The sequence below is a fragment of the Denticeps clupeoides genome, chromosome 16, assembly GCF_900700375.1.
Source record: "Denticeps clupeoides chromosome 16, fDenClu1.1, whole genome shotgun sequence".
Classification (NCBI taxonomy): Eukaryota; Metazoa; Chordata; class Actinopteri; order Clupeiformes; family Denticipitidae; genus Denticeps; species Denticeps clupeoides.
Genome location: NC_041722.1, coordinates 9,407,714 through 9,479,802, shown reverse-complemented (window position 1 = coordinate 9,479,802; position 72,089 = coordinate 9,407,714). Strand labels below are relative to the sequence as shown.

Here is a 72,089-nt window from a genome sequence, read left to right as displayed (position 1 = left end):
AGGAGCTCTCAAAGTGCTTTTTTAGGAGTTTGCACAGTGAACATGTTAGATTCACACATAGGCTTACAAGGGTTCCAGAGAATCTGATTCCATTTGTTCAAGTACCTCCTAGTAGAACAAAAAAAGCACAGTTAAAATCAACAACAGATCAGCACAATAAGATCAGAACACAATGAAGACCATGAAGACAGGATTTTGAGTCATGGCTAGAGTGACTGACATTATGGTGAATCTGTGACTGTTCTCATTTTACCAAAAGTGAAAGTAAAGTGACTGTCATTGTGAAACACTGCAGCACAGCACACGGTGACACAATGAAATGTGTCCTCTGCATTTAACCATCACCCTTAGTGAGCAGTGGGCAGCCATGACAGGCACCCGGGGAGTAGTGTGTGTCCCCACACACTTCCCTGGGTGCCTGTCATGGCTGCCCACTGCTCACCAAGGGTGATTGTTAAATGCAGAGGACACCTTTCGTTGTGTCACCCTGTGCTGTGTATCACAATGACAATCACTTCACTTTCACTTGACTGTGTTTCCTTGTCCCTATGTGTACTAATTGCTGTCTCTTTATTACCCAGTCCTGTTCTAGTCCACTGCCTCATATAGGGATTTCTCAATTTGGGGGCCCAGGCGCAAATCAGTTCCAAACCCCGTATTTTATTTAAACTGGACAAACCAAGGGAAGGGATTTGCTTGAAAAAACAACAACAGGGAAACAGGGACAGAAAAGGCACTCTCAAACCGGGACACATTTACCACCCACTCCACCTGCAATCACAGAAGAATAGAAAAACCCACTCACTCAGCCCAAGGCCGTGACTAGAGACCAAGTCTCAAAGAAAACCAGAACATTAGAGCACAAATTGCATCTCCCCTCCCTCAGACAGGTTCCGGTTCAATCTCAGAACCTGGAACACTGGTGCAGGAACTCCTCTATAGTGCCGTGCCACAGGTGCAGGGAATCCCGGAGGCGTGGCCTGCACTCATCGTTCCTGGGATTCATATCAGGCTCCGCCCTGATTGACAGATTGACTGTGGGCAATTTTTTTAAATTCCGATGGACTTGTTCCATTTACGTGAATAAATTGACATGAAAAGAAATAAGAATTTGGTCTCTTTGAGAGAAAAAAAGTGAAGTGAATGTAATTGTGAAACACAGCACAGTGCACGGTGACACAACAAAATGACAGTGCTTTGCTTAGTGGCACCTCAGTGTTTGAACCGGCAACCTTCTGATTATGGGTCTGTTTCATTATTCGCTAGGTCACCACTGCACAATTTTTTTTATTATTTATTTGTTTGTTTGTTTATTGGGGGGGGGGTTGTTCAGTGCCGGGGGACTCAAACCCGCAGCCTTGCGATTACAAGTCTGCTTCTTTAACTGTCAGACCAACACTCCCCACGATGGGCCAATTTTGTCTTTGACAAAATTGAGACCTTACCTTTGACCTTACACTGGTGAACAAGGCCTACATTTAGTGCATGCCGCTACACCTAGTGCCAGTTTGAAAAAAGTGTCTTTTAACAACAGAAGGACACAGTCAATGATGGCACCACCCTTTATGGGTCCCAAGCTCCACACTGAGACACACAATTTGTCTCTGTCTACGTCCTGTTATTCTATTCATTTTGTTCATTGTGCTGTGTGCAGTTAAAAAAACACAACACTAGTGCTTGTGCCTCTACTTCTGGTTGGATTTAATTTATGCTGTATAAAAAAATTGCCAACTTGCTTCCAACTCGTATTCTGTTCAAAATTGTGAGTAAATTGTGCTTCTTTTGAAAGTAACAACGCTGCTGCTAGCTCACCCGCTGCCACGGACCCGTCAGCTCGCTCCGTGGAGAATTTGATCACATTGTTACACATGTTCACATATGTCTGTTGGGAATGAGATACTTCTTGCTGGTATGTGGGCCAGTGTAACGTCTTATTTCTTCCTGCTGCTTTTTATGACCCCCTGAAGATCTCCGGTCTGTCAGTAAGCCTGCTGGATTGAAGGATCCCCCTCTTCGGCTTCACTTCTTCCCTCTCTCTCTTTTTGTCTCCATTGCGTGTAAATATTCACCGCAGTACATGTCATAAATCGCAAGTAACGTCTCGTCCGTCCCCTCAACAGCTCACTTAGAGCTCAGCTTGTTTTAGTTCCTGTGCTTTAAAACGAGCGTGACAAATTGGATATGTGCAATTGGCAACTCGCTGTGTCCCCTTATACAGTGAACCATTGTGCATTCCGTGTAGCCGAGAGGGCAGAGAGAAAAAAGTTACCGTGTGTTTGGGTGGTTGTGTTTTCGCCTTGCTGTCGAACACGCTGTGTGAACATGTGTAAAAGCAATTTCCCCTTTTATTGCAACTGCATGCTTCGGTTTCAAAAATATGGAATTTATACGATCTGGTGATTAAGCCTGAGGTTAATCTGGCCTTGCAGAAATGAGAAACTCCATCATTACAGTTGGCATGTCAGACAAATGTCCTGTCCTGTCATGTTTCTGTTAACCGTGGTATGTCAGATCGGCTTAAACGCATTTGCGGAATATCGAGTTATGTTCGAATTATGTTGTCCGTTTAACTTGATCTGTGTCTGGCTGTGACAAGCTTGTGGGGGTGGGGGTGGGGGGTGTTAACGTCACCTGCTGTGTCACTGTGACAGGATTTGATGTGCTGAGTTTTGATGGAGATGATTCAGAACTGCTGGAATGTTCCCTGTGCTGGTTTTCCCTTCATTCCTGCTGGGTGACTGCTGTTCTGGTCTTATTGTGACAGGACGTGACATACTGTACCTTTGCAGCCTAATTACATAACACACCCTGGCCAACATCCAGCCGACAGGAAATGTCATAAAAAATGTGTGTCATAACTTTGAATGGTTACCAAATATGAATCATGTGTCGGTAACGGCAGGAGATTTTACATTACAACATTGTGGATATGAAATGTCCCCTCAGATCTTGTGAAATGATCGTGTGGACATTTTCAAATTGCTCCATCCAAACAGCCGAGTTCCCACAATGCATTTCTCCATTGCTGAAATATGAAAAAAAAATGTTATGCTCCATGGTCTGCAAGACTAGCTGTATGTGTGTGTGTGTGTGTGTGTGTGTATGTGTGTGTGTGTGTAGTTTAATATGGGCTCCACACACTCATGCCCTGTGATGGCAGTGACAGCTGCATCACTCTTAAGACCACACACACCTCGCATCACTATTCAGGCATGCACACACAAGTGGTATGTTTTCATACCCCCCTTCCCCCCCGCCCCACGTAAATATATATACTGTACACACGGTCATATGCGTGTGAATATACAAAAACATTCATTTTATTGCACCAGATGACTGATCTCTGGGAAACGGACTCACCGACGTGTCTCAGACGCAGACAAAGTAGGCATTTTCACCCAAAAGGCTCCACCGGCTGAAGTTTTAAAATCAGTGATGTATCCCATATTTAAGGCACCCAAATTCTTCCGTTTATTTCAGCGTTTTCATCCGGTCCAGATGTACGCCTTTGAAGATGAAAGAGCCATAAATCTGAACACAGTAACACAATGGATCAAACGGCGCTGTTATCAATATGTGCAGTGGAGAATATCAAAACCCCCTCATTGGTAATCCCCTTATCCCATTCTCAAGAAGCTCTTATAATGATTCCCGGTGGAAGGGGTCTTTAGCGGGATATGCGGTGACCTGGTCTGCGCACTGGTCCGTCTCGTTATCTGTTCCTGGTTTTCTGGCCTCTGGCTCCGCCGTTTCTTTATTTACCATTTTACCCATCACTACCCTAAATATACCTCGTGGGCCTCCCTCTCCGTGGGTGATTGTGTCCCAATTATCGGGATGAATCTTTACTTTGCAGGTATCCAAATGTCAAGCATCTGCGGTGTTATTTTTCTGCCGGAGCTCCTCTGGCGAGGATGCGGTAATTAGTACCTCCGGGACGTGTCTCTGTGATCAGAGGGGCTCAGGGTAAAGCAGGGCTCCGCGTGCAGACAGCTCCTCCATTACGGCTCCGCGGCCGCGGCTGGGCCGGAGCTCAGTGCGAGAGCGGGCGCCGCGGCTTCCCCGTCGCGGGCCCGGCCGAGGGTGTCACAGACACCCAGGTGAAGAGCCAAAGGGCAACCGGCACGTCACGGTGGGTCTCTGTTTTCTCACGACAGCCTGGGGCTCCGGCCTCCATTCCCACACTTCCGACAGATTAGGGAATGGATCGTCTGAAAGCAGCGGGCTTTAGAATGTTCCCGCATCTTAGCTAATGAAATGACAGAGGGCTTTGCGCACTGAAGCCGCTGCTTTGGGATTCTGTGGGTGTCCCAGGAGCCGAGGCCGTGCCGCAGTGGCACCTGTTTTATGTGTGGTCAGAGCACGCCGGGAGTGCAGATCTTTGTACTTCCGACAGCCATCCATTCTCGCCCCATTGGTTTCATAGCCATAAACTTGTGTTTAATGTTCGCTAATCCTGCCGCGCATATGTCACCGCTCTGCCTTTCTGTAATTGATGAATGGAATAAAAACACAAAAAAAAAAAAAGAAAAGTCCACGCCGAATCGACTGATGAGGCCTATCGGCTCGATGTCCCTGCTTGATATAAGAGCTGCTCTATGCTAAAGCACTCTCCCCTCGCCAGCAACCCCCCCCACCACTCTCCTTTTGTCACTTAAAGAATGCTCGCCGCCTGTGGATTAATTAAAGTCTAAACATTAAATATTGATTGATGCATTATCAGTGCCTCGCAGTCGCCTCCTCTCAGATTGATTCTCGGCGTGATTTATTGTCATATTTGCAGAGTCATTTCACTTGATAACAAAGAGAAATTGCTCACAACCTTGGTTACCCGCCCCACCACGACCGGCACCAGTGGTCCCCCACCTGCACCACCGCCCCCCCCTCAGTCAGACCCAGCGCTCGCTCCGCTCTCTCTCCCTATCTCGCCCCCCTCTCCTCTCGCATCCATCCATTTGGGCCATAAGATATGCCTGTGCACTGCCGGCGCTGTGAATTATCATTATTTAAAAAGCTGTGATAATGCCATCCATGCCTAATAACCCGCTCCTCTCGCCGCTTCTGTCATGGCATTAAGCATTGCATAAAGCAGCCATCCTTCAATTGTACTTGGGAAAGAACTACTTGTGTGGCTGAGTCAAGAAGGTCATTTTCTGGAACGTCACGAAAGTATTTCAAAATATCTACAAATAGTTTAATAAATTAACTCTATCTGCTGAGGTGAACAAATCCGGGATTATGATAACCAGGCAGAAACAGATTCCTTTCTACGTGGTTGTAGTACCCTAGTGGGTAACACACTCACCTACGATCCGGATGGCCGCAAAGTTACAGGTTCAAACGCCACTTAGTCCCATTGTGTCCCTGAGCAAGACACTTAACCCTGAGCTGCTCCAGGGGGACTGTCCCTGTAACTACTGTTTGTAGGTATGCTCAATGAAATATATGATAAACTTACAACAGCTGTGTTTCTTTGTCTTTGCATTATTATTTATGTATGAGATATTTTAAGACTCCTCTGCCTTTCATGCACTTTTTGTCAGGAGTTTCTCGAAAAAACACTAGATTACCCTTTTATTCAACAATCTGTTCTGGAGATTTCGAGTCTATTTATGCCAGTGAGAAGGGGCATGAGGTGACAACGTTTGGTCAAAAGTAGTGATGACTGCCATGAATCTATTCAGTATTGTATTCCATTACAGTTCATAAAATGGATAGCATTCAGAGTACAATACAATTTGTTATTACAATACATAAAAATATGTAATTTTTTTTACAATACATATGCAATATGATTTTTAAAAACAGCAACAACAACAACAACATTTATTTCTTATATAGCTCAAAATCACATACAGTATGTCTCAATGGGTATGTCTCAAAACAGCTGTGCTGAATGATTATTTGTTTGTTTTGTCAAATCTTTTTTTGCTAATCAGCATGAATATTAACTTGCACACATTAACTCAACACATTAAATATGATAGTAGAGTAACACGCAATATGTGCATCATATTGATGTGATCTCCCAACTCTTTTTTTTTTTTTTTATTTGTTTTGTACCCATAATAGGACCAGAATTGGACCAAAGCACACTTTGTACTGTAGGTACAGACTGTATTTACAAGATTTGCCGCATCCATGTCAAGCTGGGCCGTGTGTAGGCATGCTTCTGATTTCTCTGAGTGATTGCATGTGTCATGCAGCCCCACGCGCAATTAATCCGCTCGGCACATTTCAAACTTTTGCGCGTAAACAAACAGCACGCTCCCGTTTAGCGCAGCTCTCCCAGCAGCTCTCTAAGTGGGCAAATTTTATACTAACTGAAGTTTACAAATCGCTCGATGAGTGCGAGCCCCGGGTTTATGGACTTCATGTGGTGCACGAAGCCATTTGCGTTTCGGTGCCAATCCAATTACCTTCCTTCCAATAATCCCTCTATTTTTAAGCAGTGCATTATGCTGTGCATTAGGATTTTCCTTACATTTGTGCTCTCATTGTAATTCCATTCATTTGCGTTATGTCCTTAAGAGAAAAATCCCTCGCTGACATAATATCCTCTTTGTATTTTAGGAGCGTCCTTTCCATCCCACGACATGGTTTTGTTTTTGTATGCGTGTTTTTTTCGACCCTCCATGTGGCAAATTGAATTTTACTATTTCACTTAGCCTATTGAATTTAGTGGCATTAAATTCGAAGTTGTTTCCTTATTTGGGGTGTGCGTGGCATGCAAGGATAGAGCCGGGGTGTGAAGCCTGGGGTGACTAAATTTCATTATTCCACGTCAGGGTCTTCAGTGGGAAAGACAGGTCGAGGTGGACCTGTCCCCAAGGTTGAAGTCACAGGGCCCAAGCAGACAAAGGCAGGGCAGTGATACCTTCATTTTCCTTTCCCGGTCATTAATCAGGCGCCCGCGATTAACGCTTCCGTCTTAATCGGCCTGATCAAATGTCATTATGTGCTTCTTTTGTTTTATTGTTAATGAAGTCGTTTAACAAGTTGCCAGTGGGCGCAGGCTCTTTTGTAATGGTGCCACGGGCAACAGTGGAGGATGAGAGATCGCGAAGGCCCGTCCCCGTAGCATAAACAGACGAACGTGACCCTTGTCTCATAAATCATGTTGTCTCAAATTTACCAGTCAGCTTAATAATTAACTAAAGCACAGAGCACACATTTTAGTCTCAGCCCGACGCTGCGGTTAATAGGATTTTATGTACAGTAGAGAATGTGTGTGTGTGTGAGTGTGTGGCCCAGAGCTCTGATTTATGAGTCCAGGAGTCCATCTCATTCGGACTTTTTTCACATTTTCAGCACAAATGCCTCCTGCATCAGCTCATGCTCCGCAGCAGCTACGCGGGCCGCGCCTCAGCCCCTGACAGCTGCTGGTCAGTCATGGGGAGGCTGCAGTCCTGGCCGCTATTGAACTCAGCCTCGGCGCATCGACCGATTGATCGGCCTCTGAAACGCGGCGCTGGTCAATACCAGCTTAATGCGAGTTTGACGTCCAATCACTCGCTGTTTAAATCACGAGGACGGCCATGATGGGGTATCAGCTTTCTGTCATACAGCCGCACATCATACCAATTTGCCCTGTCATCTTTAAACGGCCCCCGCCCCACCTTTCCCTCACTCGGTTCCCCACCTGACCCTCCGGCCCTTTACCCCGCGCGGTGCGGTAAAGGGAGTCTCTCGCCCCCGGCGCTCTGCCGGCAAGCGGGGCTTTTTCGCGCATGTCACGCGCGTGACGCCGGCGCGCCGGACCCATTGATTACGCGTGTAATTAAGATGTAAATTGGGGCCCCCGGTTGGCGGCCGATCGCACCTGTGATAATAGCAGTATGCCGCTCGCATCACCGGGGGTCTGAGTGGCGCTCAGCGGGCCTGTTTATTCTCTGCTGAGATACCGGGGCCCGTGCTTAATTAGAGCTGTCGTCCTCCAACCACGCAGGTGTGTTCCGAAGACGGGGCCCTGCGGAGCCGCACCGAAAAGCTCGGCGCGTACCGACACCGCAGTGGGATGTGCACGGACTTTACATCATTTTTACATATATTTACATCATTTATCAGACGCCCTTATCCAGAGCTACTTAAATATACATCAGTAGTTACAGGGACAGTCCCCCTGGAGACACTCAGGGTTAAGTGTCTTGCTCAGGGACACAATGGTAGTAAGTGGGGTTTTGGACCCGGGTCTTCTGGTGTGTTACCCACTAGGCTACTACCACCCTTAGGCTTAACAGGGCAGTTTGTGCTGAGCCCTGGCATGTGAGAGCCCGCGCCACGCCTCACCCCCTCGCCCAGGACCCAAACCGCAGCCTCGCCGCGCCGCGGCCGCACGTGCGTCACACGGGGGCATCAGAACGCGTCCCGGCAACAGCAACTTTCAAAAACAAGGGGACATACTGATGATCTGAGCGCTTAGCGAGCGGCGGTTGCCGAATGTAAGAAAGACGATTAAGGAGGCGTGATCTGAAAATAATTGGATGCGTGGCCTTAAAATCCTTATCCACCTCACACCGTGCCGCTGACGTGCAGCCTTCAGGCGTCTTATACCGCGCTCGTGCATATACATACACTGCAGGACACAACTTACGGCCCATGCTGCTTATTTCCAAAGGTTTTTTTTTTCAATAATCTATTGTAAATACTTCGACTAGGTGTAATTGGCCGGTGTTTCATATTTTACAGTCTGTAGTAAGACATTATTAAACTACAGGAACAGATCCGGTGTACGTTTCACATTCGGAGTCTGGAGTTAGTTAAAAAAAAAAAAACGCTGCAAAGGACTCAGATGAGCCTGCTGTGATAAAGGGGGGCATTACGAAGTGACTGTCATCGCCCAGGGAGCGGTGTGCGGGGACGGGGGCACCTTGGCAGCTCAGGATTTGAACCGGCAACTTTCGATTACGGGCCCCCGCTTCCTTGCTGCCCCGGTGGTGTTTTGACGAAACTCCAACATAATCTTACGGCACGCGTTGTCACGTTATTAACAGAATTTGGGAATGATCTGAGGGTGAGCCTGTGGGCGGGGTTGGGCTCAGGGCGGTACAGTAGGCGCGGCCCTCACATCCCCTGTAAACCGAGCTGTGAAACCAGGCGGCTGGGATGCCACGTCCTGGGAGATGTTTGTCGGGATCCGTCCCCTCCCGCCGCGCTGTTTACCCTCCCTGAGCCGCACTTGGCTGTTACCGGGGGTGGAATTCTGTGAGAGCCGGGGCTCTTTCTGTGAATATTAACGAGCGAGAGGAGCGATCGGGGGACGAAACAAAGCTGGGTTTGAGTGCCGGAGCGGATAATAGGCCAGCGCTCTTTCACCGCAGACACACAGCAAGCGCGGGGAGGGGCACTGAATAGCAAGGAAGTAATAAAAAAAAAAAAAAGAAAACAACAAACTTGCATGAAAAGAAGAAAGGAAATCTGTGTGTGTGTGTGTGTGTGTGTGTGTGGGGAGGGAAGGATGTTAAAGAGAGGCGGGGACTGGGGAAATAAAAGATGTCAGGGTTTAAATATCTCTTTTATTGTATGACGAGCGACTGAACACCTGGATGGTATTTTTATATTAAGCGGCGCTGACATCATAACGCGAGGAAGGTGACTCACGGCCTGAGACATAAACAGCGTCTACTCCTCAACACACACACACGCACACACACACACACACGTAGCTCACGAGAGCAGCAGACGGGGGGGAAGAGTGCAGCCGGGCCGTGACTCAGATTAAAGAGTGACTTCTGATGACGCCCGCGCCCTCGCCACCCCTCTCAGAAGAGGAAGAAGGAGGAAAAAATAAAAAAAAAACTCCTTTTCTCCTCCCGATTGGCTGTTTTGGACGCACGGACTCATTATATGGTTTATTTAAAGCGGCGCGGCGTATGCAGGGCCATGTGTACATTGCGTGTTTTCACTCTTCCCTTCTCTGCGTCGCGGTCGGACCCAGTCCACGCGTTCGAGCCGTGTGTGTGTTGTGTGTGTGTGTGTGTGTGTGTGCGTGTTACACTTCCTCGCTCTTGTTTTCAGACAGCGTACACTTTAACCACCGCAACGCCACTTCTGTCTCCTGTGTGCCAAACTGCTCGTTGAAAAGGACGATTAAAAAGAAAATGCTGCCGTTTTAATACCTGCATTCTTTCTCCATTTGTGCCATTGTTTCAATCCTTACTCGGGTAACGAAACATATCTGGAAAAAAACTGTCAGAAGGGGAATGAAAATGTGGGTGCCCCATGGAGGCGCATCAGTGCGACACACCAGACGTGCAAACTCTCTGCCTTCGGCCATGAATCCATCCTTTCGCTGCCGCACGTGGGCGACGAGGCAACGAACCTCAATTCTCTTTTTCTCACTTCCCTTTTACCCACCCGACTGTACGACCGCCGCCGCTGGCCTCCAAGTGTCTCCAGGCCATCGGCAAGACGATCCAGTCCCAGGTGGGGGTCGTCCCCGCCCCCGTCCTCCCGGCACACCGACTCCCGATCCCACATCGCCCTCCCCGCCCCTCTTCTCTGGCTCCAGGTGATCAATATCCCCTGCTTGCGCCTGCGCCTGCGCCAGCTCCATCTCCGAGCCGGGGACGCTGACGGTTGCCCTATCAATAGCAACGAGGGTCCCCCCCACCCCTCCGGCTCGCTGATAAACATCTTGAGCCTGTGAAACCCACTCGGTCTGTTTGAACTTATTTACGGTTATTTATGGCGGCCGAGGACGCACGTTGGACGCTTGTCCTCGTCCAGGGTACAGCTCTGTGCGGCAGGAGGGCTGATCATCACATGTCCACTTTTTAATGACCGCGAGCTGGTCGCACAAGTGCATTGTGAAGGATGTTGGGCCCGGCTCTTGAAATGGTGTAAACAGTGTATTTTTATGTCTGTGATTTCTTCAAGATGTCTGGGCCCTTTTCTTTTTTTTTTTTGTACAGTCGTCCTCCTTCGCACTCTGAAGCGACGCGTATCCACGGCTTTTTCCTTCATTCGCTCAAGCATCTGACAGACGGGGCACGTCTGCTTCCAAGTGTCGTTTCTCAAAGTTGTACGCGAGCGTTTCTTCTTTTTTTTATTTCAAGGCAGAAAAAAAGGGGACGCTTTTTACTGCAGTGGATTTCAAATGCGCTCCACACATACCTTTCTGTGTTAGAAGACGTCCACGGAGTGAAACTGGACGTGGTGGACGTGGACCCTGCCACATCAGAGGAGCAGGCGACTCGCGGCCCTGGGATCCGCTCCCCCACCACCCCGCATCAAGACCGTTTGTAATTATGCCCCCGTGGGTGACACACGGACTCAGTGACATGTCCCACACACACTCACACACACACACGCATTGATAGTACAGATGGAGGGAGACAGGCGACCCCTGGCACTTTTTATATATTCATATATGTATATATATATTTTTTTTTCAAATGTTTGTTGGCGCTCTTTCAAACAAGACGGAGCTGAAAGGGGAGCCTGTAATTCCATCTGCGATCATGTAAAAACAAACACGGGCCATTGATATGGAGCGATGCAGCGGGACGCTGTCAGCCGCACAATGGAGAGACACAATCTCTGGGACGAGGGGTAGTGGGTCCTGCTGGAGGACAATGGGAGAGGCCTGATCTCTTAATTAATGGAGACCATCCTCTGGCGGGGCAGGTAGTGAATTTTAATGGCGCCGATTTTTCAAGAGGCGGCTTCCGAGGGCCAAAAGGCACCTTGTGCTGTAGCGCAGATTACAGAACGCAGAGTTTCATCCCGAAAGTCGCTCCTGTCCGTCTGGTGTTTATATATCACAGTTATTTTTATTTTTTTTAATGAATGGGCAATAATGCACAAACCTGCCTGTTTCATTTTTATTTTTAATCAATTGAAAATGGTATGTGTATTTGTCTTTATTATACTATTTATCTACATTTTGTATAAAATAGAAATGGGGGAAAAAATCTGCAAATCAAATAATAATCAAAGCAAAACTTGTTTGAAATTTTCTGAAGGATTAAAATATTTTTTTGATCAAATTTGATCAAATTGAGGAATGCTGCATTTCAGCCTGGTGCTGTTCAGGAAGAAGAGAAAGACCTCAGTGCCAGAGGAGGACGTCATGATGCGTTATTAAGCGTTTATATGCGTTTTATAGTCAGAGTTCATCTTCCGGCCTTTTGAAATATGATTAATAATGGTATTTAGAACGAATAGCGGGGAAATGCGTATGGCTGCAGACCTACTGCCCCTTCACCAAAAAAAAGGTTATAATTAATTTACTTTACATTCGAACAGGTTTTTATCAAAAGATGTAAATTCGTAGTGCAGATTTTATTCTTTTCTTTTTTGGGCTCAGATGAAGGTGGATCCGCGCCGCGCCTGAAAATAGTCCGCGGCGGTAAATCAGGGCGATTAAAAAAAAAAAAAACGCCGGGAATGAAACGCTGAGAGGAGCGTAACGAGGGGTACAGTGGCAGCCCCGAACACACACACACTCACACACACACACACTCGAGCCCGCTCGTTAGAAACTTCTGGCCTGCTTTTCTATGTAAACGCGGCGCGATATTTATCCGCCGCGCATTGAAATTCCTGCCGCGCCTGCTGATGGCCGGAACATGTTGAATGCAGCCACCTGTGTGTGTGTGTGTGTGTGTGTGTGTGTGTGTGTGTGTGATGTTAGTTGGAGTAAGGGTGGGGGGGGGGGGGCTGATCTATGGTCTCGGGTGCGCCAGACCCGTCCTTATTACTTTCCGCTGATCAATTATGCGCCGAGACGCGCGCGCCGTTTCTGAGCTCTGATCAATTTCTTTTTTTTTTTTTTTTTTTTCGAGCGTCAGTGATAATAGTGAGTGATGGACCCCACGCGGCCCCTCCCTCCCACGCGCACACACCCCGGACACCGGGTATTGATCAGCGCGTGACGCATAACGCGCGTGTGGAGGGGGGGGGGTCACTTTCTCCAACATAATAAATAAAGTAATAAAGTAATTACGCGAACCCCCAAATTCTGTGGACCTGATGAATTTTTGGAGGGTGAGCTCGAGTTCGAGTGAACTTGTTTCCGTCCCCAATTAATTACTGTGTGTGTGTGTGTGTGTGTGTGTGTGTGTGTGTGTGTGTGATTATTCCACTGATTATTTTAACCCCTGCATTACGCTCAGCCCTGGACCCCCGAAATTAAGCGACTTTTCAGGTGTCTGCAGCCCACCCCCATCAATTAACTCGCCATCGATCCCTCATCTTTACTGCGGCTTCGTTCTCGTTTTTCGAACATGCGCGGCGGACCTCGAAATGTAACGTGTTCTCGCTTTATAACTGTGGAACCCCTTAACAGTGGGGGTGTTTTTTTTCCAGAAACGAATTAATTACGTTTGTTTGTTCATTTATGAATTTGCTGCCCTCTTTTTTCACCGATATCACAAATTATTGATTACGTATCAATTAGCCTCCTCGGCGTCCTGACGACGGAATCAAACCGAACCAAAGCCCTTTCCCGCGTTCCCATTCCGAACCCGTCCATTAATCAAAGGACACGCGTGCACGCGCACGCACGGTACAGTAAAGAGCGCGACAACACGACACGGACAGAGAGAGAGAGAGAGAGAGAGAGAGAGAGAGACCATATCCATCCCGCCCGCAGCTCCTCCTGAAATATTCAGTGAAAAATAATGGCGTCACCTTATAGGCGCGTTATTATCTCCATTTCTCAACATCAGGCCGGACGGGGAAATAAATCTCCCGGCTCGTGCCCAATAATCATCATAACCACAATCAGAACAGTCGCGTCCCGTGGGCTCGTGGGGTTTTTATTTCCAGCGTAACGGCGCATCACCCACGCAGCCCGCTGTACCTGCACCCCGTTTTCTCCCCGACCCCCCCTCCCCCGGTCTCCGTTCTAAAATCTCAGACGAAGCTCAGCACGTCGAGTTACTTTTTGTAGTTTAAACAAATTGTTTTTTTTTTATGAACTTGCTATTTTCTCGAGTTTTTTTCTTTTTAAAAATTCGCAATGTTAAGATCTCAGAAACTGAGTTTAGTTGCTAATTACTTCCTTTTTTAATGATAAATGTTATTCTGTATGTACCTGTCGCAGGTAACGTGGTGTCTGTGATCACTGTCGCGGGCAAAACGGTAAAATCTCCCGCTCGGGACGATCGTGGGGCAGGAGCGCTCGGCGGGCGAGCGAGCGAGCGAGCGAGAGAGAGAGGGGGGGATGACGATGACGATGATGATAGAAGAGCCCACTGGCCAATCGCGTTTCAGGTGGGCCGGGCCCCGCGTCTCTCGCGCTCGCGCCGTGGGCCCTTAAACTTTGTTTTGTCGGCGGAACGGCGGCGCGCGGCGAAAACGCGCGACTTCCCCGTTCGGCAATAATCGAACCCGAGTTCCGATCTGATTTTTTTTCTTCTTCTACTTCTCCTCTTTCTCCCTTCTTCCCTCGTCTACCCCTTTCTTTCCGAGGAGAGAGGGGAGCGGGGGACTCGATACGTTCGATACCTCTCCGTCGCGCGGACTTTTCCACGGCGAAGCCGAGGAGCCGGCGGCCCCGTTTCCCCGCTCCGCTCCACGCTCCCGCGACGTGGAACCTCCCGGGGGGGGGACGAGAGAACGGATCGTCCGCGCTGACACCCCCCCTCCCCAGCACCGCTCGGACGGGTCCGGGCTGCAGCCTTCTTCCCCCCCCACGCGCGGACCGGCTCATTGGGTGGGAGCGCGGAGAGAGACGAGAGTCGCCAGCAAATCAGGAGCTAATTGATTAAAGAGACCCTCATTTGAATAGGGGAGGGGGGGCGGCTGGCGAGGTGCCAATCGCCTTTCAGACGGGGGGGACCCGTATGATTAATCGGCCGGCATTATTGATAATCATAACGGGACGCGCGCGCGGCGGATGGGCGCGATCTCCGGCGCTCTGAGCAGCAGATCTTTCCACGCCACGCGCGCTCCTCTCTCCGCTCCTTCCACGGCCGACGCGCCGGCGGCAGCATGTCGCGGAGGAAGCAGGCGAAGCCGCAGCATTTCCAGTCCGACCCGCAGCTGACCTCGGCCGGGCACAATGGTGAGTCGAGACCGCGGTCGCGCTCCGCGTGGGCTGCGTGGGTCCCACCGCCAACTTCAAAACTCGAGCTGAACTTTTCGCACAGCGTGTAGTAGCGTGTTAGTAAGGTGCTTTTTTTTTGTACTACGCTGCGGAGTGAAGTTCACCAACTTTCCTCCATTTTTTGTTCTCTTAAGAAGGTTCTCTTCTGGATTTGTAATTTTTTGGTATTTTATGGTATTTGAAATTGAAGGTGGTTGCGGGGTCTGGTGTGTTTAACCCGGTTTTGTTTGGTGACGGGAGTGGGAGGGGGGGTTGCGTGGGGGGTCCAGCTTGAACCCCACCTCCCCTCTTTTTTTTTTTTTTTTTTCTAAAGACACCCCGAATTCCGCTTCGATGTGAAGTGTATGCGCCCGCCGCTGCTTCCTGGTCCCGGAAAACCGGAGAGCAGATGACACACACACACACACACACACACACACACACGAAGTTTTACTTTCCTTTCTTTTTATAAATAACTTCATGCGCTTTAAATCTGCCGGTGAATTCTGAAAAGCTTCTTTTTTTTTAAAATAAGTAACCCGTCGAATTCAGCCAGGGAGTCCACCGCCCGTTCCGATTTATTAACAAAAATTAATCATTTAAAATAAGAAATAAAAAAAACATTCAACCCCTTATCAGCGTTTCCAGATTCTGGTTTTATTTCAGATCTTTCCGCTCAGCCAGGCAGCTTCTTAACACGAAAACGACTCGGTGTTTTATCGTAATTCCGTTTTCTTACTGTATTTTCTCGGTAAAATGTTGCTGGGTCCGTAAAATGGGTGGTCGTCGTCGTCCGAGCAAAATCACGACTTTGCCTAAATTGTAATTGTAATAATAAAATGGCAGTAAATATGTGTACCGTGGTTGCATTGCTCGTTTTTCTTTTTCATCTGTTTCGAGCATTTTTATACATTTTGCTTATTAGTTTTATGAAGCAGTAAAACTCGTGATACTGTTCAGAGTCGCTTTGAGAATTCAGTCCGACTCTTTTAGAATCGACTCTTTTTTGGATGATATGTGTATGTAAGTAGTTCGCCTTGTTCAAGACTCGGTTAAGTATTAATGCCATATTTTAGCCTGAAATATTTACCCCTTTTTTTATTAGTAGTGTTTTTCATTCCCTGCAAATGACACAAACCTGTACAAAACCAACCAAATTAAATGCGGTGCATTTATTTAATTTAAAATGAAATGATATCTATTTATTCGGAGCCAAACAATCCTTGCGTTGACCAATACACCAGAAGAGAGTTTTTTCGAATGAAATATCGCTGTTGTGTCGTGCTTCATACCGTGTGTGTGGAGGTCAGGAGGCGAACGGCGGCGGAAAACCGGTGACCGTTGAACATTTACCTCCGATTTAATAACAGAGGCGAAAGGCAACGTTTTGACGCCCTCCGTCAGCGGGCCGAAGGGCCGAAAATGTTTCGGGTGAGCGGCTGACATGTCAAGCCCGTTGGAGGTCTGGCGCCGGAGCGTGTGTTGGGTTGCCTTCAACGAGGGGAACAATCATTGGGGTGTGGGGGCCGCGGACGTGGCTGAAAAGCCCCCAGGAGCCTTTATCTGGTGCTAAACGAAGTTGGGGGGCCGTGCGCCGGGCCGCGGGCCCGCTGGAAGGCGCCGGGGGGGCCGAGTGCGGGGAGCGAGGTCGTCCCTGGCGGACAGGGTGGGATGTCGAGCTGTTTTAACCTTTGGGCAGCCTCCCTCTGTGAGAAGGTGCGAGGAGTTCAGGGTCCGGTGTGTTCCTCTGCACCTCGTCATTGACCCCGCCGTTGTGCACCAAAGGCGGCTTAGCAGGAGCCCCCCTGCGTTATTTTGCCGGGGGAGGGGGTTATCAATGTGGTCGCCGTCCCCTTTCACCTCGGCAGAGTGGCCCCCCTAGAGGGAGATTGGCAGGGCGCAGCCCCCCCCCTCTTCCCACACGCCGCTGTACCCCGCAAACGCCGGGGATTCGGTTACTTGTCATTTTGCCAATGTTTGCGTAGTGGCTGCCTAGATGTAGCCCGAAGGGCTCTGCGTTTCGCCGCTTTCTCTCCCACCGCCCCCGCTTCAAACGCGTGGAACCCCATCTAGTGTTCGCCGGGATGTTTGTTGGACTGGGCCGAGGAGCCGAGTCTCCCACTTTCTGAAGTCACCAGTGGCAGGAGGCCCGTGAGTGACCCCGCCGTCTCTCCCTCTCTCTCTCTCTCTCTCTCTCTCTCTCTCTCTCCACGCACGGGCTGTGATCGGGGCTCTCGCAGGCGCACTGCAGGGCCACGGTTCCCACTTCCAGTTCAGGACCAGTCCTGGGGTCTGGTTTTCAGGGCGTGAGCGGTGATTTCTTTCAGTCTGAGACAGACTTCTCGGCACGTGGAACTTCTGCCTCACTTGCATGGCACATGCAGCATCTGTGAAAATAATGCTGGTGTATTTTAAAATTTTGCTTGCTCAGAAAGTGGGAGCGGCTGCTTAATCGCTTTCGAAAACTTTTGTCTTTTTCATGTAATTTTTTTCTTCAGAAAAGAACATTTTGAATTGGAAAATACATATGAGCACTGCACTAAACCAACAGCGCATAGTAATTTACTTTTCCTAACCGTAGATGAATTATTTAATAATGAGTATTTCCACTGTTGTTCCATATTTAATAGCCAATTAAGATATATATTTAAGCATGCAAATTAATCACATAATTTGAGCAGCATACACATTTTGTAATGGTGAAAGACGAGCGAGAGGGCTGTCCTCCAGCATCACCGAGATATCGTCTGTCATTATATTTTTAAATGCATTAATCCATGGCATTGATAAAATTTCCTCCTGTTACTTTCAAAGACTGTTTTGTTCACTGTTATTTTGGCATAAAAAAGCTAAAGTATTGTTTGTATGTTTTTTTTTAATAATAATTACAAAGTTTAATATAACTCTTAATTAAGTTTTTTTTTTGCATGTTGTGGCACAAATCACAGATTTCTAAATTTGTATTATTTATTTTGTCCGTTCAGCTTAAAAAATAATATATATATAATATATATAAAATAAACAAAAGTTTATTTCTTTATAAGCACGTCATGTTGTGACAGAGTTCCTCATTTTCCCATGAAAGTTAAATTCTTTTTTTTTTTTTCGCTCACACTCATTAGCGCTGTCCGAATTTACTCTCTGCTTTAATATTGAAAGTTTTCATGAGAATTCGAAGCTTCCCATTCGCATGGCGTGGTGTGAGACTGGGCTTTACTGTCATGGCAACTTTGCGTTATCTGATTTTTGTAGCACGGAGAAACATTGAGGGAGATAATCCCTGAATTAAACAGGATCTGCTTTGAGTCGGCCGAGATGAGCAGGCACTGCATTCCCGCAGCTCCCGTCGCTCCCATGCTGGGCGAACAATGGGAAGCCATCCTGTCTCTCACTGGGGCAGGGCTGCTCTTCTCCAGGGTTTCATTTGCAAATGAATCCTTGCACTGATGAAAATGTAGAGGGCGAAGCCCACAATGAAAGGGATTCATAGAGAATTGCAATTTGTAAATCAACTTGTATGTTAAACAGCAAGATTTTTATGCGACAATGAGGGAGGGGGAATGAGTGGATGGTTGGTCGGGGGGGTGAAAAGTCTGGAGTATGGCAGTGAACCCTTGGAAGAGGGGGGGTGTAGACCCTTTCAGGCTGCTGCTTAATTCCAATGTGATTTTTGACAAAAGAGCATATGTTTACATTTAAATATGTTGTAGTTTTAATTGCACGATAAAATTTTTGTTTTTATAACCATTATAAAATCGCAATATTTTTACCTTCCACTTTTTCACACGTTTTATTTGACTGAAAGTTTTTTTTGTTTTTTTTTGTTTTTTTTGTTTTTAATTTAAAGCTGTGATGGTGAGGCTGCTAGGTGTGAATGTCCGAGCGACTGCAGAGAACAGTTTGGATGCCGAGCGCCCCGTTGTTCTTGTCAGCCCTTGATTGCAGCCTGACTGGATACAAATTAGTTTAGTGACAGGGATAGCCTGTCCAAGATGCCTGGAGTTGTTTGAAAATGAGCAAAGTTGACAGCAAATTGAAAGTCTAATAAGTCCTTCAAAAGGTTGATTTGTGCTTAGTGGACAAGTGGACGCTGAAGACTATGAAAAATTGGAAATCAATACTTCTCTATGAAATTTCATTATGGCCAAATGTCTTCAGTGCATGGCATTTCATGTTTTGATGGATTATCTGGAGACAATTATTACCAAAAATGGTAGGGTTGACGAAAATCAGATCATTTTCAACGATCAGATTTAAGTAATATTAGAGACGCGTTATTGATTTCGTTTTACTTTTCCGACCGCTGTTTTCAAAGTGCTGGACTGACACCCTTTTCTGTTCGCCTATTGCACTTGTATTGTCGCTTTTTTGTTGGATGTTTTTGTGAACGTCTCAAGAGGATAAGTGTTAAACTGATTAACTGAAGATTAACAAAAGAATCTGAATAGATAAAGCTGCTTCCTCAACTGCAAAACATTTCTAATCCTCCTCCCCTCCTGTTTTTCTCTGTGTCTCGCTCTCCTTCTGCAGGAGACACGGAGCCTTGCTTGGAAGACCCCCCCTGCAAGGATTCGGATGCCCATGTCTGTAGCAGATGTTGCGCAGAGTTCTTTGAACTATCTGATCTCGAACAACACCAGAAGAATTGCACTAAGAATCAATTAGTTCTGATTGTGAATGAAAACCCAGTCTCTCCTTCCGGAACCTTCTCGCCAGGCTCCCCACCCCATAATCCTGATGAGCAGATGAATGACACAGTTAATAACCCAGATCAAGCAGAGTGCTGTGACCTTTTGGAGCATAACACACTTGACAAAGACGAGTCCATGGACGTGGATGTTTCAGGAGTCTCTGCTGGTGACGATGATGGAGGGAGCCACATTGAGGGCGGCAGCCCTGTCAACATCAGCGGCAGTGCTGGCCCTACAATGGGTGCCTCAGCCATCTCCACATCTCTACCTCAGCTAAGTAGTCTGACTGAGCTGGGTAACTTCTCCATGATCAACAGCAACGTCATCATTGAAAACCTGCAGAGCACCAAAGTGGCGGTGGCCCAGTTCTCCCAGGAGACACGTTCTGCAGGAGGTCAGAGGGTGGCCGTCCCGGCTCTGATGGAGCAGCTCCTGGCCCTGCAGCAGCAGCAGATCCACCAGCTGCAGCTCATCGAGCAGATCCGTCACCAGATTCTGCTGCTAGCCTCCCAGTCCCCCGAAATGCGAGTGCCTCCCACCTCCTCTCCGGGAACACTGGGTCCCTCTGCCAGCCCCCTGACTACCCTCAGCTCCCATCTCTCCCAGCAGCTGGCAGCGGCCGCAGGGCTAGCGCAGAGCCTGGCTAGTCAATCTGCCAGCATTAGCAGCCTGAAGCAGCTGGCCTCAGCAGCACAGCTACCTCAGAGCAAACCCAGCATCTGTGAGCCGTCTCAGAGCACCGGAAGTCTGGGCGCATCGGCAGTCGGCGCGCAGTTGGCTGACAAACAGCCCGCTGGCACCCTACACCCACAGCTCAGCAACCCATCGCTAGCGAAATCATCCACATCGGCCTTTGGGATTGGTGGTTTGCTGAACCCTGCTGCGAACCCACTACTACCTCAACCTCCTCCTGGCAACCCCATGTTTTCCGGCTCCTTGCCCAGCGTCGGCACCACGGTGGAGGACCTGAACTCTCTGGCTGCATTAGCCCAGCAGAGGAAAGGCAAGCCACCCAACGTCTCCTCTTTCGAACCAAAGAGTAGTTCAGAGGAGGCCTTCTTCAAACACAAGTGCAGGTTTTGTGCCAAGGTGTTTGGGAGCGACAGTGCCTTGCAGATCCACCTGCGATCTCACACTGGAGAGAGGCCATACAAGTGTAACATCTGTGGCAACCGCTTCTCCACCCGTGGCAACTTGAAGGTCCATTTCCAACGTCATAAGGAGAAGTATCCTCACATTCAGATGAACCCGTATCCTGTACCAGAGCATTTGGACAATATTCCAACCAGCACCGGCATTCCCTACGGCATGTCAATGCCACCAGAGAAACCTGTCACCAGTTGGCTAGATAGCAAACCTGTGCTGTCCACTCTGACCTCTTCTGTGGGCATGTTGCTTCCACCAACAATGCCCAGCCTGACTCCATTCATCAAGAAAGAGGAGAATCATTCTGTCGCCATTACCAGCCCTTCCAGTTCAGCTAAAAGCGACTCAGGTGTGGCAGAGCCCTATACAAAAAGCAATGACGGTGGCTCAGAAGAAGTTGAGAATGCAACTCTGCCTACCTCAAATGGGAAAAGTGATGAGTTTGAAGAACAGAAGAGCCATGCTTCGAGCTTCATGACAGGTATCAGCTCATCAGCTGCAGAGTATGCCACACCCAACAGCCCCCCCATGGCCACCAATCCACTCATGCCCCTAATGTCAGAACAATTCAAGGCCAAGTTCCCCTTTGGTGGCCTCTTGGATCCCATGCCTGGATCGGAGACCTCCAAGCTGCAGCAGCTAGTGGAGAACATCGACAGGAAGGTGGCTGATCCCAACGAATGTGTCATCTGCCATCGTGTGCTCAGCTGCCAGAGTGCTCTGAAAATGCACTACCGGACCCACACTGGTGAGAGACCATTCAAATGCAAAGTCTGTGGCCGGGCGTTTACCACCAAGGGCAATCTGAAGACACACTACAGTGTCCATCGTGCCATGCCACCTCTGAGGGTTCAGCACTCTTGCCCAATATGCCAGAAGAAGTTCACCAATGCCGTGGTCCTACAGCAGCACATACGCATGCACATGGGGGGCCAGATTCCCAACACTCCCCTCCCTGATAACTACCCAGAATCCATGGGGTCAGACACAGGGTCATTTGATGAGAGGAACTTTGATGATATGGAAAACTTCTCAGATGATAACATGGAAGGTATGGAGGATGGCCCTGACAGTAGTATTCCAGATACACCCAAGTCCGCTGATGCTTCACAAGACAGCTTGTGCTCCTCACCCATACCGCAAGATCATTCAGCTGTGGGGGGACTTGAATTCCAAGACAGGAACATCAGCCTTGGGCTCTCAGAAGAGCTCCATGCCAGCAGACTGAAGGTTACAGAGAATGGTTCAGTTGAGGGGGACCACCTCACTAATGACTCTTCCTCCTTGGGAGGTGACATTGAGAGCCAAAGTGCAGGAAGTCCAGCCATTTCTGAGTCTACCTCTTCCATGCAAGCACCATCCCCATCCAGTGGTGTTCCACAGCAGCGCAAGTCACCCAGTCTTGAGGAGCGGCAGCAAAGAGCCTTGACTCTGGAACACATCAGTGCAGGCCTTATGCAGTCCCATCACGCTGGCATTGGAGCTTTAGACCTGACATCAGTGAATGCGGCAAAAGACCCTCTGGGCATGCTGTTTCCTTTCCGTGAGCGGGGCACCTTCAAGAACACAGCGTGTGACATCTGTGGCAAGACATTCGCCTGCCAGAGTGCCTTGGACATCCATTACCGAAGCCATACCAAAGAGAGACCATTCATTTGCACAGCCTGCAACAGGGGGTTCTCCACCAAGGGAAACCTCAAGCAACACATGCTCACCCACCAGATGCGCGACCTGCCATCTCAGCTTTTTGAACCTTCCAACACCAGCCTGTCCTCCAGCTCCAGCCCTTCGCTCCTGTCCGTTGCCTCTCTGTCCTCCATGATCAAGACGGAGGTCAATGGCTACCCACACAGTCTTCACCAGGAAAGCAAGGAAGTACCTTCAAGCATGGTGACCTCTTCGGCATCCACTTCTCCACTGCTTTCTTCAGCCCCACCACGCCGCACACCTAAGCAGCACTACTGCAACACCTGTGGAAAGAGCTTCTCCTCTTCCAGTGCCCTGCAGATCCATGAGAGGACCCACACTGGGGAGAAGCCCTTTGCTTGCACCATCTGTGGCCGTGCTTTCACCACCAAAGGAAATCTTAAGGTGTGTTTGTCTTGTTTTCAACAGCTAGATCAGATTGTAACTCTTGGAAGACACTGCCAGAATTTACCTCGGAACCAACGAGTGAGGGGTACAGATGCACAATAAAAAAAATGCGATTTAAACTAATAATATAAATGGAAAGTTTGATTCACCTTCTTAATTGAAAAATTGGACCTCGGACCTGAACTGCTTCAAAATATATAGTAACCATAGTTTACCACCCTCTGGTGTGGAAAACAGTTTTAAGCTAGAAAATGATGGCTTTAATTTGGTTATAAAAACAAAACACCGCAGCAAACAGATCAATGCGGACCGTGGAGCAGTATGTAATAAACATGAATAAATGACCGCAGTTATGAAGAGAATTTTCAGATTACGCCCGTGCCAGATTCCACACACACACACGTAATTATCACTGTGCATTTTCAGCATTCTACTGGATTCGCAAAAAAAAACATTAATTATGCAGGACATACTGTTAAATCTTTCAGCACTCTGTCGTAGCTTTTTGAGAATTGCGTATAACGGTGAGAGTTGTGAAGTTCAAAGATCTTCCAGTGTAAATCATATCATATCACGCAGTAAAGTGTTAATTGTTGTAGGTACGTGGAAAGTAAATGAAAGCAAATGTTTATACCGCACTTAGGTTTCACAGCTAGACATGCTATTTTTTCATTGGTTTGGTTTGTGTAAAGCTTAAATAAGAGTTCATTATTTTCTCTGTTTTTCCATTGCATCATCTCATATGTTCTGGTGGAGTGCCGTAGCCAAATGTGTAAACATTGCTAATCTGCTGTCTCCCCCCCCTCTCTCCTCCCTACGTGTCTCTTTCTGTCCAGGTTCACATGGGCACACACATGTGGAACAGTGCCCCTGCTAGGCGTGGGCGGCGGTTGTCGGTGGATGGGCCCATGGCATTCCTTGGCACCAATCCTGTGAAGTTTCCCGAGATCTTCCAGAAGGACATAGCAGCCCGGGCGGGCAACGGAGACCCGGCCAGTTTCTGGAACCAGTACGCTGCCGCCTTCTCCAACGGCCTTGCCATGAAGACCAACGAGATCTCTGTCATTCAGAACGGCGGCCTGCCGCCGTCCCTGTCGGGCAGCGTGGGGAACGGGGGCAGCTCGCCGGTGGGTGGCCTCACGGGCAGTTTGGAGAAACTTCACAACTCGGAGCCCAACGCAGCGCTGGCTGGCCTAGAGAAAATGGCCAACACAGACAATGGGACTCACTTCCGTTTTACACGCTTCATGGAGGACAATAAAGAGATTGTCACCAACTAGGAGAACAACAAATTTTTTTTTGTGCTACATTCACATTCAAATACACACACACACACACACACACACACACACACAGAGAGAGAGAGAAAAAAAGAAACTCATACTCATAAGAGAACAAGTGAAGGAAAAAAGTGATCTGATCAGGCTTGCCACTGAAACTGTAAAGATGAGTGTGAATAGAAATTGTGTTTTTGTACAATGTACAACCTGTTATAGTTTTAAAGGATCTTATTTATTAGTGATTATAACCTTGCTCGGAACCAAGTGGAAGCATTAACAGTTACCTGGTTTTCTTTTCCCTTTTTTTCTGTTCTTTGCCAGAATGGATCTGTATGAGTGCTTAAAATGTGCTTTTGGAGCTTAGCCTGTCCGGGTAGATTTCTTTACCTCGGCATTAAATTATTTTCTATCTGTAGTATACATAACAAACCCGTCAATGTTCATGTAATGCATTAGATCTTGAATACGCAAAAGTGGTTGTAAATAATGTACACTGATCTGTACTAGATGGTCTACCAGCTGTGTATCAACTTTCCTCCATAAAAAAAAAAAAAAAAAAAAAAAAAAAAAGGTTCAGGCAAGGGAGTAACGCGTGGTCCGATCAACTGCTCTCGGGTCTTTATTTAAGAGAAGGTGCAACAAATTGCATTCCAGTCTTTCTTTTTCGAATTAATGCTTTCCCCCCCGTTCTTGTTTCTTGTATTGTGCTTTTTACTCTGTTCAGTTTTTTTTTTTTTTTTTTGTTCTCACGTTGCTGTAAAAGCTAAACGCAGGACAGTTGTTAGCGACGAGAATTCCAAGATATATGTACATCCTGGCTTGAACTAAGGAAATGAAACCTTTGTGGGTGTGACTCCTATTTTAAATGTGCTGGTTTCCACATTGCTGCTATGCCCAAGCATCCTCATTTTTACATCAAATGCAAAATGTGTGTTGAAGCGCTCTGTAAATATCAGATGTGGGACGACAAATTCCAACACAACAAATGTACATATATAGCTCACAAGGAAATGTCCACCTTGGCCAGGAGACAAGTTATAGTGTTTTTATAAATATAAATATATATTAGGTTTGAAAACCGTGGGACTGTTACATGCACTTTCTTGGAAAGTTGGAAGATCTTTATGGGTCCAGTTTCTCTACACTTTAATACCTACTAACAACTAAGATACTGTAATTCTTTACTCTAATAATCAAATACATCCGTTTTTTTCCAAATGAAAACGACTGTGCCTGTTGAACTACTTCTGTTAGTGTCATTTGTTTTTGCTGTTTGAAAAGAAATGAACGTTTCACTCACACAGCCCCGCGAAACCAAGTCCCACGGAGAAAGCGTTTCCACTCCCCGCAATTAAGCGGCCGTGTTCTCGTCTCTCGCGAGAAGTGAGTGGTCATCTTTAAAAATAAAATAAACGCGAGAAAACACTCGCCTTTTGGGCGAAACCGACTGTAAATGAGAGTGTTACTAGTTACTGTGTTATTACGGATCTTCGAGTTTCATGTGCATGCGCATTTTATGACGTTAAATTACGTGGGTCTACTTTTCACCAAACTCGCCTTCACCTGAAAGGACGACGACGATGATGATGATGATGATGATGATGATGATGATCGGCCGGTTGGAAACAGGGGTGCGGGGGGGTGTTCAAGGCTCCGTTGATAAGCGCGCGCCTGTCAGCCCCGCCCCGCCCCTACCGGCCCCGCCCCTCCCCCGGATCTTTAATTAAAGAATCAATCCGCGGCGAATCCAGCGTCTTCCAGCGTTTATTCAGGTGCATTTATCAATGCAGGAAGTTGATTTTCTATTTCTCGAGCTTAATTCTATTTCTCGAGCTTAATGGCTTTAAAAAAACGGTAAAGAATATGATTCACCTAAAAACGCGTTGTCGACCGACAACAAAGCGTTTAAAAAGCTGGCTAAATATCTGCATTTTAGGTAAGTAGACCGTGTTCAGAGCTCTAGGTTACATTTTAACTTAGTTAGGAAAGCTGAATTCTTTATTAGTATTATTATTATTATTGTTTTATTAAAGCAGTGTGACGTCGCGCCAAAAAGCCCAGGCCCAAACAAAACACGTTGCTGTAAAAAGTCACAGAGACGTCTCGCCGGTGAATTCAGAGGTATTTGGTTTCGTGGCCTCCTTTTTTTATTATTATTTTTATTTTATTTGAAGTGATATTTTTCCCTTTTCACTTTTCACCAGCTGCATTTAATTTAACACATCATTGCACTTCCTGCAATGCAGGATCTGTTAATTTGAGGCCAGCATCATCCTCCCCCCACTTCTCTCCTTCATGTAGCTGGTTAAAATCTCCGATATTTACACGATCTCCGCGCTAAATGATCCTTGATCCTTTCTGAACATCTGGCACCGGCCGGAGCACCAGCTTCCGGGTCCAGAAAAAAATTATATATATCATAAATATCATAAATATCGTTACGTCATTCGTTTCAACAAATTAGTCCGCTTTAACGTTAAATGCGTTAACGTTGTATAACATCCAGTTATATATGTTGATCGCCAGACAAAATAAGGCGACACGTCTATTGATTATTGATTTGAACGTTCATAATTTATGCTTATGATCTCGATAGTTTCTCCCACTTTCCCAGAAAGTTGTCTTTTAAGACGTTTATATTTTGTTTATATTTTTGCTAATAATAATTAATTCATTAATCTTTATAAAACGTTTTTTTTTTTCCTTTAGCAGATTTAAGTCTGTAAAATCGATACTCTGTCTTTACTAGAAATATCTTAAAGGAAAAGTCTGTGTTCTGCAGTGCAGTATTGATCTGGACTCTGGACGAGCAGCAGGGGGAAAGATGGAGGTTTTTGGTGCGGGAACAAGGATATTAACAATAAGCACATATTTGACACACTCCTAAATAGATTCTCAGAAGAGTTTATATTAATGACAAATGTTCCGTGTTTCTTCCCCAGTTTCAGCTTATGACAGTGAAATTCTGTTCTGCTGTTGTAGGGTGCTCTTACTAATGAGCGTGAAAGGCGTCCTAATCATTCAATCATGGACAAGAGGCTTAAAACATATTCCCTTTTAATGCATATCTCCTTTAAATTTACCCCATTAAAAATAGATTGAATCGGAGAAGACTGTGCCCAGATTCCGCCAGTGTGAATGATTGCAAATGGCACTGGGATGTAAAAATAACCTGTTGTTGAAAGTGATCTCCTTAAAGCAGAGAGAGGGGAGTGGAAAGGCGGGCGCACGTGTTTGCTTGTTAGAAATGCCCTGCGATGCGTTCCACCGGTCTCGGCAGGGCTTTCCTCCCTGAAGATCACGTTCGGCTGCGTATCGATTGAGCTGTGCTGTATTACAGGAGCACTCGAATCTCAGGTGGCAGGAATGTAGAATTGATCTCTTCCACGAGTGGCTTTTTACCCCTCAGCGCCAAGCGCGTCGAGGAAGAGCTGCGTAAAGCCGGGTGACCCGGGACTCCTACCACAGAGAGAGAGAGAGAGGGAGAATTACATCTGTGCTGTGATTCCAGTACACAATTACATGTTCCTTTACACCACAGTCACATTTGAGGTATATTTTGTGTCCTGAGAGGGGGGAAAAGGGTTTTGTGTGTGTCTGTGTGCGCGCTGAACCAGTTCTTTAATTCCCACAGATTTTTTTATGCACCCACCTCTGGTGTCCAGACCTGGCAACCTCCCTCCCTTCATCCTGCAACCCCCCCCTTCCTCCTTCTGACACCCCTCCAGAGTCAATACCAACTGTAGCCCGGGGCCTGGAGAAGCCTCCCCGCTGGGTCTCTGGCCTGTGCCGAGGAGATCAAAGACCTGCCAGGAACAATGAAAGACTGGGCTTCTCCGTCCCAACACAGGGCCACACCTGCAGCACCTGTCACTCAGTCCCAGCTGACTTTTTTTATTTTTATTTTTTAATGCATTAATGGCTATTTATTTCTCTCCCTCTTTCTCCTTCGTTCTCCCTCAGCCATTTTTCTTGCTTTTGACCTTGGGTTCTCATGACATGGTTTCCTGTGGAAAGAAGAGACAGTCTCCAAGCCGTGTACACAGCTGGCTGGAAGTGGGGCTCCAGATTGTGAGTGCAAACACTCAGTGTCATTTCATGTGTGTGTCTTGTGTGTGTGTGTGGTTATCACAGAAGAGCAATCAAAGCCAGCGTACAAACGTCCACCCGTCCAAGACTAATTCAGTTAAAACAGAATCAGTCTCTCTCTCTTTCTCTCTCTCTGTCCTAAATTTTGGCATCTGAGCTCAGACAGTATTTACATGCTTTAAGTGGCACAGCCGTCTGGAAAGTGTCCAAACCTGGAGAGCATTTATCTTCCAGTTCATCCGCTCCTTTCCTTACCCTTTGTGCGGTGAGAAACAGAGGCACTGTAAGATATTGCGTTTCGGGCCCTATTGTGCCCCCATAAGAGTCCCAAGACTTAATGTGGGGTCCGGTTTTGGGAGAAGGGGGGGCCCAAAGGCAGGCTGGGGGTATTTGTGACATACTTTAATAAAGCACTCATGCTTGCAGAACCAGAACAATGATCCATTTCCCCCATCGCCAAGCAGTATGTACAGTAACTTCTTGTCTTCCCTCGTCCCGCTCGTCGTCTGCGGCCGGTGTTTATCATCAAGGGCGAAATTGCCAGCCCTCTCTTTAGCGGGGTTTTATTGTGGCAGGGACATTTGCCACATTGTGATGCTAATTCTGTGAATTTTAGGAGTCTGAGTTTACGCTATTCAAGCCGAGTTTTATAAGAGTGGTTGATAAAAAAAAAACAAAAAAACATTTTTCTGCAAAAAGGAGTACTGTACCCAGTTCAGTGGCACCACGTGTCCGGTTTGTGTGCGTAATTTAATGTGTACCTCCATTTAAAGAAGAATCACACGTACTGTTTTGTGGTACAGTAGAATGGAGGCCATATCGGCTTTCTTTTCTTTAAGAGACCTGCTTCAAGATTAAGTAGGCTGATTGTGTCTCTTTCAGCATCCGAATTACAGCTGGTAACCTTAGCCATCACTGTCTGCCACAGGGCTTTGACACACACACACACACACACACACACACACACACACAGTCTCACACACATTTTCTCTTAATGTCATCTCCGTGATTAGATTTCCTCATCACAATCTCAGTTTAAGAGGAGGAGGAGGAAAAAAGTAGGCATCGAGAGTGGAAATGCACTTTCAATCTCCGCGCACCGCTGTGGCGCAACAGGTGCACAATGTGCTTTTGCAACATAAGAGCCGGTGTGTGGGTACGTGCCACCGGAAGAGGTTTTCTTGGTCATCCAGTGCGTTACTTTGCCTGATCGAGCCACCAAGATCAGGGGAGGGTCACTGAATTTATCTTTTTTTTTGGGGGGGGGGCACACGTTCACACAACTGCTGTTAAATAGTGAGAACCCGCGCACCCTTACATCTATTTCCTCTTGGCAGTGGCTTGCACACGAAGGAAAAACATTTACCTTTAAACATGCACATATTGACTGGGCAGCCATCGCAATAAAGGGCCCCCCGAAAAAAATTATAATCGCAAAATAGCAGTAGTTTCCCCTTAGTCGTCTTAACTGTTCCATTCACCCATTGAATGCTCATAGCTCCTTTAGTTTTAATGTTAACCCGGCGGTAATGAGGGCCGTTGGTAGGCAGTAAAACTGAGCGCATGAATATGCATGGGTATATTGTGAATGGCTGCCTGGCCTCCTTTTTTCACCCCTGGATCGTGGGAAAATGATGGCGGTTTTTGATAGAGGGGTTTCAGTGCAGTCGCCGCGCACTGGAGGCTTCCTCGCGGAGGGCATGGAAACCTGTAGACCTTGGTCCTGCCTTCAACCTTGCAGTATTTGATGCTGGAACCGGGCCAGTGTTTGAATTACCTGTACCCGGTTCCTCATCTGGCCGTGGCATTTTGGACGATTGCTTCCTCAGTAATGTGTGCAGCTGAATAGAATAGATGTTTTTTTGTTATAGGTTTTTTTTTTTTTTTTTTTTTGAGGAGGGCGGGGGTGAACAATGAGCCTTTTGATTCCTGTGTGAACATTCGGATTTGATAGTCATGACCAGCTCCGCACACATCACCTGTGATTCATTTAAAATATCCTAGATCCTGTTCATTTTTAATTAACTCACAAAAAAAAAATCATAATTTTAGCTAATGTACCACACGCTTGATATACAAAGTGTATTAGATGCACAGTCATAATTTTGTGTGTGTGTGTGTGTGTGTGTGTGTGTGTGTGTGTGTGTATATATATATATATATATATATATATCAACATGAATTTTATTTAGCACATTATGCTACATGCCCTTGTATGCAGTCATATCACATGTATTCCTGAGTTAAATGCAATAGTAGTCATAGTCAAATTTGGGAAAAGAGAAGCCAGTCACATGTCAGTATTAATGTAATGTTGTCTGAACACAGATTTTTTTAATATTCTGAATATATGTCAGTGTTACATGTATTCTGTTACATTCAATTCTGTAACATTCTGTAAATATTAAAATATTTCAGCTTTAAGATGCCCTAAAGACTCCCTGCTTTACTAGATAATCAATCCATATAAAACAGCAGATTAAATTGACTGACCCTCATATACTTAATTATTGCTGCTACTTGACCAAATAACATTTCTCAGGATGCTGTGTGTCACAGGCTATCAATACGCCTCTAATCGCCATTAGTTATTGCTATACTTTGTAACTACCACGGACGACCGGTCTCCAGTGGTCAGTCGGCGAGGGGGCAGGAAGCAGGGGAATGGGATGCTAAATGGTTGCACAAACAATTTGATTATGCCATTTAATTCCCGTCATATAGATCTCCCCGCTTGCTGATGCACTCGTTTCTGCCAGGGCCTCTGCGGCAGAGTGCTGACCCTCTGACCACTAACCACCGGCAGTGGAGTTTCCTGCCTCACAGCCCTCTCCTGCTGATCGATACCCACTCCTGGCTGGTTATGAACCGCCGCCGCTTGACATTTACTGCTCAGGATGGAGTCAGGGGTGGCAGAAAAAAAAATATTATACACACTTTTTTACAATTTTGATCTATTTTTTTTCTATCTTTGGAGTACTTACCAGTTCAGCTTTCTATAATGATATACAATTGAAATGTTAACTTTTATTTTTTAACTTTTTGAAGAAGTGCTTCACAGGTAAATGTGTTAAGGGTTAAATATTTACTAAGTGAAAAAATGAGAAATGAGCCATTGTGCCCTCAGCCACAGATACACAGTTCCCAAAATTAACATTTCAATTCAAAACCAATAATAATGCATTGTGCCGTGGCTGAAAGAAGTCCTGCGCAAGGGGAAGGTGATACCTCCTGTTCCTCCGCAAATGAAAAAGCTCCTTCATCCACCCCTTAAATAGGCCACACAGCCAGAGGTCAACCAATCAGCCCTGTAATGCTGCACAGGGACTCTGGTATGGACTAACTTCCCCTGGGCGGACAATGGACCAGGAATGGGCCGCACTAATTTCACACACTGCTCTGAGGGAATGTTTTTCGGGACAAGAGTGGCGGTTTGGGTAACAATGCGCCCAGGATTTCTGTGGAACCTCCGATCCTAATCGCTCGACTTTTGCATGCATACATAGTGAGTTAATTCAGAGCGGTTGTGCTTCACTTGGGATAGTGGCAAAACAGAGGTCTACAGTGTCTGCCTTATTTGTTTGGCCGATTTGAGGCTATGTGCATGCCTTGAATGGGCCAGATAAAAGCCATTTCATTGCACAACCCCATTCAGAGGAAGATCTGCACAGATAAAGGCTCTTGTGTCGAAAATGCAGGGCATCCCTCACGCTATAATGTTATCCCCCCAAATGCAGTCAATTAGGCGCAGACTCAGTTTAAATATTAATTCAGTATTAAATGGTACAGGTTTACCTGCACATTGTGTGTGTGCATGTGTTTGTGTGCGTTTAGATCCTGCTCCTCATGACTGCTGATATGCTCAGTGACAGCACATGCCGGGTGCTCAGAAGGGCTACAAATGAACACACTGTGCAGTTTTTGGGCATCTTGGCTCTTGAAAATGGGATTTGCAGCCAAATAGTGAGTCTCTGCCAAGAAGGTGTCAGTGTGGCTGAGCTGAGCGCTTGTAGCCGAGGCCCAGAGACCAGATTACTCATCTCGGAGGTGAGAGGAGAGGACATGGGGTAATTTCAAGAGACGGTTATTTCTATTGTGGCGAGATGAGCAGCGAGCCTGTCTGCAGGGCTCCCTCTGTCAGGCCGAGGGCAAGGGTGCATCCTGGGAGAATTCTACCTCAGTCCTGGTATGATGAGGTGGAGGCTTGCCGGGGTGAATTAAGGTCATGGCAGTAATACACTTTGCTATTGTTGCATTTTGTGTCCGTAATAGTCTGCTGGCCAGATTATTTATAAAACCAATTGTGTTACGTAAACTGATTGACATGGAAAACATGGACTTCAGGAGGAACGTGTTCCCAAAAGGTGCTTCTTTCCGTGTGAGCTGGTTTTAAAATGGCTTCTTGTTAAAAACAGTAAATCCTATTGCAGGTGAATTTGTCCTGAAAAAATCCAAGCAAAGCTCTTGTGTCAAATCCATCCAAGCTCATGTGTCAATTCCTTCATGATGGATGTTTAAGGGGATGCAGCACATCAGGGACTGTCAGCTGTTCACCGTTCAGAACTTTTCAATGAAAAAGGCTGGTCATTTAGTCTGAATGTTTGATTGTGGTTTGATCGTGTTTCTAATTGCTTGTTGAAAATTATGTTAAGTAGTCATAACACTTTTGTAAGTTTTGTGTTAGTTTTAGCACATTTCTGGATGATTGTGGGCTGAATCAGTCCCTTACCTGGCAACGTTGCCCATACTACGCTTGAGAACAGGTGTCATTACTGTAGGTGCCTAACATTTAATCCTTTATAAAACATAATTAAAGTTTATGTTCTGTGTGTCACAAATAATGAGATTCTCCTCTGAAATGTGCAGATAACTATTAAGCATTTTTTTTATTTATTTAAGTTTGACTCCCCACGTCTATTACAGCATTTTGAAAATAGAGTGCTAAGTTATTAAGGTTAAGCTCTCCCTACGCAACATTCGTTCTAATTGCTCTGACCTCCCATGCCTACTTTATGCATACTGTTGGATGTGTAGGATGGTTGTCATCGAGTTCTCTAACACTTGTGTGTGGGTTGTCTGCATGACGCTGTCACCTCTCGGAGCAGAGCGACTGCTCTAACAAGGCACCGCTGGGATGGCCACCCGCTTAGGCTGTCAATGAGTTTGTCTTGATCTGAGGATTAGAGCAGACTTTCCAATTACAGCCCAGTGCCTGGAGGTTTGTTAGGCATCAATGCAGACGCCTATCGATGGCCCCTGCATGTTGCTGTGCGGGCCCTGCCGAATGACGAATCGTTGCCACGTTCTTCTGAGGGGGTCCGTCTCACAGCGAACAAAGACTGTTTACGTCTGCAAGTAGACTTGCTCACCATTTCGTAAAACACAAATGGAAAATACATAAAAACTTAAAAAAAAAAAAAAGACGTGTAGTCTATGGGAAATAACCACACGGCTATGGACTGCAGGCCTGAACACATGATCATGTGACACCAGCTACATGTCAGATATTGAATATTCACCAGCCGGTGTTATTTTACATGTCATTCACCGTGAAAGAGGCAGTGCTGAGTAAGCGCTTTAACAGAACTCAGAATGGGTTCCTCATTATCGCACGGAATGATAGCCCTGTGAAAGGTTCAGCGCATTCAGGTCTTTATGTGACCCCCACCCCCCCCTCCCCCGTTTCGCCCATGAAAACCTTGAAACGCCCCATTTACATGTTTATGTACACGTTTACACAAATGCAGCCCAAGTCTTAAAGCTTAATGCTGTAACTTTAGCTCAGGCTGATGTCAGAAGTGGATCATTAAATATGAATGCGGGTTTCAGTGCCTTTTCCTTGCCAGCGTTTTTAGTGGAGAGTTTGCATGGGAAGAAAAGCTTGTCAAATCGGTGTGTGTGTGTTTTTTTTTTTTTTTGGTGTCATTCTAAACCCTCGGCAGCCTGACAGGGAATCTCGGTGGTCCTGTCTGAATGGAGCGCGGGAATCACCTGTACTCAGAATTAATGGAATAACCAAAAGAGCCTGTGCTTTTAATGAGAGTTGGATTAATGGGAAAAAAAAAAACCCTCCCCACTCCGCCCTTCCTTTGTCTAGTATTGCATGACAACATTTTCAAATTACATTCAGGAGCAGATAATTCACTTATTCTGAGTAATTGGGTGCTGACCAGGGTTAATATGTTTGGTGTCATTAAATGAAAATGTTCAGTAGTAAGTGAAACTGTATGATGTGTGAGGCGCTTTCAATGGGCCGCCGAGTTCATTCTGCCACGGGCCGGGGTCCCTTTTATTATTTTATATATATATAATTTTTTTTTTTTTCAATGAATGAATGAATTCAAGCATGAATTCTGCGAGGAAAGATCAGAACAGTTATATTCAATTCTGTTTGGTGCCTGGCTGAATGAAGTGACCTTTAAGATAAAGCAAATCTCTTGAGCAAGTCAGGTGAATAAAGGCCCACACAAAGAGGGCAGATGTTGTGAAAGGAACTTTTATATGCAGGCGGGCAGGCCGCTGGTGCTGTCAGTGAAAGGACTGCTCACTATTACCCTCCCATCCCCTCCGATGGTGAAGCAAGCGGGAGCACCACGCCGAGGGCGCTCTCTCTCTCTTTTCAGAAAAAAAAAACATTCTCATTTGTTTCGAACGTGATCAATGGCACCACAAGATTACTTGACGCAGAATGTGGCCTGACTCGCAAAGATACGATAAAGAATCTTCTGTAAAGCTTGTTAATTAGCCGACCCCCTTCACCCCCCCCCCCCTCCTCTTCTCACAGACAAAAAAATGCCTGTAATTAGTTCCCCAAAAAGCAGGGGCATTTTCATTTGGATGGGTTGACTTGAATTCCTGCTCGCTACAACGTGCTTCAGGAGACCCTCATAAGTCTCGTTCTCCCCTAGCGACAGCGACCCCGTAAAACGTAACAGAATGTGGAAAAACGTGCACGGAAGGAGGGCCGTTAAACGGCGAGGAATGCGACAAGCTCGGCCCCATCGGCTCATTCCCACAGCCGGTCGGAGCTTTTCAGCCATGACACCGGCAAAGACACGGTGACCTGTGGCCGGGGACCTTTTAATGGAAGTTAATCATGTACCTCTGGAGTGACATGACATAAAAAAAAAGCCCATAATTGGCTGTACAAGCCAGCGCTTCGGCTTCCTGTCAGCGTTATATCTGTGTTCACACCGCGCCAGCTGGTAAGGCATTTGTTCCTGGGAAACATGGCTGCTGTTTTGATCTTTGGACTGTGAAAGCGAGGTGGCGCTTACAATGGGGAGTTGTTTCTGCCGAGGGGTTTGCTCGTACGGAGACGAGGCGAGGCGGACGGTGGCTCCACCAGCCTCTGAGGAAACACTTTCTGTTGCGTCCGTCTGCCCCCACCTCCCCTCACCACATCCCCTCGGTGTCATGTGTGTGCTGTTATTCCCTGTCCACCCAGACATTGCCTTCTGAGTTCATGCCACCAATTGCCCATAACATTAAAACCACCCGGGCCAGTGGTGGCCTAGCGGTTAAGGAAGCGGCCCCGTAATCAGAAGGTTGCCGGTTCGAATCCCGATCCGCCAAAGTGCCACCGTCCCCACACACTGCTCCCCGGGTGCCTGTCATGGCTGCCCACTGCTCACCAAGGGTGATGGTTAAATTCAGAGGACAAATTTCACTGTGTGCATCGTGTGCTGTGCTGCTGTGTATCACGTGTGACAATCACTTCACTAATAAAGATTGCCTTATACTGGTTAGGTTCTCCTTATGATAAAAAAAATGGAGGTCGTTTTTGGCATTTGTCTCCAAGATGTTGTCAGTAGACACTTTTAAAGTCCTGTTTTAGGTGGAATCAATTTAGATGGAAGCGGCCCTGTAAACAGAAGGTTGCCGGTTTGAATCACGATCCGCCAAGGTGCCACTGAGGTGCCACTGAGCAAAGCACCGTCCCCACACACTGCATCCCTAAACTATTTTTTCGCAGTGTGGCAGGGCGCAACATCCTGCTGAAAGAGGCCACTCTCCTCAGGGAATACGGCTGCAATGACCTGACCCTGGAGCTGCTGTAAGTCATCAAGTCACATTTCTGTATAGATCTGATTAGTTCAGAAGCAACTCCCCGCACTGATTTGGAACAAGCCAGATTATTGACCTAATGTGCAGCGCATTCTAGCGGGTGTAAAAAACTGACACTGGGTCAGCCGTGAATGATCCAATTATATCTCCACCCAAGTCCCGCTCTGTTGTGACAGCTGGTTGTATTCAGGGTATTGATGGCAGTTTTTAAAGTGCATTGCTAGGCTATACTTATTGGTTGCTGTCTAAGGGCTTTTTAAGAGGTAAGTGGTAGGTAGGTGATAATCCACAGCCTGTAAGGCAACATAAAGCGATATAGTTGGTTATGTAGAGCATCCATATGAGTAATAACCATCATTTGCAAACAGTAATGTATAGACTGTGCAGTCTTGATCAAATGATGAAGGAAAATTCCACAATTCCTCCGAGGCATTCATATGACAATGCAACACAAATAAATATGACACATATTACAAGGTTGTTGGCACCATGTTCTCCATGTTTAAGCAGAACCATACACTTTTGTTGGGTGTTTGGAGATACTTCTATACACAATCCACATCATTAAACATGAGTACTATTACCATTTGATGCATTATCCTTGTGGGTTTTATTCGTAGATAATATTTCAGTTACACACATCAGATGGCCTGTTAGTCTCCCCGAAAGGGAATAGTGTGCATCAGGAGCCATCAGATCGACATATGCTGGGAGGAATATTAAGTGCACAGGCGCGGCTCACACCTTCACGTGTCACAGGACTCACATCCTGTGCAGCTGCCGCCTGACACCTAAGACCCGCGCAGCCATCAGCCAGTATTACACGAGCGCCTCCCCTGCATTAATGAAGGAGCCGGCAAGAAGACAACCGTATGCTAAATGCCTGGATGTACGTTAGATATTTACTGACGACTCCGACGCGGCATATGTTCCCGTCAGGAGGCGAGGGGCAGCACGCGAGGCGCCCCGGATGGGCTTTGGATCTGATAAATGCACGCATCCCCGCCCGAAACAAGAGAAGCAGATATTTGAAGTGTTTGGTTTGCTTCCATTGTCAAAGTTAAAACCGTAACCCCTTGGCATCAGTTTCTCAGACACTGATGATTTGAGCAGCGACCTTCTCACGTTTATATAAAATAACATCCGAGTAGCAAGCATGTCGTTTTTTGTATACGTGATCTGTGTAACCGTATATGCGTACATGAGCGTTATGTAAAAGTCATTTGAGACCTGTGCCTAACTGAGTGAAATAACACCACCTTACCCACACTGATGACCGGTTTTGGAAGTCGTGTTGTCTGACTTTTTGACCTCAGTCAGTCAGTTCTGACCAACTTTCGACATGTATCCAACGCAGGTAACCAGGTTAAGCTGCACACGCTGTAATTTATACTTTTTGCAATATTCATACAATTCCAATTACGCAAGACCAGTACATTTCACTGAAAGATCCTTTGAGCACTTGCACACAGATGAACATCCTGCCCTGTGAGTTTGAATACAGAATTGTGTCATGATTCTGCTGCTTCACGTTGCCTGAATTTATGACGTGATCCAATTTGATGACGTGGGAATATTCGCTTATAGTTGACACTGCCTGCTTTTTTATGTAATATGCGCTCTATTTAGAATCGAGATACCTAAACTAACGTGAGATAATGCATGATGGAAAAAAAATTGTAAAGACTGAAGGTTCCGGGTGGTGCGTATCTACTTTAAGTCTGTTCTGCTCACTGTGTGCGTGTTCTTTTGTTCCGTTTGTGAGCAGTTGTAACTGAACTGTACGCCACACTCACCACCTTATTATTTACTGCTGCGCTGCCTCAAAACAGCCCCTCCATTCAGCACCCGGAAAGAAAAGGGATGGCAACGCCGCCGCCCGGACGCGTTATCTAAAAGGCAGCCAGAAACAATATATAATGCAGCTCATCCATAAGTCATGTCCTTTATGCATCGCGGTGTGGCCCGGAGAAAGGGGCTTTTATGAATGGCAGAAAGTGTCTGAATGATAACGGTCATTAATATGTCCATTGAGGGTCACCACATTCATGCCACATATCAAATCCCCTTTGAATGGGATCCGTTCCCTCCTGTCAGAGTCCATTAGATCCAGCCCACAGCCCCAGTGGCCAGTTGACAAGGGGAAACTGGAGAGCAGCCTCCAAGCCATTAGCATTAGAAAATGAGCAATCAGCTGGAATGGACGGGGATGGGAGGGTGTGTGTGTGGGGTGGAGGTGGTTAAAAGGGATCAAAAACGTACAGCAAACAAATGACCGAATGTGATTTTAGATACACTGACGCTCACGAGCAGAGAGAGCGAGAGAAACATTTGTCATCGTCTATGAAAGAGTGTTTTTCATGTATATATGCTGACCTGGTGAAATCGTAAAAAAAAAAAAAAAAAAAAACACTGCACTATCAGGCCTCTCTCCGTCAGCAAGTGTGCAGGCCATTTTACCTTTCTGTGACTTTGGAAAATAATTGAGTTAAAACACTCAATAAAACATTAATTAGTTTAGCTGTCTGCTTCAGATAACATAGATAAAACCCCTATGTAATTCATATTGATTAGAATATGCACGCGGAATGTAACCTTTTAAGTCAAGTTTCCTTAAACTAACTCAAAGCTCTGGCCCTCACTCGTACAAAGAAAGATCACTTTAGATTTTATCTTTCACATAAAAGGTTTGATTGGATTTCCCCCCCCCCCCCTCTTCTGAAGAGGCTCCACGCTCTACTTTATTCCAGTTTGATTGTATTACCACTTAATTAGTTTGTATATTGAGTTGAACAGGGCTTATTGATTTCATGAGCATTCATTTGCATTCCAAAAAAAAAAATCCTTTAACTCAATATAATCTCTCTGGCCAAAGGGAGAAAAAAATGCTCATGTGAATTTCATTTATTTTGAATGATCTGTTTATGCTAATTAGATTTTGTAGCTTTCAGGTGATGCCCTTTAATACTTTTCTCTGATTGTTCTCTGATTATTTAAATGCAAGTCTCGGTGTTGCCCTATTGGCTTTAAGCGGGGGGCTCTGGGTACCCGTGGAAGATCTCACACCAGCCGCGTGTTTAACAATTCTGGATAATTAACCTCATCTGAGCTGTAATGGACCACCTCCGGGGCCCACAGCCCCCTCTGTGACTTTCACCGTGGCAACGCTCAGGAAGTGTGGTACAGTATAGTCGCCCGAGTCCCGCTGCTGGTGTTTTGAACTCGATCCGGAGGGGAACAGCATCAGTGCCAGGCCCTGCTTCTTTTTTTTTTTAAATCCGTATTTACTCTGCTTTTTAGGACAGTGGGCCTGATATAAAACCCTACAGTTTTCCCATACCGCTCCCTTTGATGGCGTGTGTGAGTGTGTGAGAGGGGAAGAGGTGGTAAACGGTATCAGTTCCTATTGGAGTCATAACAGACTCCCAGTCCAGCCTTCCCGCCAACCTGCGTGGTTCCCACAGCGAGTGTGGCGAGTGGCGCTTTTACACACGGCAGAGTGGGTGAGTCACCCCGTCTGCCTCAGATCAAACGGCCTCGGCCAGCAGGCGGGATTACACAGCGTTTTATCAGCGCTGGTGTGGTCCCCTAAAATATCTGCACAGAAACTCATTGATGAAGTGCAGATGAGGCTCGTTGGGTTCCACATTTAGAGAAAAACACCATTCATCTCAGTCCTGCCATTGATTTTGCAGATAGCTAAAGTTACTGGCATTTATGGTTCATGTATGTATGGAAGTTGAAATTGATTCCAGTTTGTACTGGCATCAAAAATTCTATCCTATTATAAATGTTTGTTACATGCACAGGCTTTTCATAGAATGCGTACATGAATACATTTACTCAGTATGCTGGAGAAGTAGAGAAAGACCTTTGAACGCAGTACACTCCATGAGCAGGCGTACGAGACGTAACTTTTGTGGGATTGTAGAAGGCCTGCTGTTGAGCCCTGTTAACTGCTCAGACGTTGCCAGAAGAAAAGCGGTAATGACTAATATCCAGTCGGATTTCAGAGTGCTTTAGTCACGAAAAGGCCGTTCTGAGCGTCACAATTTTCCGTCTGGAGCAAATGCCTAAAAGATAATGCTACGATATGACAAAATGAACCTTTATTATGTCTTTTTGAATTGAACAGATATATGCGGAATGATGTTTTAGGGGCAGCTGTTGCACTATTTGTGTAGTTTGTGTAGTTTAACTGCAGCGGCTCCTTGCTGAACAAGGCATGAAGCCCTGAGCTCAGTGCTGTTTGTCACGTGGAGGCCGACTCCATGTTTACTGGGTCAGGACGTCATAAATGGAGCCAAATGCCTCCCTGCAAAGACCTAGCCCTGGGCAGCCAGGCTAAATAGCAGGCAGTAAGCGATGACCTTACTAGGTGAAAACACGTTAGTAACTTGTAAAACATGTAAATCTGGGCTTTGGCAGGTTGGGATTGCATATTAGCCCCCTGGAAAGAGCTTTTAGTGGTCTGAGCACCTCCATTGGCTCTGTGTTTGTAGGGCGACGGGGGCGAAGCGCTATTTGAAAAATGTGGGCAAATCTTCCCCAGTTGCACCAGCGCAACTCATGAGCGGAGAAGATTCATCCATCACCTGCACCGCTGACGTGTGCCACAAGCTGGTGGTGTGGTGTGAAGGGAACTGGATCAGGGATCCACTTGTTAACACACAGGAATGTGGCACTGGAGTGTTCAGAGAGTCTGCAGAGAGCTGAAGAATGTATCACAGACACACACATACACACAGACACACACACACACACAACAGATCACAAAAAAGATCAGTGCTGAATGTCTGATACAAATGTGTATTCTTTTAATATTAATACTATTTGGTGTCCGTTGCAAGTATGAAAACTACATTTATATTTTATATAATGTCATGTTGACATATGAAAAAGTGAATATATAATAATTTGTGGAATAACCAACCTGCACTGAGATGTCTTTTGGGATAGATTTGGTGTCGGTGTTCCTTTAGCATAAATTATTTTTTATAATTTATTCATAAGATTGAAGTACATTACTCATATTTATAAGTAAGTACATATGTTCATTTGTATTTATTATATTATAATATTTTGTCTTCAAATATGATGACATTCACATTGATGCATAGCAAACAGTATTTTTTCTTTACGTGGATTTATATAAATAAATTGATTGAAACATTTATTTATTTAAGGATTTTGAAAGATATTATTTCCCTAGATTTAATATTTAAAAAGCAACTTAGGACGCAGGTAAGTTAACCCAGCTCTTTAAAACACACACATCTGTTTCTCTCCAGCTTCTCCTCGGAATCAGTGTTTTGCTCACAATTCGCTCACATTCTCTTTCTGTTGCAGCTGTCGCTGCCTGTGGGACGTAGTGTTTTATCGACTAGGTAAACTGCTTATGAATGAAGCCTAAGCTTTAGTTATACAGGTTACAACGTGTGAGCAACCACAGGAGCTTTGGTGTATACACTTCACACCGCTTACCGTTCAGAGAGCCCTGGTTTTCCTGACCTGGGGAGATTTCTTAAGAGTCTTAATTGCAAATGGTGAAGATTCATTTGGCATTTGCACAGACAGTGTAAACCCTTTACTGCACTAATGTGAAAAAAAGGGGGGCTTAAAGATTTGTTCACGTCTGTCCTGTGTTCTTCCAACAGTTTTCTACATTTAAGTGTAATTTAAATATTTTAATTTAAATATAAAACACATATTTATAATATGTATGTACTACTGTTCTGTCATCTTAGTGTGCATAATATTTTTTTGTTTCTTCTAGTAATTGCTTGGTTGTTTCCCTTTAACATGCAGTCTCCATGTGTAGTCGATGAGGCTGACAGTAGTGGATTGATTTTGCTGAAAGTAATCATTTGAAATATGAAATGTAACAGATCGTTTCCACAGCTAATGTAACTTAGTGAAGCCGGAATAACTCATAATAATATATTATACAGCATATACTTGTATACAGCATATAAATGTATACAGGATATACATTTTCTGACCTGTGAGTTTTAACAGGCCAGAGCAGAACAGTGGTAACTGCTGCTTAATGATTTACCTGTTAGCACATGTCTGCTGATAAACTGCCTGTTTATTTGTGTGTGTGTGTGTGTGTGTGTGTGAGAGAGAGAGAGAGAGAGAGAGAGAGAGAGAGAGAGAGAGGTGCACTTGAAAGCACAAGAGAAGAATTAACTAGAATTGAATGTATATTTTGTGTAAAGTTTTGGGGGAATTAATAATTAAATAGAGACATTTCTTAAATTAATTTTATTTTACGTTTCTGTGCAGTTTCAAATTCAGTGGTAAATTATTCATGTTTATTTAAAGCTACAGCGCCTTTTAGTAAGTGAGTAAATTATCTGTGCATTCTTGCTTATATGAAGGTGTAACTTTTGTAAAAATGACTGCCTTCCTGTTGTTGTTTTTGAGGAGAGTCATTTTATTCATGCCTAAGGAAGTGGAATAATTTAAATGCCGATGTTTTTCACTCTGCTAAGGGAAACGTGTGTATCCAAATGTGCGCGACATGACTAGTGTTGCTCAGACTTCCTGCTGTCAGTAACTGTAAGGATTTCACTGCTGAATTTACGGGACAATTAGGCAGTGAAAACATATCGTTTTTATACAGATTGCAGAAATGGGGATGTCTGCTGTATTTAGATCTGTTAATAATACCTATCGTTTCTCATATGAACACAAATTGGAGACACACAAGCACACACACAAATACAGAATAATGAGGGTAAAGCACTGTGATGATCTGCAGTAACCCCTTTGACCTGTACCTATTCGGTTTGGGTAAATTTGCATGTTTTTTTACGTGTGAAGATAGACTTGATATGTCCTACACCATTAACAGAAAATATACATCAGACAAATAATATTTATTACAAATCAATTTTACTGGACTAATGAATACAAGTAATCTAGAAATTGAGAGTATTTAAATGTGCTGTGGAGTATTTGCATACAGATTATAACGAGCAGATATATAACAGTCTTTATAAAGCAACATGACAACGCTGATGTGGTATCACCCCCCCCCCCCACCACCACCACCACCACCACCACTCCGCCCCAATGGGATTCTGTATTCCTTCTGTTGTGCCAAATGTTCTCTTTTAAGCTCGTAATAAACTCTCAAACATGCCCTGGCTGTTGTCTGTGGATATTCTGGACACATGTACAGTAGGAATTATTGAGGAAGTAATAAAATCGACATCAAGCTTCTTTCCTATAGTGATTTGTGAAAGAACATAATAACTAAAAACCCTTCTATGCTACATGGATCAGTGCATTGAAGATGTGGGATCTTCAGAAGATCTGGTTTTACCTTCACCTGTGGCTTATAATCTAATTGAACCGCTAATGCCCCCACCATCTGCTTACTGCCCCCCCCCTTCCCTCCTCTGTCCATCCCACCATTTTGTAAAGTGGTCATCAAAAGGTCAGGGGGGTGATGTGAAGTTGTAAAATGGCCTGGGTAGCTGTGACCTATGCCTGTTTGAGCATACCTAATGCAGCAGCGCTGCCTCCAGGCCCGAGCTGCCAATACGAGGCTGATTATAACGAATCAGGTTCCTCTTAATGCAATAATGTGATCAATTTCTCATTCCGCTGAATAAATAAGCGAAGAGATCGGGAGCTGTCTGTGACCCGCGTTTAACCCCCTGCCTCATTACTCATATCAGGGTTGGTGAAGACGCTTGACTGAGGGAAGGAAAGCTGTGGGTCAGTTTGAGCTAATTATTTGTTAGAAGTGGCAGCTCTGCTGAACGTTACTGATTATGTAAAATGTCATGGGACTTTATGACATGTGGCAGGACGCAAGGCATGCTCTCTGTCGCCTGTGGGAGGAGAGAAGTGACAATTATGCGTTCCTAGCCAACTGTGGAACACACAGGCTCACACATTTACACAAACGCACACTTACACATATCAAGGGCTGTGTGTGTTTGATTTGGTGTTTTCTGCGCTGCCAGGTGCTGAATGGTATAATCTAATAATTTATAAATAATATGTGTGTGTGTGTATGTGTGTATGTTTGAGATACATGTATAATATAAATAAATAAAAAATGGTCACTTTATTAGAAATACTTTATTTTTTACCAAGCTTTATTAGGTACTCTGTGTGGTCTGTCATCTGACTGGGATACAGATTGGTCCAAGAAGACCTCCTGTGGTCCAGTGAGGAAGACCTAGTAATTGCTCATTAATGCTATGCACTCAAGGTCTAACCAGGGCTATATATAAATCTGTTATGTTAGCTGTTGGCTAATTAATAATTTTTTCCACACTTCTCACTAGTTCCTGTCTCGGAAATTTCCTACAAGCATGTATTTTTTATAAGATCTCACGCCATAAATCTGAAGTCAATCTCAGTGTAATCTTAGCGAAGCTTCGGCCCTGCATCTCGGTTCCGGCTGCAGAAATGGAGCTGGCCGGGTGTGCATTTCTCAGAATTGTAACCAGAGGCAGAAGTATCTTTGCTCTTGGATTTGAGGAGGGAGGGAGATGGGGGTGAAGGGGGGGGGGGCACTATGTGACACTGCAGCGGTGAGCCGTACACGATACCCATCCGAGCTCAACCGCGAGGAAGTGACACGGCGCGCTGTGTTCATTTATTTACCTGTGGCTTTTTGTAGCGCACTGCGCCGTTTCACTGTGTTCGCCGGGGCCGCACCTGAAACCATGTCTCTGCATCCTTCCTTTTCATGGCTGAGGTATTGGTCTTCGCTTACCGCACTCTCATCATGTAACTTTAATCAACTAAATGGATGCATTTAAATGCCGCAGATTTCACCCCAGTACTTGTCTGCCTCTGGTTAAATATGACCAAAGAGGAAGTGATTTAGCTGTATGGATCAGGACATACTATTCTTGTATTTCCAGCATCAGAAATGGTCTTCCTACTTGATCCCCATTTCCTTTTTTTTTTTTTTTTTCTTAATCAAAGCAGTGCGACTGAAATTGTTGTAAATTCGTGTGAAATGAATAAATCCGTTCTCTTACACACAGCCACAAATCAGCCCGTGTGTAAAAACCAATGGGCTGTTGCATGAATCCGTCCCACAGAAGCGTACGGCTGGGTGGCCTGTGGGTTGCGAGTGTGGGCAGCATCTGGCGGTCGCATTACTGGAAGCGGACGCCCTCGTGTTGGAGAGAGGGACGTCCCCGCAGCCACGTTGGGGTTTGATTCAGATCATTAGGACCCTTCTAGGTTTCACATGAAGGCAGGTTTGCAGAGGGCAACAGGTGGCTGTTGGCAGGAGCGGCCCGGGGCTAAGTACATGCTGGGGTTGAATTGCGGTTGAATCACGTCCATTTGTTTGACCTTCCTCACATCCGCCCCGCTCTCCCCTGGAGGTGGACGAAAGTGTTTTTTCGTGTTGCCCTGCTCGGCGCGATGTGCTGGGAGATGGAAATGATATGTGTTGTTCATTAACAGATCACAACACACCTCTGTGGCCTGTTATGGTTCCACTGGAAATGCTTTCTGCCGGCTGGAAAGTGCTGTTTTTCCCACAGGAATACATCAAGAGAGGAAACTGTTGCTTCAGCACGAGTGAATAATTTTATAACATATGGAAACTTACACTTACTTGACACTAATATGGTCAGGTTCAGCCTCAGTCCCAGTCGATTTGCAGATAAATCCTGGAGGTGACATGGTTATGTGTTTTTACGTGACCTCATCCTCAAAAGTGTCTGTCATCAGAGAACGGACCATATCCACAGTGGCGGGGAAGTGCAGGTTTTTCCGGTGATAGCATATAAATCCCCCAGCGGCCGCCCTCAGCATTTCCATAACCTTTATCGTCAGATGATAGTGCAGCGCCTGATCTGGGCTTTCTCAGGACCTACACAGCCGAGTAACATGAACCAGACGTACCTCACCAACGCAGCTGGGGCCGCCATTGCGGTGGGGAGCAGCTGCTTTTCCTGGATGGGCTTCCCAGCCGCCCAAATGTAGGTGCGCTCACTGGACTCAGGGTGGCAATATAATAAACACTTTCAGTTATAAAGGAAAACTTAATTCTGTCCCTGGTTAGGATCTTTTGGATCTTATATATTTTTTAATGAACAATTTAAGACTGCTTTTAATAAAATACTTGCTTTTGCAATCAAATGCTATTCACCAGGGACTATACCTCAAATAGACATTTTTGGTCCTTTTTTGTTATGCTGTTAGGCAGACGGTCACATTAAGCCACCCAGAATCTCAGCCACATCAGTAAGAACTCTCCGAATGAAGAATGAAGGCGTATATCTCTCTGCTTTCCCTTTTGTTGTTATTTCTAATTGAATAATAGTAATAATACTCTTTTTTTTTTTTTTTTCCTCCACTCTCTTTCTCACTGTCATTACCTCTTGGTAGGAGGTGTCCCTAGACAGAGAGGCAATAAACTTTATTAAACACTTTCGCTTGTGTTGCTGTAATGGTATATTTTAGCAGCCAGAGATCAACAAATAGGCTTGGGAAATAACAAGCCTGGCATTTTGGCCTTTTTAAATGAAAGCGCATTATGCAAACTTTAGAGGAGGAATTTATTAAATGTGTTGTGACAAGTTCTAAATTTGACTTTTTGTGATTACTCCCTGGACAAGCCGGGGATGAATTGCGCTGTGCGGATTGGCCCGACTTGTTGTCTGGTCAGCACTCACCGCTGAAGCTCTACATTTAAAGCAAACCCGCTGCACAATGTGACAAAACCCACGGAGGCCTGGGTGCTGAGGGGGTGGGGGGTAGTTTTCATGAATGGAAAAAAAGGGAGGGGAAAGTGTGTGTGTGTGTGTGTGTGTGTGTGAGGTGAACATGTGGCCATAGGCTTTGATTTCAGGCCCAAGATGGTGTCGCTGTAGCATGATTTCAGAATCAAAGAGGTCTGCTACAGCTGGCCTGCTGTGCACTGGAATGTCTTGTAATTTGGAGCGCTGCAATGCATCCTGGGAGACGCCGGAGGCTCTCATTGTGTGTATCTACTACCAGTGTGGTGGAACAAACTGTGACTGGAAGTGGAAAATAATGATCATACCGCAGGCTGCACGTGTGATCATTAGGGTGGTCATGCCTCTCGGTACGCTAAGACAATCGTGGCGTCACTGAAAGGCATTCCGTGGGCAAGATCTTGGAGTGGGGCGCATGGATTCATGTTTGTTTGGATCGCCGAAACATGCATGCACAGTAAAAACCACTTTCTGCTGAATCTGTGGAAAATCCAGAAAGCCAAAGCAACACGCCCTCTCCCCTACCTGCCCAATCAGAGCAGAGAACGGCATCCAGCTACTGTGCCCTGAATCGCAGCCACCGAACCCAACCCACACTGCAGCGTCGAACATGGAGAGGCTCCCCGCTCCCCCCCGGCTGACGGATTTGGCCTGCTTGGCTAGCGGAATCATGACCTGCGCGAGGCTCACTGACTCCCTGGCAGCACATTGATTTCGGCATTAAGATGCGATTCGCTTTGCGCCCACCTAAACTAACCGGGCCCATTAAAGACAGTTGGGAGAGAGCGCTGAGGGCGGCCATCTCTCATGCTTCTCTGCCCCCCCCCGGGGCTTGACGATCAGCATGGCGGGCGAGTGGTCATCATCAGTCACCGCCGTGCTGAGAGTACCGTATCGCTGGCCTTTTAGTGCTCTGTGTCTCGTGGAGCATAATCTGCCATCTTGTTTTGATTAATGGATTTGACAGCCATTATTTTGAGACCAAAAGACAGAGGCGAAGGTGCTATCAAGGTACCGTGACAAATGGCAAGTCGCTATGTGTTAAGAGCCCTCCATTGTTGCTTTTTTTGGGTTTGTCATCATCCACCAGTACTGTGCAAACACCGAATTGGCAGCAGAGGAGACATTTTAAGTGGCTACGTCCATCATTCTTCCATATGCCATTGCATAAAAAGTTGTGACTTTTTTCACATCTCGATCTGGAAGTTGGTCATGTAGAGATCAGTCCAGAGCAGAGCCAAGGGTCAGCGTCGTCCCCGATTTAATGCCATTTGAACGGAGGGTATCCTTTTTGACACCAGCATATTCTTTACCGCCACTGTATCCCGGGTGGAATGAGTGAGTGATGTAATATCAGTTGGGTATGTGGAGCAGAGCCGGATGGCCCGGTTGCTCGATTCCACTGTTATTCAATAATGCAGCTCGTCCTTCAATAAAGCTGTCCTTCAAATCGCCCCTTTCAGTCATTATCATCAGTGAGATTTTAATTATGTTCACACAATTTTTGACAATCTTTATGTTAACTTTTTCTTTGGAATGTAAGGCCTGCTCATGTATATGTAAATCTTTCCTCTAAGCATGTATTTTTTATAAGATCTCACGCCATAAATCTGAATCTTATTTGAAAAATCTAATGATGACACAGTTATAACTGAAAGTATACTTTTTAAAGAGGTGACCAATTTGATCCTAATTAACAGAAGAAAGGAGGAGGAGCTAATTTCCCACCCATGGGGTGTCTTTATTTCTGACACCCAGAAAAACTTAACAATGATAGAAGCTCATGGCAATAATTGACAGCTCTCATGCACCATACTTATTCTTTCTGGATCCTTTCTGGAACCCCCACTTTCACCACCACCCCCTCCTGTCATTATGTCACATGCGCTATAGTGACTTTTTCATTGAATTTTCTTGTAAAAATTGTTCATGCCGGACATCACAAATGTGATCTCTTTTATCTTACAACCAAATCCAACATGCAAATTAGTTATCAGCACTAAAATTCAATTATTCTGATTGGGGAACTAGAGAATCTGACTCTCATGAACACACGCTATCAAAATATGAACCTTTTTTTTTTTGTTCGTCCCCAGCCATCATGGGTATACCTGTTCCCCTCAGCCACTTAAACATGACACAAGCCAGCGGCGACGCGGTGAAGTACAGTAGCGGAAGGGCTGCGTCACATAAACAAGCAGGCCCCTGAGAGGCCGTCAGGGAGGATGATGACCTACTCTCCGGATGCTCTCTGACAAGTGTGGAGGTGACGGCGGAGGCGGGGGGTGCTGGGCTGAGTGGGCCCACGTCGCTCTGTGGCACACGACGCCGCATTATCCGGCTGATTGAGTTATGACAGCTGGTGCCCGAGAGGGAAGCGGCCCTGGATAGGATCGGAGCGGCTGCAGACAAATGATGATAAAGAGATCACTTTAAAGAACAATCTCCATAATATTTCATGCTCGCTCAGCGGCTCCCCGGCAGCCCGGGCTGCGCGGCTAACTGCTCTATCAATTGATTTGATTCACTGCTGGAGCTACTAACACGCATAGTATATCAAATAAATGACAGGGCATATAGAAATGATATCTGCATCAATATTAACCCTGAAAGGGACTAATGGACAGCGGGTGCAATTTGTTGTACACCCCGCGTAATGCATCAGAGGCGGCTGATGGAAGAATTATATCCATCACCCCACCTGCCCACCCCTCATTCGAGGGGGACACGTGTACAGGCACCACCCCCGGCGATTCGCCTCTGTTTGTTTAAAGAGCATTAATAAGGATTAGCAAATTTGCTCCTTCCTGTGCACCTTTCATTAATCATTCTCGGCCAGTTTGTTTTCTAACGGCAGCACATAGGAGAGGGACTATAGATCTTTGTTTGGTTTTGTGTGCAGTGGTTGGTTCTTACAATGTTCCTTTTTTTTTTTTAAATAGAAGCTTAGGTCTGTATTCCCCCCGCCTGCTAAAGAAGAGTTTGTTCACTGTGCATGTGCACTAAGTGCATTTTCTGGTAAATGGACACATGCAAGAAAGCAGTGGTTAGCTTATTATCTGTATATTTAGGGAAAAAGAGCAACAAAATTTTCTTTTTTCATCAAATGTGCTGTATGTGATGTTTTTCCTAACAAAGTTCAAAAAGGGAGGGGCCTAGAGGGAAGATTGACAGCTCTCACACTCCCTACTCCCTCATTCTGGAGAATCAATACGTCACACGCCCACATGCTATGCAGCATCCCATCTCCTCCATCTCGCCTCCATTTTAATGGCAGACAGTACAAACGCAGTATTGGCATCTTGAGTCCATGGGTGTTACCGAGACGATGCATATTATTTCTGCTTTAATTAAAGTGTGAATTAGTAAATATGTCAAGACATCTTAAGATCCAGGATCATTTAGCTCTTTATAAATCTTTAACTCTCATTGTAAATCATCATAAATTGCAGGAGTACATAACGCCAACCCTGAACTACAGTGACTGGCATTGGGCAGGCGGAGGGACACTGGTTAGATAAAGACCTGTAAAGAAAAAGATCTTATGAAGGTGCATCACTGTATTCACTGCTAATGAGTTTCATAATTAAAAGGGGTGGGGGAAGAGGGGGGGGTGCATCCCTTACACTCAGCGGAGTACTTGCACGCGTGTGAATGACCCGCTAATAAGTTCACCGGAGACGGCGGCCGTGCCTTTGATTGTGATGTTGGGAGAGAATAAGGCAGTGGAGCAACCCAATCTCGGGCCGGATTAAGTGTCTCTTAAAGAGATCTACTTTCAGCCATGCAGTTATCAACCGCTGAGTGTGTATTAATTAAGCCTATTGCAGGGGCGACCGGGGGAATTCGCAGATGATTCCCTCCCCAATCCTGTAAACCCCTCACGTGTGTAGGTACACATACACACACTTTCATTTTAATAGGCATACAGCCAAACATGGGAACATATAGCAGGCGTTTTTCATTATCGTGCAAAGTAATGGTCAATCTGGACATACAGCTTGTGCCCATGATGCAGTTTAAGCCTCCTTTGATGTAACAGATCCATTTCCTGGTTACAAATTGTCTTAATTTCAAGCATCACGTGGAGCTCTGTCATGCAGCGTTGCTGCGGTTCACCCATGACGCAGCGTGCTATACGTGTGTTTCACGCTGCTTTCCGGTCATCGCACAGGCCATTGGGATGGGCATGGTGCACTTGTGATGTCCCGTATCATAACCCGGATGTTCGGGGATCTGGTCCAGCGGCGATGTTTTGACATGGTTTAAGTGGTGTTTAATGACAATGGACTCGCTGTTCTGTTCCGGGGCTGTGTAAAGAGTTCTAATGAAGCGTTCTGCTCCATCAATAATGCATAGCTTTGGCTTCCATGGAGGGATTAATTGTGGGTGTGCCGATGATATGGCGGGTCTTGGCTGGGCGGGGGTGTCTCGTTGCAGAGTTTTAATTAGAGACCCTCATCATGGGCCGAGGAGTCGCTGACGTGCCCTGCCATCCACTGCAGCCGCCTGCACGAGTGATCCTCTGGCAAGAGCACCACGAGGTTCTGGTGCTCCATCTGTTAGGCCTGGCTGTGACATGGGTGCTGCTCCTGCCAGTTGGACCACACTTGTACAGGGTCTCCACCCCGTAATTTAAAGTCATCCAATAAAGCAGCCAGGCAAATTAGTTAGGTCAGACCGGTATGGTTACAAGGGCTTGTACGGCCATGCTGAAGAAACGTAATACTGTACTCGTGTGACTCAGCAGTCCCATCAACTTCTGCACTCCACACTTTCATACCTTGGATCTCAGTGTTGATATGAATGAATTGATTAATAACTAATCATAATAACAAAATGTCAGCAGTTCACAGTTCCAGAACAAAACTAAATAAATAAAAAATAGTTAAACTATTATTTGCATAATGTATATAACATTCTACAATTGTTTTTTTTTCCCCAAACACATGGGAATTTAGTTTGCCATTAGGTACCGAGATGAGAACCTCAAACCCCATATGCCGGTACGGTTGGCCCTGGGTTCCTACTAATGCAAGACAATGCTAGACCTCATGCTGGAGTGTGTCAGAAGTTCCTGCAAGACGAAGGTATGGATGCTATGGACTGGCCCGCCCCTTTCCCAGACCTGAATCCAATTGAGCACATCTGGGACATCATGTCTCGCTCCATCCACCAACACCACATTGCACCACAGACTGTCCAGGAGTTGGCGGCTGCTTTAGTCCAGATTTGGGAGGAGATCCCTCATCAGGAGCATGACCAGGCGTTGTAAGGAGTTCATACAGCCATGTGAAGGCCACACACACTACTGAGCCTCATTTTGACTTGTTTTAAGGACATGTAGTGTGCTTTTCCACTTTATTTTTGAATGTGACTCCAAATCCAGACCTCCATTGGTGTCACGACTACGGGCTTATGGGGGAAGGAAGCGCAGAGGTCTGACATGCTGGGAATGGGGTTTTATTATTAAACAAACAATAAACACAAATGTCATGGCCAACGCGCCTCCAGCCCGCTAGAGGGCGCCTCACCAGCCTGGGAGACGACGACCCGGAAGAGGAAATGGAAGCGGGCGGTGGCAAGTATAAAAGTGAGGTAACCCCAAGGAGACACGCCCGCTCTTTGTATGAGTTTACTCGCCAGAGACGCTAGCTCTCTCACCCCCGACCTAAGATAATTGTGATCCCTGAAATACGACCTTCGCCTGCCCACGACTTCGAGAATTGCCTGATCCCCTGGAAACCACAAAAAGAACCCCGACCGGAACATCCTGGCTACAACCTCTGCCTGCCCCTGACCTCGAACCTACCTGGCCCATCGGTTAAGACGGGATTTCATGCTCCCCTACCTTCCTGCTGCCCAAGACCTACTCCCGTCCTGTCCAAGATCCCGGACTCCTCTGCCCCGGTCCTTCCCAAAGATCCCGAACTGACTTCCCGCTGCGTGGCAGCGCGTCCATTGCTTCCTCATTCCTCGCCGGCCAGGCGCCCCCGGTCCTCCTGCCCCGCTCGCCCAGTGTCCTCTACCGGTACGACGGCTTATCCCCACGCCCAAAGTATGTCTGCAAGTACGTCATCGAATTCCCCCTGTGACAACAAATAAAGAATGGCGCGGTGGCCAAAAACGGGAAATAATGGGGAACAACACAAACAAACCCGCAGGCGTGTGGCGATTGCCAGAACTGAAAATACTAACACGTACACGTTTGCAATGTCAAGTTCACGAAAATGCCGGAGCTTTCGAAGGGGCGGAAGTCTCTGGCATTTATGCACCGTCAGGATTGGCCACCGGTGTTGAGCCCAGCTGCAGTCAATCCTGACAATGGGTTGATAAATTTCCATCAATTATTTTTGTGTGATTTTTTTTTTTCAGCACATTTAACTATGTAAAGAACAAAATATTTAATCAGAATATTTCATTTATTCCGATCTAGGGTGTCTTATTGCATTGGGTTACATTTCATAATCTGCCCTTGACATTATTTGCTGGAGAATCAGGCAGCATTTTGGCTGAATTTCAAAACAATAGACTGTTTTCTTTTTTTTTTGTCTGTTCTTCTTTTTTTTTTTGGCTGACTTTGTGACTGTTATTGATCTTCTTGATGTGTCAGGACTGTGAGTTTAAGTCACAGATGTGTTTCGCGGTCACGGTTATTATTCCAATTATCGATAACAGGCCAACATTTCACTTTTGAAGATGAAGCCTTGTGGTTTATTGGATCGATGGCTGTAATCTACTACAGGGTCATGTTCTAACTTCAAATGTTTCCAGGATCTAAAGACAGTTGTCTGTATGAAATATTAATTTAGAGGTTTAAAGGGAGAAATATCAACTAAAGCTACACATTTTGAGCTGCACAGAGGTACATTCCCTAGATTGTACTTACCACAGAGTAAAATATAGTACCCCTGGGTGTACTTGTTTTACAGTTCTCAGGCCACCGGTGTGTACTGTAAGGCGAATGACAGCGACTAATAAGAAGATGAGCTCATTCTGACTCTGTGGTCCAAAAGAGAAGCTTCTGGAAGCCGAACATTTTGTTATCCCTGTGCGACGTTGCCCATGAGCATGCATAGATGAAGGCCTGGAAATATGGCCAAGTGTCTGATGACCATGTCACGACTATGACTCCTAAACTTGAGCATCTGATGGACAATATGCTTAGCATCACAATGCTATTGTTGTCTGATTGTTTGACTGATGCCTAGTTTATCATTCAGCTGGGACAGGCCTAAATTTGGACCTGGAGGGCACGTTTCTGAAGACTGTTCCAGTCTGCCTGCATCTCGGACGCCCCCAGGGCCACCCAACCCCCTGTACCCCTTTAGCCAGCTGACCCCTATGGGTCGCTGGGACTTAAGTAAGAGTGAAAGTTACTTAAAATGGAGAGGCGTGCAGGGGGCCCGGCCAAGGCCGAGCAGCTGCTGGTGCACCGTGACTATTACTTTTCCAGGGACCGGCTCTGATGTTTTAACAATCCATACATATTGATTCGGACTGATAATAAACAATTTGATTAGCCTCTTTCTATAGGCTGTCATTTCAATCACTTTCAGAGCTCCGATGGAGTGGAAGAGAGGGGTCTGGAGGGAGGGAGAGTGAAAGGGAAGGTGGAAGGGAGGGGCAGCCCCCGTCCTCAGACAGAAAAAGGAATCCAGGCCTGATTAGGCCTCTGCTTTTGCTGAATTGGACAAGACAGCTGAGCTGCCAGGTTATTAACTCCCTCAGAAAATTCTCAGGCTTCTCCTGGGCCAGTCTGAATACTGTGATCTGGATCGATAAGCAATCTCCGGTGTGTACCAAATGCCTGCAGGATTCATTTGTCTCCCAGCACCCTATCCCTCCATTGGACAATGCACCTGCACAGCAGAGCCTCCCCCCACTTCTGCATCTCCCCCTCCCTGGATCTTCACCACCCTCACGTTCGCCCACTGGAGTCTCTGTCACTTTTTAAATAATGACCCTGGGGCTGAAGGAACAACTGCCGGTCTCTATTCCATCACGGCCGGACCCCTCTCTCTGGCAAGGCCGAGTGACGATCCTGTCTGGGAGAGCGTGTTCGGTTGGGGTGGGTGTGGGGGTGTGCAAAAAAGGAGGGAGGGGACAGGAACAGCAACACTTTTGAAAGAGGCGCAGATGTCACGCTGAGGGTTCCAGCTTGGCATGGAAGTGACCAGCCATTGGCAGCTTCCTGGTAAACATGTAATAGCCTGTGGAAGACTCAGCCAGATTACTGGAATAAAACGTCAAATTCTGCATGTAAAGCACAGCGGATCCTGGCAGTCGGAGCTCATAGAAGCCACAGGGTGGGGAGAGACGGCTCTATCTGTACAGCCTCTCTGCTCTGATGTTCCACTCACGCTGACCGTTTATTATGTGTGAAAATGTGGCTCCTTTCCGAATTAGTGCTGATTTGCTAACTATGTTCTGTTCCATATATTTTAATGCCTGGTGGTTGAAGAGCCAGCATTAAACTGAAGTTTTCAGGCCACCGGGAGAAAGGAGGCTGTTAATGCTCTGTTAGCAGCATTGTAATAGAGGCTGCCTTTGTTTGGAGAAGTGAAGACGGATTTGCATAGTGATTGTGTTTGCAGATTCAGTGGGGCTTTAGCTGATAACTTTTAGCGATTTGCTAAGGCATTGATTCTTTGGGATGGATTTATTGACAGGCCAGACAGTTAAGGAGGTTGGTAGTATGTACAGAAACCCAGGAAATGGGCAGCCAAACAAGCAGGTTTACCTGATGAGGCTTTGCAAAAGTGACTATGGTTAAAACCTTGCAAATACACTTTTTAAAAATGAACATGCTAAACCTAACCATTTTCAAGGAGAAGGATGGATCTGATTCTCACATTCATAATAAAAAACGCTTTATTGTTATTGTGCAGAGTAGAGAGGCACAAAGCCAATAAAATTCACCAAGCATCTAAATTGAAGCGCAGAATATTATTACTAATTTCAGATAAAGTTCATTGAAAGAAAGAGAGTAAATAAATTCATCAGCTAAAATGAGGCCGTGTCTTATAGTGTTCAGGAGGGGGTAGATATAACCAATGCATGTAGCAATTAGCATGTTGAGGGTGAAGATATTCAATAGAAATAATTTTTTATAAAAAACTTTTTAAAACTATGTTTACATTTATTAGTGACAACAAATACGTTAAGTACATAAATTATATGACCTTTAACCATGTAAACCCATGATCCTAAACTTTCTCTTACCATTATCAGCCCAGCATCAAGATTTTCATTAAATCTGTTTTCCCCTCGTCTGTGACTTTTTCCCTCAAGGTCATTTGTAATCTGAAATCTATAAAACTGCAATAGTCAAAGTTATATGAATTCTTACTTTTTAATGGCCGAGTTAAAAAAAAAATTCCTTTTCAGACCTCGAGTTTTAAAACCATCCTACAATCTGTACGGAAGGGGATGAAATTACCGAATAGTAATTACTCGCTACTTTCTATTCTCTCCCTCCCCCCTCTCCTCCATGCCTTCTGTTGACCCAAATAATAGAGGTGACTTTGATCTCTCTCTTCCATGCATTTCTCCTGCGCTTCGTTTAAAATGTTTTTTTCCAGACACTCCTATAGCTCATATAGCCAGGTCCAAACTGGCATGGAACAGCATGAATGCGATACATAATTTAAGATGCCACATGGCCCCTGATGGGGCACGGGTACAGTATTTTATACTCGCTACAAAAAAAAAAAAAAAGATATCAGTGGCCACCAGGTGCAAAGTCCAAAGTGCCATTTTATATCCTTGCTCAGTTGAAACAGGAGCTCTCCGGCTGTCTGACAGTGATGGTAATGTGTGAATAGGTGAGCCGCCGGAGGGGTTGGTTACCGCCGCGTCTCCCTTAATAAAAATCAGCACTTGTCATCGTTGTCTCCCGTCAAAGACACTGATCCCGTGCCCTCTACACAAGCACGGGGAGCTTTTTACCTCCGCCGAAACCCATCAAAGGTGCCAGTGGTCAGGGCGAGGGTTGAGCCCGCACTTTTTTTTTCTTTTCTTATCCCTCCCGTCTGTCTATTTTCTCATAGACCTGTGGGTTTTCTGCCCAGCTGGAGTTGAGCGGACGTGACTGCGTTTTATTTAGCCGCATCACAGGTGACCTCCAGCATTGCAAGCGGGTCCTATAGTTATCCGTTCGAATCCAAATGTCAGTGCGTCAAAAGAGAAGCCAGTTACGACAGAGACAGGCCCGCATATCATTTTCATATCTCTTCACTGCCCCATTTTGTCTTTTGCACATTTTCCCATCAGATTTGTTTCGCATTGTTTGCTTGCATTAACCACAAACGGAGATTGGAATGAATGGCAGGCGCTACTTTGTGTTATTTAAGGAAAAGGCACAGAAGCGGTCCTTTCTCTTTCTGGCCTATTGTGTTTCAATTTTCACACCAATTTGATTGAGGCCAACCTATGGCTTTATTCCGGATCCTTCCAGGTTCCCCTATATTTGCTGCTGATTGATTTTTAAGTTAAAAGGAGGCAATCTGTAAGTACCACCCAATCAAGAGCCGAGAACATACAGCAGATTAGACAATTTGTGGTAATCAATGAAAATATTCCATGATTTGCTGCCGCTCAATTCTCAGCCGTAAATCAGGACCATAACGCGTGAGTTAGTTAGCAATAAAACAAGAGGGAAAAGACAGGGCAAAACTATAAGCGATGAATTAAGGAGCCCGAGAGGAAGTGCCGAGCGGGGCCATAATGAGACAGAATTACAGGCCAGCGAGCCCAGCCTGCCTCCCTTGCCGGAGCTGTCAACAACTAATGGGATACGCCATGTGTCTGCATTTCTCACCCTGCTTGCATCTGTATATTTATGCATTTATTTATCGGCCGGATGCAATGTCATCATTTTAGTGTTAAACGCTCAGCCTCTGCAAGTACCTGCCCTCACACGCTGAGTTATTGCCCCACGAGAAGAGTATATATATCTGACATTTGATCCCATAATGTGGTCATAAAACACAAGAGCCTTGCGGCATATGATGTTTGTTTCCGGTGTGTTCAGCTTTAAAAAAATAAAATGAAAAATGAGCAAGCCGTGTTTTACATGTAGAAGGCATGCATGCCTTGTAAAAATGGCTCTGTCTGGGAGAGGCTACTTGGACCCCCTCTCCTGTTCACAAATTGTTCTTCCGTTCTCCTGGCCGTAAGATGGGCTCATCCAGGCCAGGCACGCTCTGCTGTTGGCAGGTGGCTCAGATCGGTGTTCCGCTCTAATGGAGTGACGAGACAGATGATCCTGACACCGACCCGCACAAGTGCATTTGATTCTATCATCCACTACCCACGACGGGGTCATCCTGCTTTATCGGGGGAATTACCTAAAGTGCCTTTTATTTCATCATCTGGCACGTCACGCCGGGCCATTCTTTTAATTTACACGCACCCCAAAACAAGTGGCGGCCTGGTGCATCTCCCACCTCCCCTCCACTATAAGACATCGCCCGGGTTCGGTCGAGGCCAGGTGTAGAATAATTAACCTAAAGCGCGGTGTGAGAACAGGGTCATTAGAGAAAGCTGGAGACGCTTGTGTTTGAGGGGGGGGGGGCAGCTCTGGTTACTTGACCCCCTCCTTTATTACACCAGCCCGACACACTGGCATGCATCAATAAACTCATTTCCTCCGATTCCTAGGAATGCATGCATTACTGTATTATTACCTCGCCGGCTTCCAGCTCGTTCTCACATGAGGTCCAGTGGTCTGGTGGGCAAGAAACCATTATTCATTTCCTGAGCTTTTGGAGTTCCATGCTTTTTTGTTAAATTCATATTTGATGCTTCTTAACTATTAAAAAGTTACTTTTCAATGACCATTCGAGGTTTTATGGTGAGATTTGCATTAATGCCTTTGACTTAAAATAAGTCCAATGAAGGATCCTAGCAAGTTCCAAAGCTCCTTCCATTCCACTGCTATGTCCATAATTTGGGTGGGTACAGTAAGATTCTTTGACTTTGCTTACCCTTGCAAAGCTTTCTTCGCCCCATGATCCAACATCTGAGGGGCTGATAAAAACCCCTTCGTTGCCTCAAAGCAGCTGCGAGGCTTAACATTGTCAAAAAGGGTTTTTTTTATTTCCCTCCTGTTTCGACCTCCTGTGTATATTTTATTGAGCTGTTTCTCATCCCTGTGCACCATAAGCAGTGTTCAAAATGTATTTCTCAGCTCATTAACACGGGAGTGCATGCATCCGACACACAATGTTCTTTTCAGACTAGACGATGTCTGGTTGTGTAAAGTTGGAAGTGTTTCTGTTTCGGAATTTCATCATTCTTGAACTCTCCTTTGTATTAAACTTGAAGATGCGTGATCTGTGTTGGGAGAATACCCCATGTCTACTTTTGTAGTGTTGTTAGAAGAGTTCTTGTGAGACATTTGTCAATTGATTGCATCACATTTATTAAATAGAATAAAACGATTAAGCTGTTAGAATGCAGCAGCACAAATGACAATCGCACAAAGCGACCTTTTCATTTCGGCTAAGTGATATGGGACCCATACAGAACCCTCTCTGCATTCGAATCCCCCCATCTCATCCCCCCGATGCTTCTCTCCAATTTTGTAGATTATAGAGCAAATATCAAAAATGTGATTTGAATTCTTTTTTTTTTTCCTAAAGGATATTTCAAGGATGGATAACATGCCGGAACCCAGCTTGCCTCATCGGTTCTTTCTTTACTTCCTTTGCCCACTAACTAATTTGCAGACCCTGGAGATCAGAAACCAAAGAAACAAAGCGGGAAACACTTCACCCTAAAGGTTAATTGAAGTCCCACAAGTGACTTTAGTGGCCTTTCTTTAACAGCCTGACCCATAAATGTTTGATTTCTGTCCACCGTTGGAAAAATGTATTCCGTAATTAGGTTTTTTTTTTTTATGGCTTGTGTCCTTGAAAGTTTTGAACCTAGCATACCTGGATACTTTAATCCTTGTAATGTTAAATAAACTGCTTAATTATTGTTGGTTTTTGTTCCCGTTGTAGTAGGCAGAATAAATGGCAGAATCGGATTACTAGAAAAGTAGATTTTATTTTTTCAAGGAGCCTGATGTATCTGTCTCGTCCAATGCTTTCCTTTCAACTTCATCAATTTAAATCTGCGGATATTTCCCAGGCACAGAACATCAGAGGGATCTGCAAATGAAATCCGCCGTCTTAAATCTTTAAAAAGTAATTTAGTTAATGTCTCACCGTTGCTGATTAAAGGCTCTCTCCAATTATATTGGGCCACTGATCACAGTGTTCCATAATTTACTGGGCCGGAGTCTGTCGGGGTGTGTGTGCTGGGGCATGTATCCATATCTTGGTGGGGACCGGACATGAAATTTTGTGAAGTGTGAAGGTTTGGTTGAAAAAAATGGTTGTTTGTCAGGAAGGAATGAACACCAAAATGCACAAGGTTTAATAAATAATAAGTACAGCACGGGGGCCTTACACTGAGAAGCGACCTGAAACAAGAAATAAAGGCAAATGATTGAAGGAGGAGGGGACACGGCAAGGACACGTTTATACACGTAACAGGTAAACACAGCCAGGAACTCAGGAACACAAGACTAGGCAAACTCGAGCGTACTGGGAAATGTCCAGATAGTGACATCTTTGCAAAAGATAAAGGACTAATGACCCCCAACAAACATATAAATACAAGTGTTTGTGTGTGTGTGTGTGTGTGTGTGTGTGTGTGTGTGTGTGTGTGTGTGTTTGTGTGTGATTAAAGTGTCTCTTATAAAGATTGTTGAGATTCCAGATAGTATTCCCTGATTGCACGTTTGTCCTTTTAAAGGATAATCTTCTGATTTTGATCTGCAAAAACATGCCTGGAAATTAAAAGTGTGTCCATCCTCCTGTAATCAGGAGAAACTATTGATCAGGTGGAAATACATTACAATACAGATTAAATAAATGGAGAGTTGGATATGTAGGATATGTGTTAGGAGATTCCTATCATCAGAATAATCCAGAAACTTCATTAATCTGATATACCTCCAAGGAAATCTGGCCTTTATTTAATATTCCAGTTAATATTAGTATCTTGAAAACTGTAAAATTTATTTTTTTATGATAACTGTATTTAAAGAATCAGATTTAAATCATGCATCACAGCTGGCTTCTCCTCCATCTCATTCAGACCACCTCATTCAGACCATGTTCTTCTTAATCAGGCTGTTATGGTGCAGATGTTAATCTGAGACTTCTCAAGTGCCTTGAAGAAGGGAACCTATGGAAATGGGAACAATGATCAATACTGCACTGAAAAGAAACACCAAGGCAAAAGTGCAAAAGGGCTCAGGCAGAGGGTTCAACCATCTACCCATACCTTAAAGGGCCACTGTTCTCATATTTCTCTAAATATCTTAGTATTTGTTATACTTATGTTTCACATAAAGCATAACTGTATATATATATATATATGAGGCATAGGTCAAATAAAGGATATTGCGTACATATGATAAAGAAATGTGTTAATTCTATTGACCATGGAATCACTGAGCTGCTACTAAGTCAACAACAAGGACGTTTCACGCCATTACGCCATCATTATATACATATAATTACAGATTATCAGATAATGGAAATTGTGGAAACCTGTTGTTTTTCTGTTTGTACACAGAGAGTCCATTAGCTGCAGTGTTCAGTTTCCTTCCACATTGAGGCCTTCACTGTTGGACCATTGTTCATCGCTGGTCCCACTGGACACAACAGGAGGGTGGGTCCTCAGTGTGCCAGCAGGACAGCATGTAGAACCTCCCAGAGGGCCGGAGGGGATGCCGACCATTGACGTTCTACACATGGTGCGAGTGTAGCTCTGGATGAGGCCTGGCGTCTGTTCTTTTTCTTCTTCTTTTTTTTACAGCGTGACGGGGGTGGGAGAGAACCTGATATCTGCTGCCAAGCAGGTGTATAGCACCACTACCCAAGATGCTTTTGCCCTGAGATGGTCATCAGTGGAGCATCTCAGTTATTGGCTAATGCTGCCAAGCTCCTGATTCACATTTCAGTCTTTGTGGGAAGATTACATAGACTGATCAGAGCTGAAGTCAACTGATATCTTAAAGAAAAGCCTCCTCTTTTCAGCCTACGGTGAGCTCCTTCATAGATTAGGGTTCTTATAAAAAGAAAGAAGCCCAGTCTGAGAAATCGGATGTTTAAAATCTTCCTGTTCCTTCCTGATGTCCTTGTCTGCCGTTGTTACACATTTGTTACACATTAACTTTTATTATGCTTTAGCCCGGAATGGATGGGTCCTGCAGTAACACCCAATGCTGAAGGCATGGAGACCCACACCTTTGGGGGTTCATACACCCACCACTGACCATAGTGCCAACGCCCGACCTGTGGTATGATCAAAAGACATCAGGAAGTGGTGGTGATGGGAGGGGGGAGACAAACAGCCCTCATTATGGCTTGGAGACATCCATTTGGGCATTTTTAATATGTGTTTCCTATTAAGCTCTTTAAGTGCTTTTTGATAATTGTGCTTTGTACTTTTACAGCACTTCAGTCTATTCCCAGTTCAATTTCCTCTTTTATCGGACGTTTGAAATATTGATCTGTGACAGATAAAAGCAAACACTATAATCTCGCTCCTGTGAGCGGGCGAGGGAGAGAGCGAGGTGTTGGAGGAATGCACTGGGGAGTGTTCACGCCGCAGACCCCTCTTTGTTTTATTACGTTCCCGTGTCAACAGAATTTGCTTACTGCTGCTGGGACGTTTATGTAAAGCGTCTGTCTGCTGATAGGCCCGTGATATGACCATCTTCTCTCATGTTGTCGGCTTCCCGCTGCAGCCCCCGCCTCCCCCTTTGACATTTTGCGCAGCGCTGGGGCTCCAGAGGTGCTTTCGATGATTGCCGCCGCTTAAACTGCTGTCAGGGCTGCCAGAATAACTGTGATTTATATCCATAGTGGTTTATGGAAGTTAGTGTTGTCTGTTAACCTGTGCACTCGCGTGCGGCTCGGCGCTGCCGCACCGTCACATTAACCCGAATCAATCATGTCTTGATTTTTTTCCATAAAAGAAGAGCCTGCTGTAAATAACACACGCCTATTGGTCGGCAGGATCTGACGCCCACACCATCAAGCTCTGCAGACTACGACCGTGGATATGATTCAAAATCCTTTTTTTCAGTACTTGTTCCTGATACCACTGATTTAAATGTTGTACTCAGTGAGGCATTCAAAGCAGTAAAGAAAAAACATAAAAAAATCCATAATTATTTGATCAGTTTTCCTTTTTTCTGCTAATGTCAATTATCATTTTAATATGACTTCTGAAGTCTTATTTAAGTTTTATTAGTTTGGTACGTCTGTAATATTATTTTCAGTTATTTTACTAAAACATGTTTTGTTTGTCACACTGAGTAAACCAGAGTATGCAACCCAGACTTGAGGCATGTTTAAAGGGCACTAAATGATCATCATTCACTTGCATATAGGCATTCAGGCAGAGCCCTGCGACATGAGCCACTTTTACAGGCATATGCTTCCATTCCTGTCTATATGACCAATCTCTGCGAGTGTCTGTGAGATTTTACACTGAAAAGTAATATATATATATCAGTCCTCAATAATATCTTGTATTGGTAAAATACAGGGGAGCTCCATGTCAGACCTATTCATCAGGCCAGGTTCATATCATTTGATACAAGGAACACAATATCATTTGATGCATTCAGACCTGTAGCAGAAACGGCATCATTGTGGTTTCAGAGGACGGAGGAGATGGCCGAGGCCTGGAGAGAACGTTCCACACCAGCCTTTGCTTTTTGCCTTGCAGACACCATTCAAGATGTACTGCAAACATTTGACCATCCAGGCTGCGGTATTGACTGGGTTTGACAGGCGTAATCCTTTTCTTCTTTCCACTCACTTCCATTCAGTGATCAATCACAGCATCAATGCCCCCAGACTGCTATGAAGTTCAGGCGTAGCATTCGATCAGCAGACAGGCACCTTGTGGGCTCCGGCTATAATATAGAAATTGATTCATCTTCAAAGATATCTTAAGTGGCCTGCAGGTGGGTGTTATACTTTTTTATTTAAGAAAGCGTATTTTTCCTTATTGCAGACCTGATCTTTCACACTGGTGACCAAGGCACATCAAAAGTTGTCCTTGGAGGAAAGAAATATGGAGACAAAGTTTGAAAAATCTATGTACTCTGAGTTTAAATTATGCACTAAAGATGCATCACATACATCATGTAAGGTCATACATAAATTAATTCTGACCTTCAAACTTATTAATATGCTGTGATGTGTTTCTGATTGTAGATTATTAGAAATATGATACATGCTTCACCATTGCTTCTAAATCAGCTCATGGAAGGAGAAGCAATGTAAAAGAATAAATAATAATGTAATAATAATAAATGCATTTTATAACAATATTTGCGGCTTAGACAAAAAAATACAATTTCCATCATTAGCACTTATATTTTAATAAAGGGGTGTCCTCTTATATTTGGCCCAATCTATTATTTTATTAAACCTGATATATATCTCATCATGTAAGGTATATATTAAGCATGTCTGGTCCTCAGGTAATGAACCTTGTAGACCAGTCTGCTGGCTGGGCAGGGACAACTGCACATGGATCTGCTGCTATTCAGCCAGGGTTTATTTTTCATTGGGCGAAAGTGTCTGAACACTCAGAAGGATTGAACAATCAAGGCTGTGCCCCGTCAGGCCGGTGACTTATGGCCCTTCCCAATGCCACTGACATATTAACGGGTGGCAGTTCCACCTGAACAGAACAGAGGCCATTAGATTTCATTCATTCAGCCACAGACAATCCCAGAGATGGACATAAATTAGGTGGAAGTTTTTCCAGCCGAACTCAGTAGCCGGCAAAGGTCACATACTGCAACCTCATTAATTCACCCTCGAATTTGAAGGGAAAAAAAAGACATGAAACCAGTAACAATCACTTGTTACTAATACATAGCTTAAAGTGTGTGAAGAGCGAAGCAGCTTCGGAGAAATGTTAAAGGAAGTGTAGTAATTACAGCGGAGACAATGTCAGTGACCCCCTAGATTGTGGTATCTTGTCTCTTTTGTCCTACCTCTGCCACCGGCCACATTGGGCGAAATTGTATCTTTTCACTTTGGTTCAGTTAAAAAAAAAAAAAAAGTGTGTTGTATTGGTGGGCGGTGAGGCGTGATGTTTTGCTCCTCCACCCCCCAACCCCCACCCCCCCAACGCCAAAAACCATCCAACCCTCCAGCCCCTACCCTCCTTCCCCCGCCCCTTCCCGTCCCCTCTGTCTTACTGGGAGGTATTTCGTGAGCAGCTGGGTCTCGGGAGGGCAGGGGTTCGTGAAAGAGACGCTCTCTGTGTATAATTCAATGATTATCAGGTGCGCGTGTGAGACCCCCCCCCCCCCCCCTCCCCGACACCACCCGCAGCTATTGGCAAGTGTCAGGTGACACGCAGGCCATGTCACTGTCTGTCAGCTGCCCCTCTATGACTGATACTGGGCCAGCAAGACCACTGTGGCCACTAAAGGGCCGCATGGGCCACTACTGCCTTTTTTCGACCAATCGGAAGTGCTGTACCTAACCGCAAACCAGTGTAATGGTGGGGCTACCTTAGCTTGGCTAATTTGTATTGTCTGGCCTGGTGGGAGACCTTTTGAGATGTAGAGGACATACAAGCACCGTTCGATCTCCATCTGAGCAGACGTGCCTGTCCTCAGCGTAGTGTCCACAGATGGCACAGAGGACGGGAGGAAGAACAAACAGTTATGTTTCTTTCTTCATAGCATGGCCTCCATATTATAAAAAAAATATTATATTGGGACACATTTAAGACGACCCTTCATTTTCGCAAGATTAATTAATAGACTCATGACAAAATATTATATTTGGCTTCACTACCACAAATGAGACACAAAAAAAGCATCTTATATTTGGGTCATTACAATAAAATAGATTGAATAATAAATTATCTGAAATTTAGAAAGTTTTGCTGGGTAGTTTGTCTGATTTTTTTCTGTGCTATATCTAGCTAGCAAGCTGTCCTTCCTTGTTAAAAAAAACACTTTAGTCGATGTACTTGGTTTGACATTACTGCCACCAGCTCACGCCTGTCTCTACACAATTAAAATTCAACCCAGACAATGAAAATGAAGTGAATTTTTATTCCCACTCAGAACAGAGCTCTGACTTTTAAAGTTTGGTTCCGAGGATGACCATCGATTTTAAATCCTTCAGAGGCAAAAAGCATTATCTCTTAAAATTTTATAAGGAAGCCAACGTGCGATGTCTCAAAACGATAGTGTTAGCGGTGACAAAAATACATCAGGGAAAATCAATGCTAATAAAGTGAGATCAGCCTCCCAAGAAAGCCCCGGCCCTGCCTGTCCTCCCGTCCCCGCAGCCAGGCCCTCCGTCTACGCCGGGACGCCCGCTCACCTGTCCGGCTCGCTCTAATTACCAGGGCGGCGCAGGGTCAATTAACATACCTTTTAGTTTGTTGCCAAGGCCCACCATTCATAGCGTTTAATGCCCACCGCCTGTGACACTGCGCACTCAAGAAGTAATATGAGCTGCATTAGCATTTAACTACAGCGGACAATGGCACATTATAGGAATGCGGGGTTGTTGGGGGTACAGGAGGCGTTTATACGGGTCTGTGTACGGCAGTACGTGGGGGGGAGCGGAGCGTCCCTCGTACCTGTGGGAACCCGCCGTCCCAGCATGCTCCCTGCACTTCAGACTCAAGGGCCTCTCAAGGCTTCACGCTCACTCAATCATTTGCATCTCAGTGTTTCCATACATCCTTCGCGAAATGTGCGTTTCTGTGCGGCGGGGGAGCCACAGGCTTTTAAGAGCTTACTTGACCGAGCCGGAGTTTCGTACCCAGCCGTGTCATGTTTGTTTTATCAAATTCTTATTTCCTCCCTCTGTTTTGGTGTTAGTTAAAGGGGATTATTTGGGGGGGGGGGGGGGGGGGGGGTTATATTCTGTACATTTTGTAGGTTAGGGCTTGAGTCTGCTGTGTCTATTTTTATTTCAATGACCAGTGACTTTGACCAGGATATTTTTACTCCAAAGAAGAGATGGTAACCATGTTCCAGACTCATTGCTATGGACCAATTGATTTCACCACTCCAAAGACACAACATATTATGTTCATTATGTGTTGGATGCTGATTAAGCTAACAAGTCATGAGGAGAGACCTTTCAAAATGAAATTCTTTGAATTTTCATTCAGGCCTTGTGACGGCAGGTTAGTGATTTACACCATTAGTACAACAGACACTGGGACTTTTCCCTTTTTTCTGTGTGGTATTGTGTTATTTATGGGTATTTTTCTCTGTGAATGTTTGCCAAGAGTTTGATGTGTATCCTGTGTCCTGAAATACAAGGTTGTGCTTTCTAATTAGATATAGAGAACAGTCAACAGTCTGTTTTTACCTTAGATATTTATTTTTATTTCACTCATTTATATATATATACATATGTATATATATGTATATATATATACATATATATACATATATACATATATATATATATATATATATACACACACACACACACACACACACACACACACACACACATATATATATTTCATCAGAATGTATTTGCTTTCTAATGTTTCAGTTTTTGTCGAAAGGTAAATAAAAGAACTGATGTTATTGTGATGTCTCATGTCTGACAGGAAAGCCTTCCGTGATAAAGAAGCAGATGCCCACCGTGTGGGAGCCCGATGGATAGACTACACAAACTCATAAGGTCTGAGGGCTTTGCAAGTCACCCTGATTGCGGAGGTCAGCTTGTGTAATTGTATTTAATTAGCCGTGTTTCCGAACTTTCATTCCTGCTACACTGGAGCATAGTGTACATTAATTTACTACATGTGCTTTTTACTAAATCATAAAGATGTGAGGCACTGTTTTATAATGTGATCATCTTATTATTGTATTAGTATTATTATTATTGTTATTAATAATACACATTTTAGTTGTCTTTTGGTTTATACATAATATCTGTACAGGGAAAAAATATATTTACTATAGAATAGACTCCAAACAACACATACACACAAATACACATGAATTACATAAATTATAAAGTCATTAAAATATTCCAACTGGAAAAAAAGTTTGAGCTGTTTACTACTGAAAAAGTAGTATGAGACTTTATTGCAGAAAAAAAGAAACAGACTTTGTCTGTTGAGTGGGGTGGTAGAGGAACAGCACTGTCACATATGTGTAATGGGTGTGTCACAAACATGTTTTTGTTTTCTGGTTTTTGCTTCTTTTCCACCCCAGTTAAACACATTCCAGGTCGGAGTCTGTCTGTACAAATTGGAGTCACATTAGCCGGAGCCACTTGGCAGCATGTAGAATATGTAAACATGCCGTAATTCCTGCTCTGGGTCATTTCACCCCTTCTTTCGCCTTTTAGTCTTTGTATTTGTGTGTGGGTAATGACTAAAATAAATGCATGACAGAAGGGTTGTTTTGGGGCAGTTGAGTGATGCCATGTGAACTGGAGCACAGTGCCACACAGTGGATGATAGCAGGACTCTTACATTGTCAGTGTGTGTATCTGTCACCTTTCGCCCAGCCCTCTGAACGAAATGGACTCATGGGCTACTCTGCGAAGGTGAGCAGATGCGGCACGATCGCACTCATCGCCATTGTTTATCATCTGATCAGCTATGATGGATGCTCCGTTGCTACAGATCTAACTCACCGCATTTTCACCGTCAGGAGACCCGTGAAGAGGTTCAATTACAGAGCAATCTCATTAATTTGAGTGCTTGTTGCGGCGCGAGAACAGCGGCCCTCGCTCCGATTCTGGAATGCAGATGTGTAGGGAGCGTAATTAGTAGATAAGACTTCTAATTCGAACCTGCTGTGTGGCTGCAGTGGGCGTAGCCCCCGCTATGTTTTACAAGTCCCCCCCTCTGTGTGGAGGTACACTTATTTTATAACCTGCTTGCACACACTCACGACATCCGTCATGGACGCGGTGGGCGGGGGTGGTGGGGCCGGCCAGTGAAAGCTGCCGTTGATGAGAAAAGCGGAGAGTTCACAGAAAGTTCTGGAAAAAGGAAATCCTATATGCTTGTATTAAGGGACGGATCTGCAGGGTCACTAGTATGGATTCCAGTTTTACCAGTGATGTTGTAAAGTGGGATAAGCGATGGCTGTGATCTTCATTTGGAAAAATAGCAGGCGTATGAGTTGCAATAAATAATTTGTTGGGGTCTTTACTGTGGCTCATGTTGCTGAAACGACCCGACACAGCCCTTCTTTTCTCCACTCACCTTAATTCCAAAAGATGTTGGGGAGGCTGGGTGGATGGCTGGTTTCACAACTTCAGAACACACACATACACACACAGTGGCAGCCCTGGCCTCATTATGGAAGCCCACCAGTCTCTCCGGTACAACAGGACCCCGATTTTCCCTGCCCCCTTCACCAGCCCCACAGCATGGCAGCGTTCACGGCGGTGGTCCGCACTCATCTGTGGCGTTTGACAAACCCCCTTTCGTCCTGGTAGGGGGTGTCAGTGGAAGTGAGAGGCAGTGGAGGAAAGTGTGTAAAAAGGCGGGGGAGAGGTGGGGGTTGAGGGGACGGGCAGACCGTTCTGGTTTGTGCGATGGTTGAGGTGGGGGTCTCAAAGCACGGTGCTGGGTGGCGGATCTGCACCAGCTGTGCCCCTCTGAGGGGAAAAGTGGGCTGTAGGAAGCTCCATTAGTTCCAGAGGCAGACCAGGCCCTGTGTGGCCCAGGGGCCACAGCCGAAACACTCAGGGGTCAGGAACGCCCCTGCAGGCAGTGCCCGGCCGGGCACAGTGCCACACAATGCCGGGGATCAGAGCATCTTCACACAGTCACTCCATTAACCCTCAAATTGATAAAAAGGAAATAGTGGTTAGAAAATATGCCTTATGAAAACACAACAATTTCTATTGATCAGTTTCTATGATTTCATAACATCCTATTTCTGACAATTGGAAAAAAGAGGAAGCACTTTTTTTATGATTTAAAGTCACATGACATTGTCCTGAACTATCTAGATGGAGGAGGAAACTGAAATTGTGTTTAATCAAACGTTGCTGTTTTTTTCATGTGTTAGGATTTAAAAACATTTTCTCCCAAAATAAGTAGCCGTGTCAGATTTTTTACATTTTATTGTGAATATCATGCATGCTCCATTTCGCTGAAAATGTAAAATCTTGGCTGCTGCTTAAATGAATAAAGCTCTGCCTCTAATATAAGCTGGAAACTACAAAGGCTAAGGCCACTTTAACAGGTTGGCCTTTCTCGTCCGGTGACCCATATCTCTGTTAATTATGGACACAATATATCTTTCAGATGCCTCAGTCCCAGCGTCGGGACTCTTTCCGCCGGCAAAAAGGACTTCAAAGAAAATCCAGATCCGTGTCAGATGTGTGGCAGTGTGAAAAAGTTTAAAACGTCTCGGCGATACAGATTTCTAAATGAAGGTTTGACTTTTTATATGTTGCTAGCAGAATCTGTACTAGAGTATACCCTTGCATTAAAAGGTCATTCGTTTTCACAATTTAATTCCAGAAGCTTAAAACAGTATGCATTCTATTTTCACAAAGTGAAATATTTTTCTTGATTATTCACAATTCATTTGAATAACACCCGTGACCAATCTAAAACAGACTCACAGTACAGAACTGAAAAAGTCTTCATATTTTCTAACATGCGTGCCGTGCTGTGCCGAAGTGTCTCTGTGGGTCTGGTCACCTGTCAACCGGCCCGTGTGTTCCGCTGTTTGTTCTCTCACCGCCCTTGTCAGTATTATGCAGGCGGCTTCACCGCTCTGACCCGCCGCGATGTCTGTCACCGCTGCCTCCATTGAAATTCTGACGGCCGCACTGCAGCTCCCGGCGCTTCTCAATGAGACCCGGACCGGCTTGGTCTGACAATTAAAAGGGCAACATGACATGGTTATATTCATATATGCTGGGTATTGATGGCAGGGGACGATGAGAGTGCAGCGCTGGACGTGATTGAGTGGGGCTTATGTCTAAGGTTATTCTGATTAAACGTCTGAAATGCACAGTTCTCCCCTTCACTGGGAAAAAAAAAAGAGAAAATATCTCATAGACTGGAAGTGTGTGGTGGGGCCGTCTCACCCAACAGGTGTTCCCAGACCCCGACGGCGCAGAGCCACAGGAAGTCAAGCTTGGGGGGGGGGTGTTGGGGCCGAGAGTAAATAAGTGAAAGGCCCCTGTGATCTCCCAATCACAACAGAGGTGTCATTTATGCCCACCCACCCCCATCAGCGGGCTCGACCGGGGGCCCAGACTCAGCCCTGAGGAGACGCGCTATTGATCCGCGCCGCCGAGAAAGCCAGCTGCCATTAAAGCCGTGACAGTGGAACTGTACCGCATCGATCGGCAGCGCGGGGGACGCTCGGTATTATTTATAGAGGAGCAGAGCTCCATCCACCACTCTCTTATGGCGGATAATTGATGGCAAGTGGGGGCTTGCTTCCTTCCCTGACCCCGGCAACACCAAGAGTCAGATGGATTGCATCTAACACAATTATGATTGATATTATCAAATTACAGAACGCACGACATGGCAGACCTGCGCCGCCGCCCCGCTGCGCCACTCACGGCGCTGTCACCCGCCCACTTACTCCTCCCCTGTGGACCTACAACAAGGAAGAGGTTTGTGTGTATGTGTGTTTGGCCACTATTTTCAAGCTGGGGCTAAGCGATATGCACTAAGCATGGGGTTTGTCCGCTAAAGTATCTGTATCTTGTAGAACTGACTGCTCTTTCTGTTGGTGTGTAATTAGTTCTGTCACCCAGAACATGATCTTTAACAATGTTTTTATAAATAGAACAACAGGATTCAGATGATTGGCACCTCTCACACGTGCTTCTTCCTCATTCTGAATGATTTTAACCCGCGTCCATCAATATGT

General features: G+C 45.4%; 1 protein-coding gene and 1 long non-coding RNA gene across 3 annotated transcripts; both read left to right on the top strand.

Moving 5' to 3' along the window:
- The first annotated feature begins 14,251 nt into the window (after positions 1–14,251).
- On the top strand, positions 14,252–25,486 carry sall1a (spalt-like transcription factor 1a). Of its 2 annotated transcripts, none has more exons than XM_028956951.1 (3): positions 14,252–15,013; positions 19,565–22,962; positions 23,802–25,486. In XM_028956951.1, exons 1-3 carry the CDS (start codon positions 14,941–14,943, stop codon positions 24,243–24,245), a joined length of 3,915 nt encoding a protein of 1,304 aa, XP_028812784.1. In that variant the 5' UTR covers positions 14,252–14,940; the 3' UTR covers positions 24,246–25,486. The 2 variants fall into 2 exon arrangements, with proteins under 2 accessions (XP_028812784.1, XP_028812785.1); XM_028956952.1 differs by lacking the exon at positions 14,252–15,013 and adding an exon at positions 15,406–17,185.
- A 580-nt stretch (positions 25,487–26,066) lies between these two features.
- On the top strand, positions 26,067–67,924 carry LOC114766285 (uncharacterized). The gene is made up of 4 exons (XR_003742771.1): positions 26,067–26,181; positions 26,279–26,366; positions 27,880–28,316; positions 67,826–67,924. It is a non-coding gene; the product is annotated as an uncharacterized LOC114766285 (long non-coding RNA).
- The last annotated feature ends 4,165 nt before the right edge of the window (positions 67,925–72,089 follow it).

What these genes read in the sequence shown, in the direction of transcription:
- sall1a (XM_028956951.1), top strand. Translation starts at nt 14,941, where the DNA reads ATGTCGCGGAGGAAGCAGGCGAAGCCGCAGCATTTCCAGTCCGACCCG. An exon ending in GACCTCGGCCGGGCACAATG is followed by an intron (nt 15,014 to 19,564) that starts GTGAGTCGAGAC and finishes CTCCTTCTGCAG; the next exon opens with GAGACACGGAGCCTTGCTTG. An exon ending in CCACCAAAGGAAATCTTAAG is followed by an intron (nt 22,963 to 23,801) that starts GTGTGTTTGTCT and finishes CTTTCTGTCCAG; the next exon opens with GTTCACATGGGCACACACAT.